The sequence below is a fragment of the Moschus berezovskii genome, chromosome 19 (assembly GCF_049115385.1).
Source record: "Moschus berezovskii isolate FMDL1 chromosome 19, NW_MosBer_1.0, whole genome shotgun sequence".
In the NCBI taxonomy this organism is placed as follows: Eukaryota; Metazoa; Chordata; class Mammalia; order Artiodactyla; family Moschidae; genus Moschus; species Moschus berezovskii.
This window is the reverse complement of record NC_142478.1, coordinates 72,296,350-72,368,438: the sequence shown is the minus strand read 5'-3', so window position 1 is coordinate 72,368,438 and position 72,089 is coordinate 72,296,350. Positions and strand designations below refer to the sequence as shown.

General features: G+C 42.0%; 1 protein-coding gene across 1 annotated transcript; it reads right to left on the bottom strand.

Annotated features, from left to right (window-relative positions):
- Nucleotides 1-13,734: 13,734 nt before the first annotated feature.
- On the bottom strand, nucleotides 13,735-71,684 carry HORMAD2 (HORMA domain containing 2). Its single transcript, XM_055405250.2, has 10 exons — nucleotides 71,634-71,684; nucleotides 64,648-64,789; nucleotides 62,769-62,832; nucleotides 62,187-62,223; nucleotides 57,031-57,051; nucleotides 56,293-56,319; nucleotides 49,905-49,972; nucleotides 45,233-45,384; nucleotides 44,811-45,064; nucleotides 13,735-13,889 (listed from the first exon to the last, which is right to left on the bottom strand). The coding sequence occupies exons 1-10, from the start codon at nucleotides 71,682-71,684 to the stop codon at nucleotides 13,785-13,787; spliced, it is 921 nt and encodes a 306-aa protein (XP_055261225.1). The 3' UTR covers nucleotides 13,735-13,784.
- Nucleotides 71,685-72,089: the final 405 nt, after the last annotated feature.

Below are 72,089 nucleotides of genomic sequence, written 5' to 3'. Positions count from 1 at the left end.
GGTAAAACAGCTCCAGGAAAGAGTGAGGATGAGTGCATCTGTGTTTCTAACAACTCTGTGACTCGACTTTTTCAGAAACAGAGGTCATTCTCTGACTTCCCCTTTAAAATATTGTTCTCTGTTTCTGCCGTTGTAATTAGAGCTAGAAATTCAATTAACAAGGAAGGGGGGGAGAGAGAAACGGTCTTTCCAAGCCAGTTTCCTTGTGCTCCCGAGAGATTTTGCGGTTAGGTCAGTCCCATCTCTGTGCTGCTTACTTCTCTGGCTGTTGACGGGATGGCATGTGACTTGGCCAAACGCTGTCACCATGTCATGGCAGTGACCACTACCGTCTTGGCTTCCGAGACTGCTCTTCAGTGTCTTGGTATATGATACCAGTTTTTAATAACAGCTCTGTTTACCAGGCAAATGGTTCTTTCGAGCATTTAGTATTATTTTTGCAACACCTGTCAAAGAAAGAGAAAGTGGCCAGGCCGGGCTGTGACGAGAGGCCACTGTGCTTTATCGGGGCTTCGGGTTTCCTGTTGGCCAACCCACATTATTCTGTGTACCCAGACCCACTCCCCCTGCCCGCCCCGGAGGAAACTCAACAATATGCAGTGGGCACGACAGAAGCGCTTTGAGGGAAGAGTTGTGCTATGTTTCCAGACACAACACGTTTTTTGGTTTTTGTTTTCAGGTCACTTAAAAGAAACCACGCTGAGTCCATTTTCAGAGAAGTTCTTTGCGTTTGGGGAAATAAGGCCTCTTCTAGACCAGATGCTGCCGAGCTCCCCTCCCCTAGCCCTATGTATGTGTGAGCTCTGTTGCTCAGTCGTGTCCAACTCTTTACGACTCCCTGGACGGTAGGCCTGCCAGGCTCCTCTGTCCATAGAATTCTCCAGGCAAGAATACTGGAGTGGGTTGCCATTTCCTTCTCCAGGGGATCTTCCCAACCCAGGGATCAAACCCTCTTCTCTTGTGTCTCCTGCATTGGCAGGTGGGTTCTTTACCACTGTGCCACCTGGGTAGCCCCCCGCCCCCCAGCCACCTCCAATCATAAGTGCTTCCAAAGTTGACTGGGTGCGTATTTACAAAGCAGACACAGGAAATTGAATGTTCAATCAAATTAATATCTCTCCATGGGAGAAAATGTTCATAAGATATAGAAAAGTGAAAGAGGGGATTTGATGAGAAATTCCACTAAGTTAAATCCTTTTGTACACACACATACACACACACACGAAATACTCTAAAATGGGTGGTGAGACTACGAGTAACTGTTCTCTTCTTCTTGTTTTTCTTATCTTTCTAAACTCTTTACCGTAAGCAGGGATTTATCCCCGTAGCAGAGCATGGTGAGTGAGAGGACAGACTTCGGAGCCAGACTGCCTGGTCTGAGCCCTGGCCCTCCCACTTCCCGTGGCGATGCTCAGCGAATTACTTGATTTCTCTGTGCCTCATTTCCCTCATCTGTAAAATGGTGGTAAGGACTGTACCTACTATATAAGGTGGTTGTGCCACTCCAGTACTATTGCCTAGAAAATCCCATGGATGGAGGAGCCTGGTAGGCTGCAGTCCGTGGGGTCGCTAAGGGTCGGACACGACTGAGCAACTTCACTTTCACTTTTCACTTTCCACTTTCACACATTGGAGAAGGAAATGGCAACCCACTCCAGTGTTCTTGCCTGGAGAATCCCAGGGACGGGGGAGCCTGGTGGGCTTCCGTCTATGGGGTCACACAGAGTTGGACACGACTGAAGTGACTTAGCAGCAGCAGCAGCAATTAAAGAGTTTGTGTGTACAAAGTGCTTAGAACATGTCTAGCACTTTTGTTCAATGAAGAAAATAATTTTTACTTTCTTTTAAATTTTAATTGGAGTATAATCGCTTTACAATGTTGTGTTAGCTTGTGCCCTACAACAGTGTGAATCGGCCATAATGTATACATGTATCCCCTCCCTCTGGAGCCTCCCTCCCACCCCGACCCTCCCCTCCTAGGTCATCCCAGGGTGCCGGGCTGAGCTCCCCATGTTGTACAGCAGCTTCCCACTGGCCATCTGTTTCACATGTGGGACTGTGTATACCCCTCCCAATCCGTCCCACCGACTCTGCTGCTCCCCCTCCCCCAAGTCTGTTCTCTATGTCTGCGTCTCTACTGATGCCCTGCGATAGGTTCATCAGTATTTTCATCAGTACCGTTTTTCTAATTTAGTCGAACTGTGGCTAATTTTCTCTGGAATGCTCTTGGCCGTGGCATTCATGCTTTATAACACCGACCGCTGAAGAGAGGGTACATATATCCCTAGGCCTGTGTCTGCCCTCAACTAACACAGTTAGGGTGGACACGTGGCATTTCCTGGGTGGCTAAGATTCTCAAAGCTATTTGCCAGGTCAAGACAAAGAGCAGGGATTTCCCAAGGGTATACTGTGACCTCCCCCCCTCCCCACCACAGCCTCCCCATTTGGTCATAGCCGAGTGACGACAAGTCTAATTGTCTCCTAAACCGCAAGTTATACTATCACAGTTTGGCTGGTGACGTCCACAGAGCTGGAAGGCCCCTTGACCTTTGGTAAACGATGCCCCATTGCCCAGATTGAAATGCCCTGGGCAAACCTGTGCACAGCGGTACGTGCTTCACTTCCTCACGTAGGCCTGGGAGGAGCAGAGGGAAATGGGAGCCGGCTTTGTGGCAGATAGTCAAATAATTGTGAAATTGTTCATGAACTGATAGGAGAAGGTGAAGGAGCTAATGACGAGGCAGAATGAGCTGGGGAGATCTTTTCCCAGCACTCAGAAGAGGATCCACCCAAAAGCACATCTGTGACCATTCACTTGTTTTGCAGACCACAGACTTGAGAGGTGGAGCTCATTTTTCATTTCATAATAATAATAATATATATATGTGTATGTTTGTGAACCGTAGCCTAAGAACTGACAGAAAGAAAGGAAAAAAGAAAAAGAAAATGCCTGAAACAGGGGATTCCTCCTGCTTGGGGGACGAGACAGGATGGCACTGAAAACCATGTAAAACCACACTGAAGCTGTTTCCTTTCAGCCAAGGGGAAAATATTCTAGAAAAAGGAAACTCCAAAACTCTTGTTTACCCAGCTGTCTGTACAAAGTGAATTATTCATGATTAAATGTGAATAATAAACCTATGCAAATATTTGTTATATTCTCAGTTTTGAGGAGGTTGGGGGAGCAGCAGGAAATGAAGTCACTTTAAGGTGATTTTGTTAACTATTTTCTTTAGAAATATATAAAGAATATAGGTTTTGATTTTTATTTATGTACAGTCTTTAAAAAAAACAAACCACCAGGTTGTGTTTTCTTTAGGAGGTTGTGTCCTGTTGGAAATGACAATCTGAAACTTTTCCTCTTAGTTATGATGACTTTTATATAATTTCCTTAGAAACTAATTGTGAAAGTTTTTTTTTTTTCCCCTGACATTAGAGGGTTAAAAAGCTTACAGCAGAATCTCTTCTCTAATGGGAAATCTTAACTGACGAGTTTCCAAGTGTCTGCTGCTTCCTGTAAATTCTTGCCTTTGAATTTCAGTTATCGGTTTTTGATAAAGGGAATTTTACAATAATACTGATACCTGGCAGTTTGAAGCCGTTTGTCTGTTTTTGCAGAATTGGTTTAACAGTTTCCATCAGAACTGTTAGACTTTTAGCTGGAACTTGGTGAGGTTTTATGTAGCTTGCCCATTCTAAGAAACACTTAAAAATCCAAGCAATTGCCAGACAGTGTTTAATCATCTTGTAACTTTTCAAAGTCACTTAACACAGTGTGTCACCATTATCTGCTAAAGAGTTTAAAGCATGCAAATGACCATTCTCTGTACTGTAATGGTAAATGAGTTTCAGTCACAATAATAATTTAAAAAAACAACAACCCTTTCCCCTGGGCTCCATCCTTATGGCTGAGTTCATTCCAAGCAAAGCCCATGTTATAGCTGACCACAGACCAGGTTCAGATAAATCTCACTGTTGCTCAACAGTGACCTCAGTCTCTGGAGGAGGGGCCAGAGGACTGGCGTGGTCCCTTCTGACTGTGAGGACCAGGCTTTCTCTAGTTGTCGTTCAGCCGCTAAGTTGTGTCTGACTCTCTGCGACCCTGTGGACGGCAGCACCCCAGGCTGCTCTGTCCTTCACCATCTCCTGGAGCTTGCTCAAACTTGCGTCCATTGAGTCGATGATGCCACCCAGACATCTCATCCTCTGCCACCCTCTTGTCCTTATGCCTTCAACCTTTCGAGCTGGGCTTCCCTCCCCGCGAACCACCCCAAGGCTCAGGCTGCGGACTTCCCTCCAGGCGCCAGGCTGGTGCTTAGAGTGGACTGCCGCCACCCCTTGCTGCTGCCTCCTGGTGGTTCACAAGCCTAGACGGCTGCTGGCTGCTTTTTGCTGCTAGTGGAACATAAGAAGAGAGGAAATAACGGCCTTGTCCAGAAATAAAGGGAGAACCAAGATTACGGTTAAAACCGACTTTGACAGGATCTCTAGTCCATTCTGCACGTCACGCTACCCCGCCCCCCGCCCCCCTCAGTTTACCTAGAAACCAACAAGTTGGTGGCTCATCAGTAACTAGCGCTGTAGTTTTTTTTGCCGTTATCTCTTTCTTCTGCTGTTGCCATTTCTGGAGATTTGGACTGAGTGACACAGGCCATACAGAGCAATGAGAGACCAGAAAGTCATCTAATCTACTCCCCAGGCTTTAGGCTGCACTGAAACCAATCTAGACTTCCAGAGAGGGTAATTCTACCACCTTCTCTTGAGTTTGAATGAAACATAATCCATCCTAAGTCCCTTATCTCTCTCTCTTTTTTATTAAACTTTTTATTTTGCACTGGAGCAAGGCTGAATATCAATGTTGTGATAGTTTCAGGTGGACAGCAAAGGGACTCAGCCATACATATACATGTATCCATTCTCCACTATCACTTATTCTATGTTAAGCAGAGAAAACTGGGTTTTTAAAAAAATGTTTATTTTCAGTCATTCGGCTGTTCCGGGTCTTAGTCATAGCATGTGGGTCTAGTTCCCCGACCAGGGGTTGAACCTGAGTCCCCTGCCCTGGGAGTGGGGAACTCTAGCCGCTAAACCACCAGAGGAGTTCTGAGAACTATTTTCTTATTAAAAAGAAAACACATTAAAATTGCATTGTAGGGTTAATTGGCAATATTTGTAAGTGGCAAACATAGGTCTCAAATAAGAGGAGGTAATAAAGAACTAGAAATTTTTAGAGAAATGTGATCTATATTTAATGAAACCCCATCAGTGAGTGAAGGCTTCCCAGGTGACCCTAGTTAGTGGTAAAGAACTTGCCTGCCAGTGCAGGGGACAAGAGACTCCGGTTCCATCCCTGGTTTGGGAAGATCCCCTGGAGGGGGGAATGGCTACCCACTGCAGTATTCTTGCCTGGAGAATCCCATGGACAGAGGAACCTGGCAAGCTATCGTCCGTGGGGTCAGAAAGAACTGGACACAACTGAAGCAACTTAGCACACACATCAGTGAGTGAACATTGGTTTCATTGTAAACATTTTCACTCTCCTGTTTCTCCCAGGATCTGCAGTTATCTGAGCAAACTTGCCTCTCCCTTTATAGGAACTGGTCTCAGGATTTAGAACGGTGGTGTCTTTCTCAGACTGTTTCAGCTGGGGAGCCATTTCGTTACGTGCCAGAAGTTTCTGAACCTGCAGTGTAATTAATTCCTTTAATAGGCTTCTCTCTAGGGAAGGCCCATTAGCAGACATCATTATGAATTAACATCTGAGTCCAGAAGAAAAGCCCTTGGAGGCAACAGTAAAAGAGATCCATCTCTGTTGAGAGATGTGGCTGGGGGACTTAACCACATTCCTTGTGGTTTCAGAATGACATGCGTGTTCTTGGACCTGTAGATAGTCAGAGATAGTTGTCTTCTCAGTAATACCCTGACCACACCAGCTCTTTAACATTAAGAGCTAGCTCTCAATGTTGTAATTTCTTAGAAGAGAGCAGCGTGGTGAGTGTGCACACTGCCTGCGGGCTGACTGATGCCTGTGAAGAAAGGCCACCAGCCACTTAAAATACACTTGAAGCTGCTGGACAAATCCATTCTAGAGTAACGTAAAATTCAGGGTTCCCCCCACGTCCCACCTGCCTTGATCCTGTTAAATAGTAATGAAATCTTTCTTGGGACTTCCCTGGTGGTCCGGTGGCTAAGACTCCGCGCCCCCAACACAGCGGGCCCCGGGTTCAATCTCCTGGTCAGGGAACTAGATCCCACATGTGACAGCTAAGAGCTGGAGCAACCAAATACATAAATACTAAAAAAAAAAAAAAGTAATGAAGTCTTTCTGCTGGAGTCTGAGTATTTTCTTGATTATTTTCACATTGCTTTGGGTTCAGAAAAGACCCTGATGCTGGGAAAGATTGAGGGCAGGAGGTGAAGGGGGCGACCACAAGTAAGATGGTTGGATGGCATCATTGACTCAGTGGACACGAGTTTGAGCAAACTCTAGGAGCTCGTGGAGGACAGGGGAGCCTGGTGTGCTGCAGTCCACGTGGGTGCAAAGAGTGGGACGTGACTGAGTGACCGAACAGCAACAAAGCCTGTGTGACTTTGGGCAAGTGGTTTCGCTTCGCTGTGTCTTAGACATCTCGTCTGAAATCGAGACGACAGCAGGACCTGCCTCCTTTGGTTGTGGGGGGGATTAAATGAATGAGCACGAGTGGGTGGGTGCTCAGCAGAACGCCCAGCCCAGAGCGAGCCCCGCCGGTGTTGACTAATACCGCGATTAGCTCGCCGAGTGGAGGTCGCACTGCAGCACGCAGGCCTGAATCCGGAAGCCGAAAAGCTCTGACAGAGCAGAGGAGTGGGTGTGTGGGCCCAGGGCGGGGCCCAGCTGCAAAGGGACACGAAGGAGCTTCTGGGGGTGGCAGAAATGCTCTGTGTCTTGACTGTGGCGGCAGCTACCCTGGCTTAAACTTAAAAAAAAACCCACTCACTCAGACCGTTCTTTCCCTGATCACCCCCTTTCACGTATCAGCCTTGGCGTCTGGGTTAATGCAGAGTTTGCCTGGTTGAGGTTGTATCTCTGAGCGATTTCTTCTCCAATGCCCCTCCGTGTGGCGTGTTCACCCTCACTTCCATGACCGTGTCAATAAATGCACCTGGAATGGCGTGTGTGGCCATTCTTTAAAAAGGAGGGAAAGAAATAGACGTGCATATGCTAGTAGGTTTATCTGTTTTTTGTCCTAAACTAGCTCTAGGAAGACCTATGAGAAAGTGGTTATCTTAGTCATCGGTGGGAATGGACCTCGGGACAGGGCGGGAGGGATGTGTCTAGTTCTATAGCCTTTTGTTCCTTTTGAATGTTCAATCCCGTGAATGAATTACCTAATCAAAAAAATAAATAAATAAAACGTAGGCAATAACAAGAACCCTGCCGAGTTCGTCCATTTGTTCACCAGATATTTACTGGGCGCCCACCACTTGCCAGGCAGGCAGCAGGGTAAGGTGTCCAGGGTCATGTTTCTCCTGTGCGATCCTTCACAAACGGTGCGTCACAGGCCCTGTGTGCTTGTTCAGCCTGAAAGCGTGCTTACAGGAGATAGAAAGGGCCCGGGTTAATTACAGTGGCCGGGGCTGGCATATGATTTAGGGAGAAAACAAGGTCAGGGTCAATTATGGTATAAGGACTTCCTTCCACATACTGAAAACACGCAGAGAGCCACAGCGTGGCAAGGGTATGCGATAATACCTCGGCCCTAATGTGTCTGCAGCATTAACTCTCTTTGTGCCAGGCATTCTCCCAAGTGCTTCACGTGAATCAGCTCACTCAGTTTTCACGATAACTCTGAAGGGAGGCACTATCATGGCCCCCGCTTTTACACATGGAAATTAAAGCGCAGAGAGAGCAGCCAACTTGCCCAGAGTCACACAGCTTGGAAACAGGACAACCAGGGTGTGAACCAGGTGGTGTCTAAACTCCAGAACCCTCAGCTTTTTTTTCTTTTTTAAAAAATTTATTTATTTTAATTGGAGGCTAATTCCTTTACAGCGTTGTGGTGGTTTTTGCCATCCGTTGACGTGAATCAGCCACGGGTGTCCATGTGTCCCCGTCCCGAACCCCCTCCCACCTTGCTCCTCATCCCGTCCCTCTGGGTTGTCCCAGCATACCAGCTTCGAGTGCCCTGTCTCATGCATCGAACTTGGACTGGTCATCTATTTCACATATGGTGCTGTTCTATCAGATCATCCCACCTTCACCTTCCACAGAGTCCAAAAGTCTGTTCTTTACACCTGTGTCTCCTTTGCTGTCTCACATATTTGGTCGTTGTTACCATCTTTCTAAATTCCATATATATGCGTTAGTATACTGTATTGGTGTTTTTCTTTCTGATTTACTTCACTCTGTATAATAGGCTCCGGTTTCATCCACCTCATTAGAACTGGTTCAAATGCATTCTTTTTAATGGCTGAGTAATACTCCATTGTGTATATGTACCAAAGCTTTCTTATCCATTCGTCTGCAGACGGACATCCAGGTTGCTTCCATGTCCTGGCTATTATAAACAGTGATGCAGTGAACATTGGGGTACACGTGTCTCTTTCAATTCTGGGTTCCTTGGTGTGTATGCCCAGCAGTGGGATTGCTGGATTATATGGCAGCAGAACCCTCAGCTTTAACCACTTCAATCTACTGTCTTTTGGGAAAGGATTTAGAAAATGTTCCTTTGCTCCGTCTCTGTTGAAATTCTACCTTTAATAACAATGTCACAGAATAGAATTTTACAGCTTGGAGAGCCCTCAATATTCTCAGTGTTTACTTGGTTCTTCTTTTTTAAAAAAATTATTTTTATTTATTTGGCTGCACCAGATCTTAGTTGTGGCGTGTGGGGTCTTCGGTCTTCATTGTGTGGGAACTTTAGTTGCAGTGTGTGGGATCTAGTTTCCTGACCAGGGTCCCCTGCACGGGGAGCACAGAGTCTTAGCCATTGGACCACTAGGGAAGTCCCCTCATTTGATTTGATTCTTATCCAAAGAGCAACATCCTGGTCAACTCAACTTGAACACTTCTAATGATGGGGAACTCATTACAGCCGGAAAGAGTCATGGGCTGACAGTTTTAATAATGGAAACATTACATCCTCGTGCCAGGCGCTGTTCTAGGGCATATGAAGGAGAAAGTCTTCCAGCTGTGGAGCCCAAACCTGCCTCCCTGCAGCCTCTTCCTACTGGGTCTGTGTTCTGTCTTTGGAACAACCCAGGTTGGGCCAGTGGCTCCCTCATCTCCTGACGTGGCCTCACAGTTTGCAGACAGCTGTGAGTTCTCCCTAGACGTTCTTCTCCCCTGTTTATCCAGTCTCTTCTCATATCGCATTCTCAATGTGAGATTCACTTTTCTTACAAACAAGCTTCTGTTTTAAAATGCAGATGTGGGGAGGGCAGCCCTTTGAGCTTCATCTGAAGCTTGCCTCCCTCAGACTGTTTCAAGGGAAAGAGAATCTCGATTTGGGAAAGGAGAGGGGAGAGTGCTGAGAACAGAAGCAGTTGGGAGTGTGGCTCGGGTGTTGATGCAGGATCTCGCGGGTAGGCAAAATGCCACTCTGGGACCCCGAACTCCTGACATGAAGCAATGGGACAGGCCAAGAGCTAAAAATAGGACAAGTGATGAACACCTGTTGAGCACCAGCTGTATACATGCTGGGCACTTAGCTTGAGTTGCCTGGCTTAATCCTCACAAGTGTGTCACTAGGAAGGCACTGCTGTTATCCAGAGTAACCCGAGCTGGAGCAGGGAAATAGCCTGTCTAAAAAATGCCAGCCAGGTTCGGCAGCCACACCCTAGCCTTTTCCTTAACAACCTTGCTCAAAGAAAGATGAAAACCTAAATTTGCCTGCTCACCCTGGAGCTGATCAATAATTATTCAGATGGAAGCCAGATGCCCCAGACTTCTCCAGCCTTCAGGAGTCCTGCGATACCCAGGGAGGAACCCCACTCTTATACCAGCTTTCTGTCCCTAAGTATTTGAGTCCCGGAGGAACGGTGCGTGCCCCACCAGTCTGTCTTGGGTGTTTCTGGCTCTCCGAATCTGCCTGCCTCACCACTCCTGTCGGGGAAACCTTTTACAGCTGAACCTCAGGGCACAGCCAGGACCGGATGAGAGTGTTTAGGGAGGCTTGTCCCCAAGGGGGTCCTATTGAGCAGATCTCATGTCCAACTTCCAGCTGGGTCGTAGGGGTTAGTAGACCCTCTGCCTCCCCTATAGTCGGCTACTGGTAACCGTGAGTCTGCCACCTCCAAGAGTCAGTCTCAACAGCTTTGACACTCCCTGTTTGTAGAGATGTAGTCACCCAGGGGAAGTGATGTGAGTCGATTAGCACCTCAGGTCTTTCCATTTCTGGGTAGGATTTTGGATTTACCACTGCCTAACCAAAGAGCCCACTAATTAAGGCCCTCATCCTAAAGGAAACTGCAAACTACATAGCAAGTCTCAGCCAGGGCCTCATTACACACACACACAACCACATTGAAAATATTACCTTTTAAAAATACATATGTATATGCGCTAATAATTTCTCAAGAGGATACATCTGGAACAGAGGCATCTCCTCGTTTGCACAGCATCTCGGACTCACGCCGTGCGAGGGCTGCTCGTCACCTTGACTCTCATGAGCACAGTGCAGGCCTCATTTCATCATCTGGGTCTTCCTTCTGACTGAGGATGATCACCACCGAGAATTATTTTTACTATAAATCCAGAAACTTACTGGGAATCTCTAAAGATCCAGTACTACTGGGTTTGAAACAGTGAACTGACAATGTTAAGACACCCTAAGAACTGGCTCTAATAGTGTTATTTTTTTTTAATTGTATATTAACACATATATGTGGAATCCAGAAAAACGGTACTGACGAACCTATTTGCAGGGCAGGAACAGAGATTCAGACATAGAGAACAGACTTACGGACACAGCAGGGACAGAGGTGGGATGAATTGAGAGAGTGGCATTGAAATATGTCCATTACCATGTGGAAAACAGACAGCTAGTGGGCAGTTGCTGTTTAACACAGGGAGCTCAGCCTGGTGCTCTGTGGCAAGCTAGAGGGGTGGGATGGCATGGGAGGGAGGCTCAAGAGGGAGGGAACACAGGTATGCCCGTGGCTGATTCACGCTGATGTGTGGCAGAAACCGGCACACACTGTAAGCAATTATCCTCCCATTTAAAAAAAAGGGCAAAACATGCACAACTTTGAACTTGTGTCAATGTCACTTTGATGCTGCTGAATCTTTCCAGTCTCTTCCTGGTAGAGGTGAGCTGGAGAATGAAAGGACCCTGACACCAGAGGGACCTTTGAGAAGGGAAATGAAGGTGTGGTTTCAGTGCCTGGCTTCAAAGGCTGGTGGCAGTCGTGAGCTGCACCAACCCTCTTTCCGGCTAGACCAATTTTCTGTAAAGACAGAAAAACCGCAGGCAGCCCAAGTCAGATTTCCCCTGCATAGATTTCAGTTTAACGACATCCCAGTTTCCAGGCACCCTGCAGCAGATCTTTGCAAGCGCCGGTGCTGCTGGCTGAGGGAATGGCTAGAGCGCCGCGGTTTAGGCTCCCCAGCCGGGGTCTGAGTTGTCCTTTTCAGTGAACTTCTAGCTTCGTGAGGAACCTGTGGTTATTCATTCCATTATTATTAAGGACAGAAATGAATAGGCTACAAAAAGCGTTTTTAAAAAAATTTTTTTCCTCTCCCCATCCCAATAAATTATCCAGTAAATAGAATTGAACACTGTCCCATGTTGATAGCTGGCTGAACATCTGAGCGCTGCTGTGTCAAACCTGCAAGTTCATGTTTTCATGGCTCTCAGATCCTCTTGACAACGCGTCTCCTTGATGTGCCCAGCCAGGGCACAGGCCCAGCACCTTCTCTCTGCTGCTGAGACACGTGCTCACAGACACACACGCACGCTCGCTCTCCCTCTTTCCATCAGACACACACATCCCGTTGCAGGAGGAGAGGGTTGTTAATAGAGGCAATAAAAGCACTGAAAGACTATCTAGACAGATTCAGGCTCTAGACTTTGACTTAAAGGATCTCCCACCTTAGGCTCAGTTTATGAAAATTATAGATTGAGAGCTAAATTCCTCTTTTAAACAAAATGGTTCTCTCTGAAATCCAAATTGACTAATTACTGCCTATAACTCGTCTGCTCTGAGAGTCAGAGCCTCCTGGGGTATTGACAAAGCTGCTTGGTGTTCAGACACCTGATGCTCCAAGGCAGGCTCACTGCCTCACAGGGTTCACCCTGTCAGATTTCTGACAACCTGTGGAGTTCAAGTTCCTCCTGACACTGAGCGTGAGTGACCTCCTATAGCTTTTGCCAGTCTGGTCTTAGCTCTACGCTCTGGAGAGACACAAAACAAACCTAATCCCTCTACTAGACAGCTAATCTCTTCATATGATTCTCTTAAAAGAAGTTATGGTGACTCAGGCTCCAGTTCTATCAAGGATATAATAAGCCCGTACCTTCCCCTCCTTTTCCTCTTAGCGGCAGGGTGAGCTCATGGGAGGGCACTCCACGTGCTGGGGAAGGAACTCGCTCCTCCCTGGCAGGCCTCACAGCTACAGCCCAACTCAGGAGCCCAGTCGGGGGGCTGCCTGTGGGCAATCGGAAGTTGGAGAGCCTCCCGAAGGGGAGTGTGACAGCCACAGGCTGCCGCTGGCTTGAGTGCATGTCTGGGCCCTGAGAGTCTCCTCTCAGCCCAGATCAGAGGTCTGTCCTGGGATCTGAGTCTTTCCTGTGCATTAGAACCCAGGGAGTTCTCCAGAGGGCCCACCCTCTGGGGTTCTGATGAATAGAAATGAGGCAGGCCAGGTAGTCTGCATTTTAACAAGCACTCCAGGTCCTGATAGCCTCACTACACTGATCTGAATGAAGAAAACTAGACGAGACAAAAAATACCTTGTGTTTTGATTTTATTTAACCAGAAAGCACACACACTTACAACATTTAACCTGTTGGTCCTGTCCATTTAAATTATTAAATTTCATGGTATATAAATAATTCAAATAACACTGACATTTAAGATTCATCTGATGCTAATTATTAAGTCTATCAGAATTCTTCCAGATGACGGGAGGACTGGGGGCACCATCTGCAGGTTACAGACTGATGAGCTGAAATTTGGGGTGGGTGTCACAAGGGCTCTCGGAAGGGAACCAGTCTCCTGCCCGCAGCCCGTTCCGCAGGGCCAGCTTTGGGGAGCTCTACAGGGAGACTACGCTTTGGTCCAACACTTGGCTGATTAACCTCGTGACGGAAGTTAACACAGAAGCCACTCCTGGATCTGCACGCCACACACCACACATGCTGTGCGATTCTGTGGGAATTCGAATGAGCTGCAGAGGGATTCCAGCGCACAGGTTGCAGCAAGCTGAAACCTTCTGCGGTCGTCTGAGTACCTGGGGAGTTGACTTATGCAAAGAAAATCCTCTTTCCTTTGAGAAGGACAGTTTGTTTCTCTTCCAAAGAGCTGCTGTGGTTCTTTTCCAGCTATAAAGGGTGTCTCATCTCTAACTCCGCCTCAAAGTAATGCTGGCCCCAAGCAGTCCTGGTGACCTCGTTTCCTTGTGGCCAAGTGAACCCATGTCCTACCCGGTCATTCAGCACTTAGTGAATTAACACAGAAAGTTGAGCAACACATTTAGTAAAGGGTTTTGGTGATAGGAACTTACTTTCCTACTAAAACACTTCATGCACACTTGTTGTAAAATGAACTTATTTCAGAATAAAAGTAGTAAAGGCAGCCAAGTTTCACTTTCTGTCAGGGGTGAAGACTTTCACTGGTTCGCTGACCTTCCTCTTCTTTCTGGATCTCTCAGAACTTTGCTGACTGCACATGAAATTCATTCTTTGAATCTGAGAATCACAGAGAGAGGCGCAGTTCAGCAGAGATTCTGATATCTGCACAAGGCACACAGGACACACCAAGCATTAATCCCCTGAGTGGCATAACGGGTCCAAACCCGCCTTCCTGCAGCTGGGCTAGCCCTGCTCGGAGGCCCTGCTGCCAGGAGCGGAGCCTGGCATTCCAGCTTTCAGGAGCTGAGGCCCCTGGAGAAAGCCAGGTTCGGGGACAGTTTCTTGGCTCTCTTTAGTGAATTCAGCACATCCAGCTCTTGAGAAAAAGAGCTGTCAAGAGGTGGGGCCAACAAGGAGCCATTAAGGGTCAGGAGAGATCTAGGGCACTGATAGCTTTAGAGGCACTTATAATTCAAGTCACCTTTTCAGTGAGCAGAATCATACAGTCTTACCTTTTATTAACTATAGGTTCAGATTAACAAGATGGGACCATGACCACCTTTCTGCTTGATGAGAATTATGTTATCGACGAAAGAGAATTCGGTTAGTGAGTTGATGGGGACTCAGCTTTGGTAAAGATTTTAGAATTTATTTTTGCTTAACCGAGTGAATAACTCGATGTCAGACAATCCCTGATGCCTGGAATTCCAATACAGGCATGGAGGACATTTTTATATTTTCCAGCCACTAGATGGGAGGAAAGGTTTTTCCATGTTCTCTGTTCTTTCTTTGGAGGAAAATGGAATAAGATACATATTTTAAAGCAAGACTTCTCAGAATATCTAGTAGAAGTTCCAACATTATTCTTTTATTTTGTTATAGGTACGGGTTATTATCGTTGACGTGCTTTTACTACAAAATAATGGAAGTAGCAGTAAAGCATCTAAGTACCATATAGAACCAAAGATTAGTTCTACAAACACCTAATTTCATCACCGGTTTTGCATTTTAGAAAGTAGTTGAATTTCTGATCTCAGAAACCACAAATTCCCTTTGGCTTAAACCAAGACATTGGCTATATGGAACAGTAAAACTCTGAGAAAATAAGTAGAGCTGCTCATTAAGTAACTGGTTTGCTTGGATATACAAAAGTTTGAAAGGTCTGCTCTGAAGGTAAGGAAATAACAACATAAAAACCCAAAGCACAAAAACCAACTTCTTTATCTGGGAGGTGAATTTGTTTCAGTGTAGCTGTAAGAAAAAGTACTTGGTAAAATCTAGCTTTTCTAAGAATGTTGCTTGGGTATCCTTTCCATTCACATGAAATTATCCTCATGTCTATCAAGTCAGCTTACACTGGGAAGAAGAGAAGATGGATGTACAAGTTGGTCTGATGGTTTGATAGTTGTGTTCTCTTTTTCTTCTTTGCTCAAGTCAACCGAGTTTTGTGACAAGCTTCAGAGCTTTGATTTTATTGCAGTGAGTTCACTGAAGCATCTTCATAGTGTATACAAGGCAACTAGTGAGGTCTGGGAAGTTCAATGGTTTATAGAAAACTAGTGGGTTCGAAAGCAAGTGTGTGATCAGTTGGGATGCTTCCTAACGTGGATAAATAGTCCGCGTTCTGGACTGTATAAACCCGCAAACTGATCCATACAAAGCAGCGTTTGAGAAACATCTTTCAGGTGTGCTCCAACTCGCTGAGTTTGCATGGCTGATGCCAAAGCCACCCAGGCAAGCATTCACTGAAGGTGTCCAAGTTTAAAACCTGGGATTCACCCACGGCTACGCCATCATCCTCACCCTGAAGTCTAACTAATAGCTAATTCCAGTTGAGCCTACCTCCTTAATATCTTTCAAATCCATCCATTTTTCTCTCTTGCCCTGCCTCTGGTTTGCTGTAGGCCAGTATCATCTCTCCCAACGCCTGGATCTCAAACTCCCACTCTTCCTGCCTCTCCAATCCACTCTCCCACTCTGGAGCCTAAGTAGTCTCTGGTTAATTCCTACTACATGGCTCTCCTGATTCTTCACCCATGTTAGTGACTTCCCATTGGTCTCAAGACAAAGGCCACACTCTATGGCCCTGGCCCATCTCTGCAGCTCCATCTTGTGCTAGCCTTCCTTGGCCAGTCGCAGGTCTCACGTGGCCCCTGCTCGCCCTACTCTGGATGTGGCCTCTGATGTCTGCTCCCACATTCTGCTCCTGCTCTGTCACTGGGTGCAGGGAATTATTGGCTGAATGAATGAATGTGTTCTGTGCTGGCACTAACACCGTGTCTCTGGTAATGTAAAAGTGCATAAGACACAGTTGTTTTCAAGGACTGAATCTTGTAAGCGAGAGACATTAAGCACATGATTGCAAAATAAGGCAGTACAACATAATAGACATTCATTCATTCAGCAGTTATTAATAGAGTGCCAGCTCTGTGCGTGGTATTGTTCTGGTGCTTGGGGCACATTAGTGAACAAACGAAGATACAAATCCTTGCCGTGTAGATTTTACAACCCAGCCATGTTACTTTTTGGCTTAATGATTGCCTGTGGCATCTCACCACTTTTAGGCAAAGCCCAAAGTACCTCCCTTGGCTTTTTGTACACCATCGGTGGTTCTGGGAAAGGGAGGGGCCGCAGAGGGGCTCTAAGACCCTGACGGCAGCTCCGCACTCATTCCTTAGGAAAATGCCCCTGCCCCCAACTCACACACGCATCCGCTGTGATGGGCCATTTGCCATCTGTGGGGGCTGCTACCCCCACACACCCCCCAGTCCGAGCCGCCAGCTGCTAGGGCCTGGCCATGCCCAGCAGTGTCGGCCGCAGCTCCTCTGCTCCGCCTCTCGCTCTCTGCCCACTCAGTTTTCTAGCCCCCGTGAACGGCAAATGGCCCATCACAGTGGATGCGCGTGTGTGTGTGCGTGTGTGTGTGCATGTGTGTGTGTGTGTGAGTTGGGGGCAGGAGCATTTTCCTAAGGAATGAGTGCGGAGCTGCCGTCAGGGTCTTAGAGCCCCTCTGCGGCCCCTCCCTTTCCCAGAACCACCGATGGTGTACGAAAAGCCGAGGGAGGCACTCTGGACTTTGCCTAAAAGTGGTGAGATGCCACAGGCAATCATTAATCAAAAGCTTAGTCCTGATCCTGGACCTCTGCACACGGGGCTCTGTCTGCTCCACAAGCGCTCTCTCCTCCGCCGGTCCTCTTTTGGCCTGATTAATCCCTACTCATTCTCCCGATGAAGCGTTTCCTCAAGAAGCTTGCCCTGCCCCTGCCCCATGAAGCTGGGTACCCCAATCATAACAGAGTCCCAGGAGATTGGGCACTTGCCTGTCTTGGTCACAACTAGCACACAGTAGGGCCTCAATACATGTTTGTGCTGTGGATGAACGACGGAACCTGTCCTCGAACAACACTGCCTGCTGTAGAGAGGTGTGTGGAGGCATCAAGCGGGTGCAGGGCGGTGAGTCACGCTACTGGAGTAGTCGGGGATAAACTTGGGCGCCGGTGCCGGAGAGACGCCAACAGTGAGAGAAGGTTTGAGAAGTAGAGTCAGTAGGATGGTCAGCTGGACACAGTGGTACAGGAGAGGTGGGGAGGTCAGCAATGACCCCCGTCTCTGGCTCAGCTAACTTCAGGGATGGAGGGCCTGTTCTCTCAGGCAGAGAACAATGAGGGTTTTGAACCTGCTGTATTTGGAGTACTTGAGAAACCCCAAGTAGACATAGGGGATCGGCAGCTATGTATGGAAGTCTGGAGGTCGGGATGGAAGTCTGGGTTGGCCGTGTAAATGTGAGAGTCATCAGCATATGGAGGCTAATTAATGCCGTGAGTGTGGAAGAGTTTGCTTATTGAGAGATCAGAGCGTGAGAAGGGAAAGGAGGCCAGGATACAGCCATAAGGAACTCCAGCACTTAGAGATTAGGCAAGAGAGAGCCAACAAAGAAGGGCGAGAAAGAAAGAAGTCTTACAAAGAAAGCCAAGGGAAGAGAGGTTTAAGAAGAGGGAACACAGAAAAGAAAAGCGATGAAGACTTCTTTTCCTGTAGCGTCAGGGGTTGCTGAGAAGTCAAGGATGATCAGGACTGAAATACGTCTACTCGATTTAGACAGGGAAGTTACTAGCTGCATTGGAGTTTGGGGGGCAGACGTCACCTTGAAGTCAGTTGAAGAATGCATGAAAAATTAAAGACATTGAGACAGCAAGTATGCAAAGTTTTATAAAAAGTCAAGAGGGAGTGACCAGCTCAACTTGAGGAATTTAGAGAAGGCCCCTAAGCATAAGAGAAACATTGAGATGGGTCTTAAAGTATGGGTTCACTGCACTGAAGATGGGGAGAGTGGGTAAGAGAGGTCACTCTAGGTGGAAGGTTCATTCAGCACGTTTAAAGCACTAAGGTATGAAGAGACATGGAAGGTACATGCGACAGTGAGAAATGTCCCTTTATTAGATTGGCCCTTAGGGTGAGGTGCTACATATCAACACTCTCCTGTTAAAAAGGTAAATTCCCCCGTAATTATTACTCAGTATGACATTAGTGTAAATTAACTTATCAAATGGTCTTTTCACAGGCTTTGGAAAGACGACAGATAAGAATCAATACAGAAAGAGCAGTCAGGGCACCGTGCTTTGCATTAGGAGGTTGATCTGTCTGGGGAACAGAGCGGGTGGGCAGCCCCAGACAACCAGGAAATACCGTGAGAACTTTTTATGCCTGGGGTGACAGTGCAGAGAATTTTGTTTATTACTTCAAAACTATCTGCCAGGTCAGATCTGGCGAAATGTTCTCTGTTTAGAAAGCCAGTCCTTGCCAGCATAGATGTATACATAATCAAGTGTTAAGTATGGAATCTCTGGACTTAGAAATTCCCAGATCAAGGACATTTATGGTTCAGAGAGGGTTTGTGCTCTTATAACTAAGTTATAGCCTTGATGTTAGTTTCCAAATCCTCTCCCTTAAAATGTATCTTTTTTGCACAATGAAAGGTAGATCAACAGTGATTATCCAATAAATGGTATTAGCATGAATGGAGCTTGTAGTTAACATTGTGATGAATGAGCGGTTAAGAAACCAAACGCTTAAAGGGAATGCTGACCTGTGAGCTCTCTGATGTGTTGGGAAGTGTCTTGCATTTTCCTGGGATTTATGAAGAGTTTGCCCACTGACTTAGGGTTCTGGACCACGTTTATCTCTATTTGGGAGGTAAATATGTAGTCTCCTTAGAAATCACATATTTCCATTAATCTCTAAAGTTTATTCTATCAGTTCTTCCTTCCTGTACATTTTCTAATGCATCATGTGGCTTTAAAAGTTCCATAATTAATTCATTTACTCAGCCAATGTTTGGGGCATCTTCTCTGTGTCAGATATTGTGCTGAGCACGAAAGACACGAAGCTGATCATGACATACTTCATGTCCTCTAAGAGATTATGGTGGGGAAACAAACTGGCTACAGATGAAATGATAGAGTCATGTGTAGGGTACAGTGAAGGTTCCAAAAAGATCTTATCAGCTCTTCCTGGGGAGGCCTGGCAAGGCTTCAAAGAGGATGTGAAACCTGAACTAAGAATGGCGAGATGAGCAGACATTCACCAGGCAGATGGCATTAGAGAGAACATTCTAGACAAAAGAAGCACAGGGATGGGATAGAAAGCAGAATACCCCCTGGAGGACTGGGAATCGTTCAGCGGGAGTAACAGCAAGGGCATAGGGTGGTGGGCTGGGTCAGACAATGTCATTCTCCCAAGTCTGGACTTTTTGTGCTGTCATGGAGTGCCTCCAAAGAGTTCTCAGAGCAGGTGTGTTGTGGAAAGGTCCTGATGGCAGCAGTCTAAGGGGTGAGCCGGGGGCAGTGAGACGAGGAGCAGGAAGGGTACTTCAGGAGAACTGATCCAAGGGAGAACAAAGGCTGCAGTGAGGGGAGCCCACTGCGGGCGATGGGGGCAGAGGGCAGAGGAGAGAGAGAGTGAGGGTCTGACCCTGGACCCTGACACATCCTTGCCACTCACTGCGGTGGGCACAGAGATGGCAAAGGAAAGGAAGGAGCAAAACAAAATGGCAAAAATGATCAATGATGCCTCTAATCAAGATGGGAAACAGAGGAAGCGGAGGGGGTGGGTGGTAGAAAAAAGGTGGGGAGGGTGCGTGGAGAAGTAGCTGACTCTGGTTTCAAGATGCTGCGTTGGAGGTGAGCTCTCCAAATGCAGATGTCCCCCAGGGCCCCAGCTGGGTGATCTGGAGCCCAGGAGGAGGGAGGGCACTGGGTCAGGAGCACAGAGGGGGTGTATTCACTTCACATCAAAGATGGGCCATTACCCGAGCTCCAGCAGGAAGGTGGTGGAAGTGGCTGTAGGTACAGGTACCTCTTTAAACAGGGGGGCAGGAAGTTGAATGATTCGTTCCTGATGGGCTTAGTCATTTCTATGAAGTAGAGTTCAGGGCACCTGTCTAGAAAGGGAGTCAATTGTCTTGGGTGGCACTGAAGACACTTAGATGGTGTAAGCAAGGAGAGTGGAAAGGAGCCACTGAAGGACTTTCAAAATTAATAGTTATTGCTTAGGATCCAGGTAACTTTAAGATACAGCACCTTCAAGTGAAAAAAATGTAACTTTGACATATTAAACATTTTGCTCTTCTTTTGACAACCATTTGAATGCTTACAATAGACTTGCTAAGAACATCGCAAACGTTATCTCATTTATTCCTTGCGACAACTATGTGAGGACAGAGAGGGGCTGCTTATTCCTCTCTTACAGGTGTAAAAACTGAAGCTCAGAGAAGTGAAATGACTTGTCCACTTCACACATTTAGTAAGTGGAAGTTTTGAACACAAGTCTCCTGGCTTCAAATTCAGTACTTTTTATAATCCGCTTTCAACCCAAAGGGGAAACAAAGGTAGGAGAACGCAGCCCTCAGAACTCTGGGTAGGGCTCCTGGGTTTCTGTCTGAGGCTGACCACTGTTGGGCACAGCCTGCCTGGACCGCAAATGAAAAGCCAAAGCTGAGTTCATTAATCTTCCTTTGTGACCAATTTTTCCTCCTGACGTTTCAATTTCTGTTCATCACCATTTCCCAGTCATCAAAGGTGGAGAACACAGTCACCCTAGATTCCCCTCTCCTTCCCTAATGCCTGCGAGCGCTCTTGTAATGAGTACGTGAAACAGCACGGGTGGAGCGCCTGGTCCATCTCCCACGCGCAAGTCCTTCAGCGCCCAGAGGCTGTCATCATTCCTACTCCAGCCAGACTGGATCCTTGTGGTAGGCTGAGAAGGGCCACCAAAAGATGTCCATGGCCTAGTCCCTGGAGCCTGTGCATAATACCTTATATGGCAAAAAAGACATGGCAGGGGGCGGTCTCTGCAGGTGTGCCTGAGGGTCTTAAGATGAAGAGGCTATCCTGGATTATCCAGGTGACCCCACCCATGAGCACGTGTATCCTTATAGGAGGGAAGAAGAGGGACGCTGGAACACTGACAGATGAGGAAGAGACCGTGTGACCCCTGAGGCAGAAACTGGAGTGATGTGGCCATAAGCCAAGGAATGCCAGGGCTACCAGAAGCTGGAGAAAGCAGAGAACCAGTTCTCGCCCCTAGATCATTTAGAGGAGTATGGCTTGCTTTCTACCCAGTGACTGAGTTTTGGATTTCTGGCCTCTAGTGAGAGAATACATATCTGATGGTTTAAGCCTGATGAGATTTGTCGTCATTTGTTACAGCAGTCCTAGGAATCTAACACAGTTATTCCCCCAAAACACCTCATTCTCTTCCCTCTTCTCTATGTCTTCCACGTTTCAGAAGACAGAAATCTTCTCTTATTAATACTTACTCTCTTAGGGTTTGAATAATTCTTTCAAGGTCAATCTCTAAAAGTATTTCATCCACAGTCTTTCCTGTTTCTTTAATCTGAGATGCATTTTCTTTCCTGAGCAAATACCCACAGCACATTTTTTGTAATTATGTTTCCCTGACAGCATTAATAAACAACTTGTCCTTTCCCTAGAACAGGGTTTTAAGTTCTTTAGGAATTAATTTGTATTCATATGATTTTTAGACTCCCTGCAATGCTTTACATGGTGTCTTTTACACACATCAGTAATTCTTTTGCTATCTATCTGAACTACTTACGAAAGTACTCAATTACATAGTTACTCACACATCCTAAAGCTGCACTGTCAATATGGTAGCCATTAGCCATACGTGACCACTTAGATTTAGTCAAAATTAATTAAAATTTAGAATTTGGTTCCTCAGTTGCCTTAGTCACATTTCAAGTGTTCAGAAGCCACCTGTGGGTGCTCAATTCAAGTGCAGAATAACCACATATCAGACAACACAGATACAGAACACTGTCATCGTCACTGAAGTTCTCCTGCACAGAACTGCTTCACAGCGGCAACCTATGACGAATCCAAGCAGACAGGTTTCCTAGGGACCGTGGTGACAGTAGAGAAATTAGAAATAAATTTTCCTCAAAAACACAAAGACCCATTATTGTAAAAAAGTCACAATTTCCAAGACTACTTTATCAAATCAATGCAATCCCAATCAATATCCCTTTAATATGTCTTCTGGAACTGAAGATGATTCTAATAGTTGTCTAGAAGTGAAAATACACAGAAAAATCTTTAAAATACTGAAAAAGAAGAACTATGAGCGGGGGGGGGGGGGCGGAGTTGCTTTTCCAGACTGCAAACACAGAGTAGTTAAAACACAATAGCAATAAGAATAGACATATGAATCAATACAATAAAATACAATAGCAAGTCTAAAAACAAACTACCTAGGATTTTTAATTTATGACAGAAACAGCATTCAGATTAGCAGGGAAAGGGTAGCAATTCAACACCAACACAATGGGAGGGCTCTCTCACACCAGGAAAAACAAAACCCAGCTAGCTTAGGGAGCCAAAAGTAGAAACTAAAATAATTTATTAGAAGAAAATGTATCGATAGAAAAACTCCTTAGAAGAAACTATGGAAAAACACGTTTATAGCTTTAGCATTGCAGACATTTTTTTTCAAAATGTTTATTTATTTGGTCACACCGGGTCTTAGTTGCAGCCTGTGGGATCTAGTTCCCTGATGGGGGTTTGAACCTGGGCCCCTTGAGGGGTGCAGAGTCTCAGCCACTGGACTACCAGGGAAGTTCCTGCAAAGACTTTTTAAGCAAGATATAAAATGGTAAAACCATGGAAAGTTATCCCATGTTCCTAAATTGGAAGACCTAATGTTAAGTTGCCAATACTACCCAAAGCAATCTACAGATTCAATATAATCCCTGTCAAAATCCTAGTGACTTTTTTTTCCCCCAGAAATAGAAAACTTCATTCTAGAATTCATATGAAATCTCAAGGGACCCTGAATTGCCAAAACAACCTTGAAAAAGAAGAACAAAGGTATAGGCCTCACATTTTTTATTTCAAAACAACTACAAAGCTACAGTGATCAAAATGTTGTATTGGCCTAAAGACAGGCATACAGACCAAGAAATAGAACAGAGTCCAGAAATAAACCCTCACATATATAGTCAAATGATTTTTGACAAGGATGTCCAGAGGGGATGCCCAGTGGGGATTGATTTTTGACAGAGGGAATGCCCAGTGGGGAAAGGAAAGTCTTTTCAAGAAATGATGTTGGTAGACCTGGATATCCATGTGCAAAACAATGAAGCTGGACCCTTGTACCACATACAAATATTAACTCAAAATGAACTGAAGACCTAAACATCAGAGCTAAAACCATAAAACTCATAGAAGAAAATGAAGGGGGAAGCCTCGTGACATTGGACTGGGCCAGACTTTCTTGGACATGACACCAAAAACACAAACAACAAAAGAAAAAACAGATGAATTTAACTTCATCACAATTAAAAACTTTTGTACACCAGAGGACACACCAAGAGATGGACTAGACAACCCATAGAATAAGAGGAAATATTTGCAAGTCATATCTTGTAAGATATTAACATCCAGAATATATAAAAAACTACAACTGCAACAAAACAATCTGATTAAAAAGTGGGCAAAAAAGAAAACATAGAAGTGGCATAAAAGCAAATGAAAAAGATTGCCAACATCACTAATCATTAGGGAAATGCAAATCCAAACCACAGTGAAGTATCACTTCATACTCATCAGGATGGCTATTAGTAAAAAACAAGAAAATAACAAGGGTTGGGGACAATGTGGAGAAATCGGAGCCCTTGTGCATTGCTACTGGGAATGTAAAATGGTGCAGCTGCTATGGCAGACAGCACGGCAGTTCCTCATGTAATCACAAATGTAATTACCATACGATCCCAACAATTTCACTGCTAGGGATATGCCCGAAAGAGCTCAAAGTGTGAACTTGAACAGGTATTTCTACACTCACGCTAACAGCAGCATAATTCATAATAGCCAAAAAGCGGAAGCAATCTCAGTGTCCAGAGATGGATGAATGGGCAAACAAAATGCAGTGTATACATACAATGGAATATTGCTAATCTTAAAAAGGATGGAAATTCTGACACATGCTACACCATGGATGAACCTTGAAGACATTATGCTAAGTGAAAGAAGCCAGTCACAAAAGGACAACTAGCGTATGACTCCACTTATACGGGTTTTCTAAATATACTAACAAGGAAAAATCTCTAAAACATATGTTAAGTGAAGGAATCAAGTTTCAGGAAAAGATGCCATTATCCCATTTATGCTTTAAAATACCCACAAACAGATGCATATATGTGTGTACCTATGTGTACATATATATGCCATGCATGCATACACTCCTACACGTGTATATAGTGCTATTCAGTAGGAACAGATGCAAGACACCATTACAAGCCACATATAAAATCTAAGATTTTCTGGTAGGCACACTGTAAAAAGTAAAAGGAAACAGAGGAAATTAAGTTTTAACAATTATTTGATCCAGTATATGAAAACATTATTTCAATATGTAATCAATATAAAAGTGAGATATTTTACATTTTTATACTATGTCTTTACAATCTGGTATGTATGTTCCGTGTCCAGCACGCTTCAACTCAAGTTAGCCACCTTTCAAGTGGTTCACAGCCACATGTAACTCCTGGCTACCATGCTGGACAGCACATCTTGTGTGTATGTTTTAAATTCAAAGTCAGTGATATGGACTGTCCTTATTGGTGGTTTTTGAATTATCTGTGAGAATGTATTCATGTGTAAATTGTATTGGGTTGACCAAAAAAGTTCATTTGAGTTTTCGAAACATTTACAGAAAAGCCCAAACAAACCTTTTGGCCAATCCAATATAATTAGTTACATTAAAAATCTGAAGTTCTGTATTTGTTTATTCTGTTAAAACTAAATCTTTTATTAATTGCTATGTTTATAATCAACAATCTTTATCTCTTTGTTTTCCTTTATTTCAATGTGATGAAAGTTTTATTACATTATTTTAATTCGTAAACTGGGAAAGTCATAAAAGAACATTAAAGCCTTAAAATTTTTGTGGTTTACCTTTTACAATTACAAAATATTCTAAACTATTATTAGATACTTTTCAGTAGGAAAATGTCAGCTACTTTCCTACTTCCACATGCCTGAGTAATTAACTATTAATTCTGTGGTAACTAAAGTAGAAATATAAAACACATATAAACACATTCAAGCACATACTTGAAGTAATTATAAAAATGAAAAAGTTGTTTTCAGTTTGTGGCATGTAGGAGGAAACGTACAGGCAATGACATGATGATGTTATTAGATGTACTAAACTTGACATAGGTTTGCTGATTCTTCAAAAAAGAGATGAACAGATAATAGATACAGAATTGGAAATGATACCCGACTTCTCATAGACTTGCTATGTAGGTCATTTGCTTGAGTCTGAGTCTCTGAAAAGCGCTTCAGCAGGTGTTGAAAGAAACACAGTATAACCGTAAGTACAGAAATGACTCTACAGAGACAGGCCCTGTAAAACAGACAGAAAAGGACCACTCTGGTATTGAGGACTGTCTGAGGTGTAAGATCTCTTTATCGATGTGATGTCCAGACCTTGGGTCATGACTGCCTGCTCCTGCTGGCAGGAAAGAGAGGGTGAAGCTTAGGAGCTTCACTTAGGAGCTCTGGCACCCCAGAAACAGTTCTTGCTTACAAGGTGGAGGCAGAACAGCAAAGATCCCTTCACTGAGAAGTCAGATTTTCACTTTAAACTGGCCCTAAGTTCACTTGAAGAAACAAAGGAAAAAAAACAAAACTAAAAAGTAGTTGAGAGTTTAGAGTGTGGATAGATTTTGTATGAGGGACAGACACCTAAGCTTAAGTTGTATTTTGTTTTTCAGCTATCGGTGAAACATTTTCCAAGTTTTAAGCAGAAAATGAAAATAATCATACCTCTCTTTCTGATATACTTTTATTTGCTAATATATTTGAATCCTTTCCTATAATTAACGGAACTTCCCATGGCATCAGTTCAGTTCACATCTAGTTATTTAACTGCCTGATTCCTTTTTCTGGATTTTATCTATCTCTTGCAATAACTAGTACAGTCACATGGTGTGAAATTCAAAACATAAAATAAAGGTGTACAGTGAGATTCTCCCTGACACTCAGTGCCCTATCTAGAAGGCAACCTCTACCAGTTTCTTGTACATCCTCCCAGAAACTGTTCTGTTTCCATTTTGAAATTAACTGTACAGGTGGCGCTAGTGGTAAAGAACCTGCCTGCCAATGCAGGAGCCACAGGAGATGCGGGTTCAGTCCCTGGGTTGGGAAGATCCCCTGGAGGAGGGCACAGCAACCTACTCCAATATTGTTGCCTGGAAAATCCCATGGACAGAGGAGCCTGATGAGCTACAGTCCACGGGGCCGCTAAGAGTTGGACACGACTGAAGCCACTTAGCACGCGTGTACTGCTAAAAAATTTAAACTGCTAGAAAAAAGTTCACAGTATCATCCTCTTCAAGTAGTTTCACTCGAGCTGGATCAGGCCTGGACCGATAAGGAAGTGAAGGGTTGTGACCAAGTCACCGACCTAGTTGCAGGGTCACGCCTGGTCTCATAGCACATGAAGGTGGGCTTTCTTCCCGCTGCCTCAGGTTATCAGTTATTTTCCCCATCTGGAGACCCCATGTTTTCCTCCTGACTAAAGGAAGTGAGAACCAGACTGTAAAATGAGGATCGCGCAAGCAGAGATTCAGGTACCAGGCATTCAGATGGTGATGGGGCAGCAGGACGACACGGCAGGCATGGGCGGCAGAGCCTTTCAAGGTAGTGAGGAACACAGATGTGGGACAATGAGCTCTAACCAGCGTCTCCCACAGGTAGGATGAAGTTAGGCCTAAACCAAGATGCAAGCAGGATGCAGTAGGTACAGAGGGAGGAGGAGAATCGGGGCAGGGGCTTCATCAACCAGTCCGGGGCTGCTGGAACATGTCTGATGAGCGTCTTCTCAAAACAGCGCACGTTTTTCCCTGACATGAAAACCGAGAGCTGGGAGAATGCCAGACCCCAGTGCTGAAGCTCATTCAGCAGGGAGGCCTTTAAAAACCATACGGGGAGGAAGCCCTCAGAACGTGCTCCGCACAAATATGTAGGGATGAACAATAAGTCCCCCAGCAGCTTACAACTGGTCTGTGTTGTGAGTCTCAGAAACAAAACAAAACGCTCATTTTCAAAAGCTTTCGTTCCGTTCCGTCGCTCAGTCGTGTCCGACTCTTTGCGACCCCGTGGACTGTAGCCTACCAGGCTTCTCCGTCCATGGGATTTTCCAGGCAAGAATACTGGAGTGTTACTAATTCATTAAAATCGAGGCTGCCAGGCGTTGCTTGCCTCCAGGGGGCGCCATTCACATCTCTGCCTGTGACTTCGGTAGCCCTGGAATCGTGCAAGGTCGTCGACACAACCGCGCATGGCAACCCTATGAGGGCAAATGTCATTTTTTGGGCGACCACTTTCTAAGTTTCCCCATCACTAAATTTTGACTTGGGATACAAGATTTCCCCTTGGGCTAATACTTTCTATGATAAGAAGAAATCAGATATTTAGAAATATGAATATGCTTTCTTAAAACTGCAAGTTTGTTGAGTATAAACGGCAGTGTAGCTATGCTACAGAATGTGGCTGGATTATATGCCTAAAATATGACATAGTGTGCATATTTTCCAACGCATAAAGATCTTCCATGATGGGGTAGGGCTGCTCGGCTCAAATATTATTTATTCAGAAATGTAAGGCTATTTCAGATCAAGTTGGCCAGAGAGCAGGGTGGAATAGTATTATTGTTGCAGGGCGTCTGGCACGTACATTGTCACTCTGAGGCTTTCAGGTTTTATGATTCAAAGTTGAAAGTTTCAGAAGAAGAGTTTTCCTGAATGTCTCTTTTCATGGCCATTGTCAAATCCAGCAGGGTAAAGACATCTACCCATTTGAAAAACAATATGACGGTGGGTCACATGAGAGAATAAAACAACAATGTGGAAAAAGTTTCTGTGCATGTTTAAAGTTATGTCAGCATGGTTCATAATTCCTGGTTCGAATATTCCTGCTTAGGAAGCATCTAGCCAAGTGAAATCAAGAAATATTTGTCATCGGTAGATAACAGTTGTGTTCTGTTCTCTCTGTTTTGCATTAATTGGTGAATATGCAGGCACTGATCTTTTTTAAGTTGTGGGGGCTGGGTTTTGTTGTTTTTGTTTTTGGTGGGTAGGTATTGAGCTAATTCCTAGTGGTTTTTAGAGTTTACCCACATTTTCCCTTTTTGTGGAAATATTTACGCTGGGGATTTCCACTAAGGGAATTCAAGTTAGTAGAGCTCTTTGGGGTGTGTATGTTGGGGGGATGATGGAAGGGATATAGCAGCTGAGGCCATATTTCTATTAGTGCCTTTTTTTTCTTGCCCCACTCAGAGTGTTTCCATACACATAAGACTTAGTCTAACAGGTTCTCATGGAATATTACATATGTAAAATATGACCATGGATTTGAAAATGTTTGGCACTGTATCTGGTACATGTTAATCACTCAATGCAAACTGATTGTGTCTAGTTACCTGATTCTGCCTGATTCTGGTGAATATGTGATTGCTATAGATGAAATGTGCCCTAAACTGGCGTATGACTTTTTAAAAATCTGCCTTTCCTTGGGGAATGAGAAGTCTATGGGATCTCTGAGTGATGAGTGAACTATATTTAATAACAGTCCTCCACGTCAGATTTCAGCAGCAAACCTGTAATGTTCCTATGAGTGCAACAGTGGCACTGAAAACTGAAAAGCATGCAAACGGAGACATCCTCTCAAATCCCACCCAAGAAGCCAAGAATAAGCGTGAAAAATTATTCATCTGGTTATTTTCACGGTATAGTGCAACGACTCAGAACCAGGGGGCTGGGTTCCATCACTGACTTGCAAGTTTCCATCACAGTAAAAAAATAAAAAAAAAGGGAGGGGGATCATATTTGCCATGGACCAAACAGCAATGCTTTGAGGATTAATGACATAATGTCTGTAAAGAGGTTGGAGCTCCTTGGAAAAAAGACACTACATAAATATAAAGTAGTATTAATATTTAGGCTTAGTCCACAATGTGAGACCTGCTTTCTCTGGCTCATGAGGTCACCAGCAGTTTGGTAACGTGTGCTCAGACACCCACAGAGGAGCCTTGTTCACTTCCTCCTGAGTGGACCGTAGCACTAATCTGGACCCACCTGGCGGGAGCGCTGTGGAGGCCGCACCCCCTCCTTATGGCCTCGGAGCGGGCATAGATGGAGCGGGCCGACTCCCTGAAGGACTGAGACACGGCCGAGGGAGCACTTCAGCAGCAGGCAGGGCTTCCCAAGAATGCAGTGGGAGTTTGGGAATGTTTTGGCTTAGAATTAAACAAATGTCCAGTCATATTGTATCTTGATTTAGAAGAAGGGCTAAATTTGCCTTTCTCAGACAAAGAAAATTGGGATTAAGAGTAGGAATGAGAAAGCTGCTTCTTGGAATGGTTAGTTTGTGTCTTTAAAGGATTTGGAGGCAGACTCGGATATTTCTGTCCTGGGAAAGCTGTGGTCTCTGGGGACTGGCTGCAGGCTCTTTGATGACTACTTTCTGTCTCCTCGCCGGTGCTTCGTCTTGGTGAACTGGTCATCAAGGGGGGATCTTGCAGAGGTCTGACTGAATGACAGTAAGGTGACGAAATGCATCAGTTTTAAAAGATAAAAGTTAACTTTGCATCTCAGGCATCAGAAACCACCATCTTCAAAAAATGTAAAGTTCATGGATTTACCAAAAGCACTGGCACTTGATAGCGATTCTGAGGCTGTGGCCATGATATCAAAATATTTGAACAAGAGATGGAGAATGTAAAGAAATATTTCTCTTTTTTTAAAAAAAAAAGCTGGGTGTTTTGTTTCTACATTGATGTAGGTTGTGTATTCTTTTAGAAATGATTCGGCTTCTTTGTCCACTGCTTTCTGTGGTATTTCAGACAGATTGATATTGACAATAGGTGCTTTTTTAGGAGAAAGGAAACAGAAACATAATTGCCTTCTAAAGTGGGGAGTAAAATCTACAGGAATTGGAACGCTTTTTCTTAATAAAATATTGACCCTAGTGGTTCTATTTTGATGAGCATTTCGGTCCTCACGCCAGTGTTGGGTGTGGCAGAGCCAGAGAGGCTCGTGCAAGGGGTGTGTCAGGGCCTGGGCAGGGTGAGGAGGGTGTCCCCGTGGAGGACAGGCCTGGTGCGAGGAGTCAGAGGCTGAATGGAGCGAGGCGGGCTCACAGGTATGGGAGACTCTTGGGGCATCAGAGCCTGAGCAGGGTGACATGCGTACCTATGTGTGTGTGGGGAAGATGGCGAGGATGGGAGCTTGGTTACGTTCGAGGGGATGGATACCATAAGTATTATGTTAAGTATAATGGGGGCCAGGTTTCTCACTGATGGAGAAAGAAGTTACAAATATGGAAAGAGATAAAACCAGAATTTCTATGGGATTAGATGGGAACTGGTGGTAGAGGTGTGAATTCACAGATTCATGATAGGAAAACAATTGTGTCTTAGACAGTGGAGGAGGAGTGGGGATGAAGGCCTGATTACCGTGGCATGCAAAGAGGACAGAAAGGGAAGTGGGCACAGCAAGTGCAGGCAACCCTCTTGCAAGCTGGATATGACACAGGTCAATAGAAGAAAGGCATTCCAAGCTAGAGAAGAGTATTTGTTAAGTTATGGAGGCAGAAACGAACCTGGTTTGTTCTCATGACAGTGAGAAAACTGACTCAAGGAAGAGGAACGGTTTGGGTAGTAGTGGGAAATGAGACAGGTAATGTGCAGGCAGACCGTGAGCAGCCTGAAAGCCAGGTAGAGGTGTTTAGACTTGACGTAGTAGGAAATGGGAATCATGAGATATTTTGATTAAACAAGTGATATGATGAGAGTTGCATTTAAAGAAGATGTGGGATGGAGCAGGAGGCGGTGGGAGAGCTTAGAGGCTGTGGCAGCAATTCAGGTGCAAGGGGATGAAGGCCTGGACTCGAGTTCTGGCAGTAAGAACAGACTGGAAAAGGAAAGCTTGGGGGAATTTTGATATCCGACTAAATAAATGATCTGAAGATTCTGTACCTAAGAGGATGAAGATGACGCTGAGAGACAGGGAAATTGGATAAAGAAAGCTGTTTTGTGTGTGGGAAGGAGAGCAGTGAGGAATAAAAAGACGAGCATCCTGGATTTGACACGATAGTGGGACATCAAGGTGGAAATGCCCAATAGAAGATTAAAGATACAGAACTGAAGCTCTGTTCGGTTCTCATGGTCAGGGCACAAGATGAGACATTGGGCACAGTACACATGTGATGATCAAAACCCTGAGAATGAATGAATCCTCCTGAGTAAAGTATGTAGACATCGAAGAGTATAGAGTCAGGACCTTGGACAGGTTGGGGTTTGCCCACAATTAGAGGCGGGAGAAGGAGCGAAAGTAACAGAAATGGATGACAGCTCAGGAGGGTGGAAGAGAGAACAGTGTCATGTCATAGGAATAAGAAGGAACATTTAAAAGAGAATATACAGTCAACATCATAAAACAGGTCAAGAAGAATGAAAACTAAAAGAGTAAAGACTGAGAGATCTCTTATTGGAAAAGTCACTCTTAGAAACAGAGCAGGAAGGTGAGGGTGAGGGAGAAAGCGCCCTTTCTGGCTCAAAGAGCAGCTGAGGAGGGGTGCGGTAAATGGACAGCATCTTGTGAAAAACTCTGCATGGGAAGAGCACAGTGAACTAGAAGGGTAATCAGGATCACGCGAAGCTTTCTCCTACCTAATGTCTGAACAGCTTCATCCAAAGTTTCCTCACCTTCCACTGTGAGAATGTCAAAGTCCTGCTTTTCAGCAGAGTCAGGATTGTGACACAAAGTTCCCAAAACCAAGTGGAAGAATTTATCTCTCTGTATGTTCTTCTAAGTTAATAGGAAAGCACCTTGGTGGACTTTCAAATTATCTTTTAATAATATTTTTTCCCCTAAATTGAGACTATGAATGTCCTGGCAAGAAGCTCCAAAAAGACAGAGTATGCATGACAAATTTAAAACATGCAAATATTTTCAGATAATATCATTATTATATTCAGGGGCCTTCTACACATCTGAGATATTTATCTCCAAGTAGAAGACTATGAGCTAATATTCTCTTCTTAAGACCATTCAGACTTAAATACTTTAAATGTGATTTTAAAGTAGCTTTATAGTATTATGAAGTGTTTTTAATGTTAAAATTGTTAAGCAATATTTCACCAATTCTGAGAAGTCCTGTCTAAAGCAAGTTAGACCAAATCTTTGTTCTTCAAACCAAAATGCTTAAAGAAAAAAACTGCATTGCTGGTCCTAAAAATTAATTCTTGAAATATTTATTTTTTGAGGAGTACATTTACTGATTTCTGGGTGAAATGGTACATTGACACGCCATCAGTATTTATTTAGTTTCCTCCCCAAACCTCACTAGAGTGACAGTAAAGAGATTTAAGAGTAGAAACCCCAAAGGACTGGAAGAATAAGAGAGAAAACAACAGCAATGACAGTTTGGAAGCTGGAAAGCAGACAGATAAGAGGTAACTAATGTCGCTGGTAACTTAAACCAGCAGTGGGGCAAACCGAGAGCCATCCACATGTACAGGGGTCTAAAGAATTTCCAGCATCAGGTACTTTTGGAATAAGGAATAAGAAGGGTGGCTAGTGAAAGTGAAAGTGTTAGTTGCTCAGTGGTGTCCGACTTTTTGAGACCCCATGGACTGTAGCCTGCCAGGCTCCTCTGTCCATGGGGGTTCTCCAGGCAAAAATACTGGAATGAGTTGCCATGCCCTCCTCCAGGGGATCTTTCCGACCCAGGGATCAAACCCGTATCCCTTTTGTCTCCTGCATTGGCAGGGGGGGTTCTTTACCACCAGCGCCACCTGGAGCTAACTAAAGAAAGTGCAAGTGCTCAGTCGTTCCGACTCTTTGAGACCTCATGGACTATACAGTCCATGGAATTCTCCAGGCCAGAATACTGGAGTGAGTAGTCTTTCCCCTCTCCAGGGAACCTTCCCAACCCAGGGATCGAACCCAGGTCTCCCACATTGCAGGTGGATTCTTTACCAGCTGAACCACAAGGGAAGCCCAAGAATACTGGACTGGGTAGCCTATCCCTTCTCCAGTGGATCTTCCCTATCCAGGAATCGAACCAGGGTCTCCTGCATTGCTGGCGGATTCTTTACCAACTGTGCTATAAGGGAAGCCTGCAGCTAACTAAAGACCTAGTAAAAGACATTTATGAAGCAGTTGGAATCCTTAGACCCCTTCTTCAACTTTGCAAAACCAAACAGTTGCCCACCCAGGCATAAAATTGGAAATTCCCTGAAGAAGGTGGTAGAAGGTAGTGAGATCTAGATCACAGTTGAGGCAGGGTTGTGGTGCCGGAAACGGGGGGATTGAGTGAAAGTATGCACAGTGAATGTAGAGAGCCCCAGCCCTGTATCTCTGTTTGGCTCCCAAAGCACTGGTGACCAACATAAACTGAGGAAAGTGACCAAGAGGAAGTATTTAAAAATACAGATGCTGAGCATTCCCCCAGAGGCCTGATCGTGTCACTCTACAATGAAGGCCCATGAGCTCAGAGCTTTCTAGTCCTTGCACTTCTAAGTACAAGCAGCCAACCAAGGACCGCCAGCCGTCTTTGGCCTCTGAGGAGAGAGAGGTCAGGAAAGTGAACAGGGTGGAGGAGGAAACAGCAAACAAACAGAAGAAACAAAGACATACAGAGGGAAGAAATGTATCTAGAGTATCAGTGTCCTCTGAGGTAAGAGGCCGTTCTGTGAGCATGAACAAGAGCAGGTAACTGTAAAAAGGAACACCCAGAGAACAACAAAAGGCTCTTGGGAACAGGAACACAGTAGCGCAAATAAAGACTCAGCAGAACAGGATCATGTTAACAAGAGGTATCCCCGAGAGCACAAAATGAAAGCACGAGGATACGGAAATGGTAGAGAAAAGATTTTTATAATAGAATGACTGTATACAGGAGGTCTGCTATCTGAATACCATACTAGGAGATCCAGAAAGAAAGAGTAGAGAGTTTTGAGCAGACATAATTTTCATCAAGGAAATAATTCAAGAGAATTTCTCAGAACTGAAGGAGCACCCAAGTTACCAGACTCAAATTGGCCAGGGTGACAAACATAAATAATTAATTAAAATAATTAATAAAATTTCAGAAATCTGAGGAAGCAGCTTCCAGACAGGAAAATAAAAAACAAAACAGATAATAGACAGAAGCTCAAAATCAGAATGACTTGGAAATTCTTAACAGAAACACCAGAAACTATAATATTTTGAGGAACAACGCCTCAGAATTCTCATGAAAAATAATTGTCCTCCTAGATCTTTATTTCTGGACAAACAAATATAACTGTAAAATAATATTTTTAGGGCTTGAAGGATCTCAAAAACTTATCACTGATCACCCCTCTCTAAGGAAGTTATTAAAGGACAGGCTCCACAGAAACGAGGGAGAAAAACAAATCAGGAGGAAGGTCTAACACAGGAGAGGCAGAGAATTCCCCAGAAGCTGTGGAAGGGAGATTTCAGTATGAGAGGCAGGCACCAGGCGGAGCAGTCATGCAGATCTGATCAAAGGGGAAAAGCTCCAGGGGAAGTTTCTCAGCGAGGATGAAGTTATTGCATCTGAGTATCTGAGCGGGGTCTTGGAGCAGCACTGCCAGTAGATCTTTCTGTGGCGACAGAAATGTTCTGCATCTGTGCCGGCCAGCACAGCACTCACTAGCCAGAGCGCTGGAAGTGTGTGACTGAATACCTAAACTTATTTAATTAAAACTTCAATAGCCACATGTGGTTTGGACAGTGCAGGTCTAGATAATCTGCAGAAAGTCTGGAATTGAATTAGGAATAAGTAGAGAAAAAGCTAAGCAAATGAACAATTATTAACTGCAGGAAAAGCAAAAATTTATGCAAGAAAAGGAATCATGACTTACTGCATAACTCGGCTCTTTGTAGAATTATATAGATGAAAGAATCTACTGCAAATTAATGACATAACCCAAATCATATTACATATTGGGAGAGTATTAGATGGCTTGTTTTATCTTACCTTCACTTACCAAAAAAGGTACAAATACTTTCTCCAGATCAATAATTTTACTTCTCTGCATTTGTGCCAAGTCGCTTCAGTTGCTGTCTGACTTTCTTGGACCCTATGGACCATAGCCCGCCAGGCTCCTCAGTCCATGGGATTCTCTAGGCAAGAATACTAGTGTGGGTTGCCATGCCCTCTTCCAGGAGATTTTCCTGACTGAGGGATCAAACCTGCATCTCTTATGTCTCCTGCATTGGCAGGTGGGATCTTTACCACTAGCACTATCTGGGAAGTGCTTTACTTCTCTACTATATTCTTAATAGCTATATAGCACCTCATTTAATTGGTCTACCAAAACTTATTGAACCAATCTTTCATTGAGGGACACTTAGGTTGTTTCGAATTTGGAACAATTACCAATAGGGCTTTAATGTTAATAATTAATACCATGGATCACTGCTTTTTAAAATTTAACTGTAATGAGGCAAAGTTTATATACTATTATATATACTGTTGATCCCCTGGAGAAGGAAATGGCAACCCACTCCAGTATTTTCGCCTGGAGAATCCCATGGGCAGAGGAGCCTGGAGAGATACAGTCCATAGGGTTGAACAGAGTTGGACATGACTGAAATGATTTAGCACACACAGCTCACATATATACTGTTGAGTCTATTTTAAGTATATTATACATTTCTAGGAGCCTTGATACATGTATATATCCTTGTAACCACACTACAATCAAAGTGGAGAACATTTCATCACCTTAAAGTTTCTTTATACTTCCTTGCGCTAAATCCCCATCCAACCCCCACACCTAGGGGGTTGGAAACATCAGTTTGTTTCCTCTCATTTTAGATTAGTTTTGCGTCCAGAATTTCATGCAAATGAAATCAAATAATATGTACTCTTATCTGACTTTTAAAAATTCATTCACGGTTTTGCACAGTTGTTTATTCTTTATTCTTATTATTGCTGCTACTAATCCTTTGTACTGAGATACCACAATTTACTGATCCCTTGACCTGTTGTTGGGTATCTGGGTTGTTTCCAGTTAGGAGTTATGAATAAAGCTGCTGTGAACATTTGTGTTCCAGTATTCTTGTGATTATATGTTTTCATTTCCCTTGGATAACTAGGAGTGAGATTGCTGTACCACATAGTAAGCATATATTTAACTTTATAGGAAACTGACACAATGTTCTCCAAAGTGGTTGTACCATTTAACATACCCATGAGCAAGATATGAAAATTCCAAAAGATCTACCCCCTTGACAACACTTGGTATTCTCAATTGTAATTTTAGTCCTTCTAGTGAATATAGACTAGTATCACATTTGGGTTTTAAATTTGCATTTCCTGGATGACTAATGACATAAAGTATCTTTTTATGTCTTATTTGGCTATTGGTACATATTTTTTGGTAGTGTCTGTTCATATTCTTGGGCATTTTTAAAAAATGGGGTTGTCTTCTTGAGTTGAAAATAATCTGTATAAATATAATCTGTACATATAAAAATCATATATTCTGAATACAGGTTCTTTGACATGTAAGATATGTAGTAAGACTTTTTTCACTCAGTTTTTAGCTTGCCTTTTCATTTTCTCAACAAGTATCTTTCTGGAAGAGAAGTTTTAAATTTTGATAAAGTTCAATATATCAATATTTTTCCTTTTATTGTTAGTGTTTTCAGGGAACTGCTTAAAAACATTTTGTTGGACATTTTGTTTCCTCCTGGAAGTTTTATAGTCTTAGCTCTGACCACGGTGGTATAAAATTAGAAATAAAGAACAGAATAAAATTGGGAAACTCACAAATATGTGAAAATTAAACAATATACTCCTAAACAACCAATAGGTCAAAAAAGAAATCAAAAGAGAAGTCAGAAGATTATTTGAGATGAATAAAAATGAAGATACACCCACTTTTTTATTGGGTTGTTTGTTTTTTTGATACTGAGCTTCATGAGCTGTTTGTATATTTTGGAGATAAATCCCTTGTCATTTGCTTCGTTTGCAAATATTTTCTCCCATTCTGAAGACTGTCTTTTCGTCTTGTTTATGGTTTTCTTTGCTGTGCAAAAGCTTTTAAGTTTAATTAGATCCTATTTGTTTACTTTTGTTTTTATTTTCATTACTCTAGGATTTGGATCAAAAAAGATCTTGCTGTAGAAATCAGAAAGAGAAAAACAAATAATGAGTATGTGGAATCTAGAAAAATGGCACAGATAGACCGATGTGCAGGGCATGAACGGAGATCAGCTGTGTGGCCCTGGGCTGCAGGGGAAGCAGTGGGATGACCTGGGATACTGGGGCTGATGTCTGTGCACCGCCGTGTGTGAGGCAGAGAGCGGTCTGTCGAGCACAGCTCAGAACCGCACTCTGCAGTGACCAGATGGGTGGGTGTGGGTAGGATGGGAGGAAGGAAAAAGACAGGGTGTATATATATACATTATATATACACATGCAGCTAATTCACTTTGCTCTACAACACTGTAAAGCAACCATGTGCTGTGCTGTGCTTAGTCGCTGAAGTTACAACAGAACACAAATATTGCTAAAGCAGTGCTTAGAGGGAAATTTATAGGCATAAATGCTTCAAAGAACCTAAATTTCCAACTTAAGACACTGGAAAAGTGCAAACTAAACTTGAAAACAAGAAGAAAGGAGATAAAGACTATATTGGAAATTTGTGAAATGGAGAATACAAAAACAAATATAGAGAAAATTGATGAATCCATAAACTGCTTCTTTGAAAGATCAACAATATTGACAAATCTATAGCCAAGAAAATGAGAGAAGACTCAAATTATGGAATTTTCCAGGCAAGAATACTGAAGTGGGTAGCCATTTCTTTCTCCAGGAAATCTTCCTGACCCAGGGATCGAACCTAGGTCTCCTGCATTGCAGGCAGATTCTTTACCATCTGACCCACCAGGGAAGCCATTGAATTAGAACAGCAAAAATTACTATTGACTTTACAAAAATATAAGAAAGCATTATAAAGAGGTACTATATAAATCCCCTGTCATTTGCTGTATATGTCCATAGAGATAACATAAATGAAATAATAAGTTTTTAGAAAGACACAAACTACCAAAACTGGCTCAAGAAGTAATAGAAAATCTTAATAGATCTATACCAACTGAAGAGACTGAGTTAATAAGTTTAAAATTACCCACAAAGAAAAGCCTAGACCCAGATGGCTTACTTTAATTCAAAGAAAAATTAATGCCAACTCTTCACAAACTTTCCCAAACAGTAGAAGACTGCTCCTAACCTAATATTACACTGGTTTTAGTATAATAATAACACTGTGTTATATCAGGTTATTACAGGCACTTTTTTTAACCCAAACAACACTTTCAGTCTTACTCCTTTAAAAACAACAACAGCAACAAAACTTACTTCTTTTAGGCTAGGGTTTAATAATAGTAAAATCCAAAGTGTCACTACCTAAGATTACTCACTATGCTTTTCTTCTATTTTATATACATATATTTGTATATATATATACACATACACACATACACACACACCTGTATATCAATATGGACTTCCTAGGTGGCTCAGTGGTAAAGAATCTGCCTGCCAATGCAGGAGCTGGTTCGATCCCTGGTTGGGAAGATTCCCTGGAGAAAAAAATGGCAACCCAGTCTACTATTCTTGTCTAGGAAATCCCATGGACAAAAGAGCCTGGCGGGCAACAGTCCATGGGGTCTCAAAAGAGTCAGACATGACTTAGAGACTAAACAACAACATCTATCAATATACTCTTTTTTCCTTTATGTAAAAGTGATACATACACAGCTCATCAGACTGGCTATTCCTACTCACAACAGGAAGGAAATAATTCTCTGATATGTTAAAGAGTGATTCATATATGAAAAAAGGATGACTTATATGACTGATGGGAAAGTCAACTAACTTTCATTCCTTTTCATGGTTAACAGAGGATAACAATTATATTCTGTAATGCAGAACAGAAAAATTAGTTGAAAAAAAATGTCCTATTAGACAAAAAGAAACTTTGTGAAAAGGACTATAGCCCTGTGATAAAGAGAATGATGTGTGGTTTTGAAGTCTGAATATTTTCTGTAGATAATGAGCCTCCTCCAACGTTTTCAATAATCAACTCCATTTCCAAGAATCTAAGATATTCTTGCCAACACTACATTGTATCAGACAAGGCATATATGCTTCATGAGATGTAATGATATGAAAATCACCAGCCTATACCTCAAAAATTCAAAACTTCAGAGTTTAGTGGGAGAAAATAGGGTTTTGAGTGAAAAGGCTCTTGTTTTAATCCACTGACTAGAATACATAGCAATTCTAAGGAATTTCAGAAAATATCTTTCTAGTCCACACTTAAATGGTACCATTTACTTGGGCACTAATATACTTTACATTCTAAGTTCTCAAAAACAAATCATTTATACTTAAATACAATGTGTTAGCACAAAAGGTAAGAAATGGCCTTCACAAAGGGAAAAAAATACATTCCAGTAAGCCATATATTGTTATATGTATTCTTTTGTGGAATTCATCAAGAAGAAAAAACAACCCCTTCTAAGGGTTCCGTTCCGTCGCTCAGTCGTGTCCGACTCTATGCGACCCCGTGGACTGTAGCCTACCAGGCTTCTCCGTCCATGGGATTCTCCAGGCAAGAATACTGGAGTGGATTACCGTTTTCTTCTCCAGGGGATCTTCCCGACCCAGGGATCGAACCCGGGTCTCCCGCATTGGAGGCAGACGCTTTAACCTCTGAGCCACCGTACAAAGACTCATAAAGAGCTCACAAAATTAGAAAATTACCACCTGTGGATCCCCACTTAAAAATGGATAAAAATACAAATTCCCAAAGAGCTTTCTTTTTTAAATTATTTATTTTGGCTGTGCCGGGGCTTCATTGCTGTTGGGGCTTTTCTCACGTTGAGGCGAGTGGGGACTCCTCTCTAGGTGCGGTGCGGGGATTGCTCTTGCTGCAGAGCACAGGTTCTAGGGTGGGCTTCCGTAGCTGCGGTGTGCGGGCTCAGTAGTTGCTTCTCCTGGGCTCTAGGGCACAGGTTCAGTAGTTGTGGTGCACGGGCTTAGTTGTTCCACGGCATGTGGAATCTTCCCAGACCAGGGATGGAGCCCACGTATCCTGCATTGGCAGGTGGATTCTTTACCACTGAGCCACCAGTGTCAGTCACTCAGTCACGTCTGACTCTTTTCGACCCCATGGACTGTAGCCCGCCAGGCTCCTTTGTCCATGGGATTCTCCATGCAAGAATACTGGTGGGTTGCCATTCTCCTCCCAGGAATTGAACCAGGTCTCCTGCATTGCAGGCAGATTCTTTACCATCTAAGTCACCAGGGAAGCCCCCCAAAAGCTTTAATGGCTTAATAAACTATGAATATTGGTCTCTACAATTGACATGGTACATTAGCTGGCCATCTTTTTATAGCTGTTTGGATGTGTTAGTAATTACTAGAGTCACTTAAGAAGCCTGGGTTAACTACCTGTATTAGAAAGAAGTACTTTTCCCTCAGGATTTAAACTTAGCATAACATTTTTTTAAAAATTCTATATCCATAGGTTATTGTCACCATATAGATGAGTTCTTTAAAGAATAAGCTTGTCCAAGAGTCTCTCTCTAGGGTACGTGACTATTGCTCTCTATCCAGCTGAGCACAACAGAGAAAACAGGTCCCACTTCACGCAGTACTGTGCAGTGTCACTGTGTTGTGTGCCTACTACCTAAGGCCTAAAGCTCAAAACACCCTACAGGGAAGGAAGACCTGTCCTGAAGATGTGGCCAGAGTAGATACAATGATGAGGAACATTAGAATAGGGTTTTGCAGACAGTGCCACAGAAACCTGTTTTGTCCTGGGATTCCATGGTCTCTTTACTTGGGTTCTGTCTCCTGTTTTCCAAGTGGAGTTTGGTTTTAAGAGTTCTTATCATTTAAGAATTTTTAAATTTCAAGTTTGTCTCTTTTCATCATTTCTGATCCATGACCAAATTATGGTCTGAAGTATTTCAGATACAAAACAGAAATGGTAACCAAAAGGATGTGAGAAGTGAGAAGAAAATAGGAGCTGAATACATTCCTGATCAGGCTGTTTGGTAAAGATTTAATGCAATACAAAGATAAGGAACCTGGGAGGAGGAAGAGCATGTTTGGTTAGAAGTTAAAATTCCATTTGATGCTGAATTTGAGGTACTCGTATAATAAACATGTCTACGTATTGAAGGAGAGGTCAGTTTGGAATAGGGAGACAAAACCAAACCAGAGAAATAGAAGAAGACAAAGATGAAAGCAAAACATGAGCAAAATAGAAAAACAAAGCCATAGAAGAGATCAGCACAACCAAAAGATGACTTTGGAGAGAGAAGTAAAAAAGTACTGATTTGGGCCAACATAACCCAAGAAAACTTTTGAGAGTCCCTTGTACTGCAAGGAGATCCAACCAGTCCGTTCTAAAGGAGATCAATCTTGGGTGTTCATTGGAGGGACTGATGCTAAAGCTGAAACTGCAATACTTTGGCCACCTCATGCGACGAGTTGACTCACTGGAAAAGACTCTGATGCTGGGAAAGGTTGGGGGCAGGAGGAGAAGGGGACGACCAAGAATGAGATGGCTGGATGGCATCACCGACTCTATGGACATGAGTTTGAGTGAACTCCAGGAGTTGGTGGTGGACAGGGAGGCCTGGTGTGCTGTGATTCATGGGGTCGCAGAGAGTTGGACACGACTGAGTGACTGAACTGAACTGAACCCAAGAAAAACAAATGGGGCACAAAAAAATACCAGATATAAAAACAGGGAAATAACTACAGAAGCAGAAGTGATTTTTAAAATTATTAGACCTCCATGAATAATATCATACCAAAATACGAATACTTGAAGACAGGGGAGAGAAAGGTCAGTTATTTATATTTTTGGTGTGATGTTATTCATGGGAGGTACCTTGTAATTTTAAAATTCACCTCTGTTTCTGTAGCTATTTCTCCTTGTTAGAGGAAAAATGTAGAGTCATCTCTGTAAACTTCAGTGTGGAAAACATTTTTTAAATAAAAACTGCCAAAGATAGCTGAAAAGACTGATAAGTTGAACTATGCTAAAATTAATATTCTGTTCATCACAACACACCATTAAGAGAGTAAAAAGGCAACTCATAAAGTTGAAGAGATATTCACAATACATGCATCTGACAAAGGACTTATGTAGAATATATATTCAGAACTCCTACAGACTCATAAGAATGAAAGACAAACCCAACAGAACCCAATAGAAAAATGACAAAAGACTTAAAAAGAAATTTCACAAAAGAGGACATCCAACATGGCCAAGAAACATATGAAAAGGTGCTCATCTTCCTTAGTCATCAGGAAACTGCAAATTAAAACCACAGTGACATACCACTAAACACCCACCAGAATGGCTAAAATTAAAAAGGTGGAAAATGCCAATGGCTGGTGAGGATGTGGAGCAACCAAAACCTGCTGATGGAAGTGTAAGTTGACACAAGCACTCTGGACGTTGTTTTGTAGCATCTGTTAAAGCTGAACGCACTCACAGCCTGTGGCCCCGCAATGCTACTCCTACCAGAAATGTGTATAGTTTACTAAAAACCATGTTCAGAATACTTGAAGAAGTGAAAAAATGTTTCACACTCCATGATTCCACATATATAAAATAAAAAACAAGAGAAACTAATCTATTCTGATAGAAGCCAGGAGAGAGAGTCCTGTTGAGTGACTGCAAAGCGGGACTGAGTTTTCGCAGAGTGCTGGTGCGACTGTGTTTCCTGATCTGGGTGCTGATTTCACATGTGCATTCAGGATGGCAAGCAAGATACTAGCGAGCTGTACTGAAGGTGGCACTCTCTCTCACCTCCCACACCAGTCCTTGGGTCCAGTTTGTGAATATTTACTTAGCTGTATTCCCCGGTGGCACTGGTGGTAAAGAATGTGTCTGCCGATGCAGGAGACATAAAGAAATGCAGGTTCGATCCCTGGGCCGGGAAGATCCCCTGGAGAAGGGCATGGCAACCCACTCCAGTATTCTTGCCTGGAGAATCCCATGGACAGAGGAGCCTGGTGGGCTAGAGTCCATGGGGTTGGAAAGAGTCAGATATGACTGAGCATGCGTGCAAGATATATATTATGATGTATGTTGTTTTCCGTATGTGTATTATACTTGGATTTTAAAATGTAAAAGGAGTCTGGTCTACCTTACCCCACAAATAAAACTTTACTCCAAGTGGAATAAAAATTTAACTTTAAAAAGAAAAACTTTAAACTTTTATAACAAAGTTAAGGAAAGTATCATAAATGACCTCAGATAAGGAAGGATTTCTTAAGAATATCCAAAAGCACATGTTAGAGGAAAAGTTTGACTACGTTAAAATTAAGAATGTCTCTTTAGCAAAAAGCATCTTAAAGAAAGTGAAGAGACAAGCCACAAACCTAAAAAAAAAAAATACTGTAACATAAATAATGGAAACAAGTTATTATTTAGGATATATTTTTTAAATCAATGAGGAAAAGATAAATAACCCAATAGAAAAATGCATAAAAGACTTGAATACTTTATATACATAAAAACCCACAACAGCCAATACACATGAAAAGATGCTTAAGCTCATTAATAATGAGGGAAATGCAAACCGAAATCAAATCATGAGGCATTACCATTTACATCCAGTGGTTGAGCAGAAACCATAAACGTGGGTAATATTAAGTGTTGTCAAGGATGGTGAGCACCCCCTCCACTGGTGCCGGAGCACAAATTGGTACAACCATTTTGGAAAACAGTTTTTCACTAAGAAAGTTGAAAATGTGCAAGCCCTAGGACTCTTTGGAATAGTCCTCAGAGACACTCTTGTATATGTGTACAAGGAGGTGTATGTATGAATGTTTATAACAGTTACAAAGAGAAAGAATGTCTATCAAGAGTAGAATATTCTACAGCAGGGAAAATGAATGCACTCTAACTTAGGGTTATCCATAACACTTGTACCCTGGTCATCAAGAACTTAATTATACTTCCAGTGAGCATGAATAAACACTTACAATATTTTTAAATGTTTAATATGCTCTTTTAAGTTAAAGAAAATCCCAAATTTCCTAAATTCATGGGTACCTTTTGTGAAAAGAAGTATATTATTGGGTTGGCCAGAAAGTTCATTTGGGTTTTGCGTAAGGTGCTATGGAAAAACCCAAACAAAATCTTTGGCCAACCCAACAGAAGGTCTATTTTTTCCTCCTAGCCATGGACAGTTTCATTTAACAAAGTGTATTTCTTTCTTGAAGATAGTGCTTTTTTAGAATAAAGACTCAAGGTCAGGGCCTAGTTTTGTTTTCGTTTTTATACCCAGCACACTCCACTGGATGGTTATACTGTGATATGAGCTGTGCAGGAGCTGAAACACGTCAGCTGGGTTTAAAGGGGCAGTAGAGGGGCACTGCGGCTTTGTCTTACGTCATTGTTGCATTCCTCCTCCTCCTCATCGCAGTCAAGGCCCTGATGGGCAATCTCGGTCGTGCTGCTCTCCTGGAAGAGGTTGTTCTCCAGATCAGACACTCTGGTGGCTTCGGCTGTGACTTTTACTTTCATGCTATGAAAGCCAGTGGAGACCATTCCCACTTGCAGGTTTACAGGCTCCCCTTCAAACAGCAGGAAGTGTGAGTTTACTCCTTCTTTAAAACCAGGGGGCTGGTAATCATTTGGGGTCACTGCAAAATGGAAAGGGCAGAAAACCAAGTGAGTTTCAGGAGAACAAGTCAGATTAGTCTTTCATGTGTAACAAAAGCCATCTCTTTCAAAAGCTTGCCAAAATCCTTGTTTATCCAAAATACTACTTCAGCACTAAAGAGGGGATTTGACTAGAGGTCTCCACCTACCTGCATTGTAGTAGTGGAGCGTCATGGTCAGTATAACATCGTTAGGAAGGGGTCCAAGGTTCTGCATCAGTATGTACAGTTTACGGATCAGCAGAACACTGGCTTTCTTGATATCTTCTCTGTTTGTCCCACTTTCGAAGCTTGTGTTACTGCTATAATCGCATAAGAAAACAGCACACTTTTCACTCACAGATAATATTGAAAATCTATTCTAAAAAGAACAAAAATTTTTACTGTATGAGCAAATATAAACTAAACGTAGGCCACTCTTGAGACTATTTTAGAATGTAAATAAAGGAGTTACTGTACTTTTTGCAATGTATGCACAAAGGGATTCTTAAGTAGCAAGTTCCCTTAAGGCATTTTAAATGTGACCTGATTTTTTTCAATTTGATTTATAAATGACCGCATAATTTAATACTGAGAACAATGGACTTGACATTTAATATTGGCTGTGTTGCTAACTAGCTGAATGACTCCGGTCAAGTCATTTAGACACACTAGGTCAGTTAACGCCTTTGTGAGATAAGCATACACATGTTTCTACGCCTCTCCAAATTAAATCAGTTGTCATCTCTGGCCTTTGTACCATCTGGGTATCTCTCAGAGGCATCCCCTTCTCACTCTTGCATGGATTATCACCATGACTGATTGTTCTTCCTGTTTTCCTTCTTGTTCACACTGTAAAACATTCTCCACACCACTCCTAATATATATTCCTAACAGGAAAATCCACTCGTGTCACTCTCTTAAGTTTCTTTTATTGCTTCCATTATTTTTCAATGAAATTCGAGAACAGTGTGTATACAATGGCCTTTCATCGGCCACACCCTCACCTCCACCTTCATCTGTAACTAGTCGCTGATTCTTTCTTTCTTGAAGTGAAGTCGTTCAGTCGTGTCTGACTCTTTGCGACCCCATGGACTGTAGCCTACCAGGCTCCTCCCTCCATGGGATTTTCCAGGCAAGAGTACTGGAGTGGGTTGCCATTTCCTTCTCCAGGGGATCTTCCCGACCCAGGGATCGAACCCGGGTCTCCCGCATTCCAGGCAGACGCTTTGACCTCTGAGCCACCAGGGAAGCCTTCTTACCGCTATGCATTTGTGTATGCTGCTCACTCTGCTTATACTGAGCTTTTCCCACTTGTCTTCCTGACACTCATGCGTCATCTCTTCAGGGAAGTCTCCTCTGCTCATCCCTATACCTCACCCCTGTGTATAACTATGTGTCTGTCCCCTATAGACTGAGTGGCTGTATTTTTCATCTCCACAGGACTAAGTTTGGTGCCCAACCCCAGTAAGTACTCAATAAACATTTGTTGTATTAATGAGTGAATGAACAAATTGGGCTAAATTACCTTCCAACTCTAAACAATTTTTATTTCTCTCCAAAAATTTCCCCCCGATTAGTCTCACATTTGAGTAGTTTCCAGGAAGGACTATGACTGCAATGTATTTGTACAATGCCTTTCACGTGGTAAGGACGCAATACTGAAAAATAATCCTTAGTAACTGAACTACTAGAGGCAGTGTGAATTCATAAAACAAACATTATTAAGTAAACACATTTGCTCCTTTTCCAGTTTTGAACAACTTAAAGTTTTGTCTGCCAGGATCTAGCCAGTTTGAAATAAGTAACCAGAGGGAAGGGTGATAGCCATGAAGTTCATGAGATCCTTCAGTATACATCATAGTCATGAAATCGTTTCATGTAAAATCATATTTAAGACTTCCTTGCACTGTTTTTTAAAAGGAAAATCATCTTTACTATGGAAGAGGTGATAAGGTAATTTTGTATGAACAGTCACCCAAACAAAGGCCCAGCTTTGGTTTAGTATGCATCACCTTCTCTTCCCCTGAGTAGCAGAAAGATTCGGCCATTTCTGTTATACTGCTCATCTCTCGATATATGTGCCTTCATGACAAAAGAGATTAATCTGGTTGTCAGTGGTACTTAGATTTGAATTTTAGAGAGCAAAAGGCAACTGTTTTATGTAAGACAATATATATGAAAAGCTCTGAACACTCTGTAAAGTATTATACAGATGTTAGCTAATGATGCTTAGTGCCTTAATTCTTATTCCTAGAACTTACTTCCTCTTCACATCCTAGTGCTGTCTGGAAATTTTACAAGGGAGAGGATTATAAGGGTATGAATCTTGGAGAGAAATTGTAAAACTTGTAGTAAATGATGAGACAGAGCTCATCGTATGGAAAATTGAGAATGAGGCCACATTTCTCTTCAGAGTCATTCCTTTCAGAGAGACTCTTACCTCTGAGTGGAGCTCTCTACCACCCAGGACTTTTCTCCATCCTCCACCCGCCCCACTTCTATTCCATCTCGTTAGGAATACTCAGCTCTCTCTGAATCCAAAAGCTGGGAGGGGAATAAAACATGACCTTCTGAAGCAACTGTCCTTGTCTTTGCTATTTAACCCATTCAGTTCAGTTCAGTCGCTCAGTCGTGTCCGACTCTTTGCGACCCCATGAATCACAGCACGCCAAGCCTCCCTGTCCATCACCAACTCCGGGAGTTCACTCAAACTCATGTCCATCGAGTTGGTGATGCCATCCAGCCATCTCATTCTCTATCGTCCCCTTCTCCTCCCGCCCCCAATCCCTCCCAGCATCAGAGTCTTTTCCAGTGAGTCAACTCTTCGCATGAGGTGGCTGAAGTATTGGAGTTTCAGCTTTAGCATCAGTCCTTCCAATGAACACCCAGGACTGATCTCCTTTAGAATGGGCTGGTTGGATCTCTTTGCAGTCCAAGGGACTCTCAAGAGTCTTCTCCAACACCACAGTTCAAAAGCATCAATTCTTTGGTGATCAGCTTTCTTCACAGTCCAACTCTTACATCCATACACGACCACTGGAAAAACCATAGCCTTGACTAGATGGACCTTTGTTGGCAAAGTAATGTCTCTGCTTTTTAATATCTAAAACTTAAAATTTTAGACTTGATAGGAAAATGCAGTGCTTTCCAGTCTTCTCCATACAAGGACCCAATATAGATGGTTATATTTGTATGACATATGGGGGTAAGCAGATGAGAATATTTGTGTCTATAGGTAAACAGAGCAGGGGCTTCACCTATCCCAGTCCCCATCTGGCTGTACTGAGGGTAGAAAGGATCGTTATCTTGGCATAGCAATTCAGAAGCTTTGGGTTAGTGGTTTGATAGAGCCTCACAGAGTTCTTCAATCAACACCACGTGCACAGCCCCATCAATATAATTTCTACTGATGTGCTACCCACCAGCCACCATAAAGACCACACCATTACCACCATGACCACTGGGTACTGTTTACTGTGTGCTTCTTGCCTTCCGGGGACAGGTAAAGCTTTACCTATGCATTGTAATTTGACAGTCACAGCAACCATACGAAGTTCAGTTCAGTTCAGTTCAGTTCAGGTCAGTCGCTCAGTCGTGTCTGACTCTCCGCGACCCCAAGAATCCCAGCACGCCAGGCCTCCCTGTCCATCACCAACTCCCGGAGTTCACTCAAACTCATGTCCACAGAGTCGGTGATGCCATCCAGCCATCTCATTCTCTGTCGTCCCCTTCTCCTCCCGCCCCCAACCTTTCCCAGCATCAGTCTTTTCCAGTGAGTCAACTCGTTGTATGAGGTGGCCAAAGTATTGCAGTTTCAGCTTTAGCATCAGTCCTTCCAATGAACACCCAGGATTGATCTCCTTTAGAATGGACTGGTTGGATCTCCTTGCAGTCCAAGGGACTCTCAAGAGTCTTCTCCAGCACCACAGTTCAAAAGCATCCATTCTTCGGCGATCAGCTTTCTTCACAGTCCAACTCTCACATCCATACATGACCACAGGGAAAACCATAGCCTTGACTAGACAGACCTTTGTTGGCAAAGTAATGTCTCTGCTTTTTAATATGTTATCTAGGTTGGTCATAACTTTCCTTCCAAGGAGTAAGCATCTTTTAATTTCATGGCTGCAATCGCATCTGCAGTGATTTTGGAGCCCAAAAAAATAAAGTCTGACACTGTTTCCACTGTTTTTCCATCTATTTCCCATGAAGGGATGGGACCAGATGCCATGATCTTAGATGTTATTAATTCCACTGTGTGGATGACAATGCTAATACCTGGGGAGGCTGAATATTCTGTCCAAAATTATATGACCAGAAATGTCAGAGCTGGGGATCCAAGCTAGATCTTTCTGCCTTAAGAATCGGGACTCTTAACCACTAAACTTAACTGCCTTTCCGTTCCGTTCCGTCGCTCAGTCGTGTCCGACTCTTTGCAACCCCGTGAACTGTAGCCTACCAGGCTTCTCCGTCCATGGGATTCTCCAGGCAAGAATACTGGAGTGGGTTACCATTTCCTTCTCCAGGGGATCTTCCCGACCCAGGGATCGAACCCGGGTCTCCCGCATTGGAGGCAGACGCTTTAACCTCTGAGCCACCAGGGAAGAGCTACTAATATCACCTGTAAGGAGAAGAGGGAAAGAAGCAAAGGAAGCCTCTTCTCCCACCACCTTCATCCACGGATTTCAGAAATTTAAACAATTATTAATTCCCTTTTTATAATAGCAGGTTTTTTGTAAGATTATTGGGGAAGTTACAAGGAAGTATAAGGCCTATCTCTGGCCTCAAGAGGTATGTTTACCTCAATCCTATGTATTTCTTATGTTCATTAAACAGATTCTACCTGTTAAAATCCATAGTGGCTCCTTCTTTCGTGTATTTGAATTTGAACTGGTATATCTCAGTCACTTTCTAGAAATATCAAGGGGAAGAAAGAAAGAAATTACTTTCAGAAAATCTCTGGGTTTTCTTATCTAGTAACAGGTGTTTTCTTATCTAGTAACAGTACACACCTTCACTGCATACCTTCTATACCACCGACATACCTGTTTGCTTTATAGCATGACATTATTCAGGAGTGATATCTCCAGACAGAAAGATACCAGTTTTTCTCCTCCAAGCTAAAAATGAGTTAGATGGCAGAGTCTATTGTCACTGCTTTAAAGCTGGAGAAACTAAAGCCCAGAGTCAAGTGTTTACCTGGCTTTGGTCAGTAACAGTGGAACCAGCTAAGAAACCATTCATTCATGGAGTGGATATTTATTGAATGTCTACTTTGGGTCAGGTCCTGGAGTCACTGTGGTGAGCATGACAGAAAAGGTCCCTGTTTTCCGGAGTATACAGACTGGTGGGAGAAATGGCCAGTAAATAAGTAAACAAGTAACATAATTTCAGGTAGTAATAAGTGCTGTGGACAATGTGAAGCCCAGCCTGTGACAGAGGACGGACGGGAGAGGTGCTGACTGGGTTGGGAAGGGCCAAGGAAGCCCTTGCTAATGAGGCGATGTTTGAGCTTAGCCTCCTTGACAAGGGTCAGTCCTGCGCAGACGTGGGGGAAGGCAGGGCACCCCAGGCAGAAGGAACAGCAAGGCTAACGCTCCAGAGGAAGAAAGGAAGCCTCCGTCAGGATTACAGAGAAGGCCAAGTGGCTGAGGATGAGTGAGCAAAGGGGAGAGTGTAGGGGATGAGGTTGTAGAGGAAGTTGTGGTGCCTTGTAACTAAGAGGCTTGGACTTTATTCCAAGTAAACAGGAAGTGAATGGTGAGTGGTATTAAACATGGGAGTGATTTGCATTTCTTAAAGATCACCTTGGCTATTTTAAGAGTTCAGAGAAGTGGGAACCATGAGAGCAATTAAGATGTTAGTAATGCAGGGAAGACTACAAGGCATCAGGTAAACTAGAAAAATTCAAAAAAGAACCAGAATCTGTGATATCAGGTCTTTTTTCTTTTTACTTTCGTGATCCTGCACTAAAAACTAGAAACCACTGCTATCTGCTAGTTATAAATAGAGACAAACATAAATAAATAAGCTAGAAATAGAGAGGGACAGATTTCCTCATGAGAGATATAGTCCATTTAAAATAAAATGATCGTCTAGCAGTTGAAGCTAACATTTGACCCAGATACACATACAGTTGAATCTTGAACAACTCAGGTTTGAACCATGCAGGCCCACTTAAACATGGATTTTTTTCCCAATAGTAAATACTATAGCTGTATGTGATAAGTGATTGTTAAATCCAGAGGATGTAGAACCAAGGATACAGAGGAACTCTGTACATGGAGGATCTACCATAAATTATACATGACCTTCCACTGCCTGGGGGTCACCACCCCAGCCCCTTTGTTGTTAGTCAACAGTAATCTATCCACAGAGCTGGAGAAGGTGCTGAAGACGCACAGGCAAAGGGTGTGAGTTTAAGTCAGAACACAAAAAAGACTCTTCCTTCATCGTTTCAGTGTTTTGTTCCTTGACAGTGTGGGAATGGGAACGTTAGATTGATGAGGAAAAAAATCACAACGTTCTTGTTACCTGTGTCTGTCTGAGCTTTGGTGTCCCATTAATCACAGTGAGCCGGTCCTGGGGATGTTGGCTCATGCTGCTTACATTCTTATAAGACTGATTTGTAATGGAGTTAATTTTAAGAGAAAAAAAATTTTCTAGCAAAACAATCTATGTGAGAAATTAAACCAAGATCAGAAAGCTGCTTTGTGAGTCCAATAGGAGAGATGTATGAGACTGGAGGAGCCTACAGCAACAGGTTTCCTCCAGACAGGCTAGATACACAACATCCTTCTTCGTGGATGAGGGTGTAGTTGCCCTGTCAGGTAAACAATGCCTGTTCTTCCTGCCCACCCATGTTTCCCAACCAGCTCTAGTTTTTTGATGTTCCAATCTATTTTTTATTTTAATTGTATCAAGAGTAGATCTTGAAGTGGTTGATAAAAAATTGACACTTTCTAATTTGGTCTGTAGGGCAACTGACAAGAGAGTCGTGTTTGTAATTGTTTTACACTGTGTGTGTTAGTTGTGTCTGATTCTTTGCGACCCCAGGGACTGCAGCCCACCAGGGTCCTCGAGCTCCACGGAATTCTCCAGGCAAGAATACTGGAGTGGGTAGCCAGTCCCTTCTCCAGGGGATCTTCCTGACCCAGGGATTGAACCCAGGTCTCCTGCATCACAGGCGGATTCCTTACCATCTGAGCCACCAGGGAAGCCCAATTGTTTTACAGAAGATGCTCATCCTTAATAACTTCAATCTGTGTCTGATTGATCAGAGAAGGTATATTTACAGCAGGCACTAGTCTCTTCTTAACACCTCATAAAACATTCTCCTGCTTTTCAGATTAATGTGTTGCCTAATAAAGATGAGCCTTTAAGCTGCTCACCGATGGTTTCTATTAATCATCCTGAATGTGTCCACATGGACCAGAGCAACAGCAACATATACAGTCTTTCATTCTCCCTCGCTGTTCCAACCCACTGGCAAGACTTTTCATTCCTGTCTCCACAGCGCATCCCCAGGCCATCTGGTTCTCTTCACCCCATCCAAGCCAAGACCAGCTCTTTCCATCTGATCTGCTTGCTTCCAAACTATTCCTCCTCCTCCAAATTCATTCTCTGTTCTATGGCCAAAAAGAGTTTGGAAAATGCAAATCAGACCGTGTTGCTCCTTTGTTAATGGTTTCCCACCGCCCTTAGGATAAAATCCGGTTTACCTTGGTCCACTGGCCTGACTCATCTGTGCCCTGCCGACCTCTCTGACCTTCTCTCTTGCCTCTTCCTTCCACCCCACTCACTCAGCTCCAGGCCCAGGGCAGCCTCTCTGTCCATAAACAAACAAGATGCCTTCCTGCCTTCACACAACTGCCCTCTGGGGTATGTTGTCTCCAGTTGATGATAGTAATCATGATACTTGGGCACTTCCCTAAATGCTCCACATCTGTTCATTACACAGCCAGACTGGGAACAGGTCCTACACCATTACAGATGCAGCTAGTGAGCAGTACAGCTGGGGCCTGACTGACATCTGCAGTGCCTACTCCTGGATGGTCATGCCAGTCCCATGCTGTTGCCTTTCACAAGCCTGCACAGGGCGGCTCTTCTGGCCACTCAGTCTCAGCTCAGACAGTGGCCCCTCAGGGAGGCCTTCCAGGGACTGCTCTCCAATCTTTCTTCCTCCATTCCCACTTGGCACTCTCCAGCATAGCACCTTCTTTTACTTTCATAGATGATGACGTACCTGAAACTGTTGCTAACGTTTGTTTACTTGTTTATTGTTTATCCTCCTTCATAAGCTTAATGTAAGCTTCCAGACAGCAGGGACCTTGTCTGTCCCATTAATTCCTATGTGTCAGACACATAAGTGGAACCTAATTAATACTTGCTGAATGAATAAATATTCAGCCAGGACAGAGTTCACATTCAATTAGATTTCATCTTACAGAATTTAAAAAAAAAGTCTCCAAAAGTATATTGTGGCTAGAAACAGGTACCGTCTATAGGTTAAATCCTGAAATGATCTATTAAAAGTGGTGTTGACCACCTCTAACAGTCACAGAGAAAACCAGATGGTGAAACGGTAAGATTTGTGTTGTTGTGTCAGTCGTGTCCGACTCTTTGCAACTCCATGGACTGCAGCACGCCATTCTTTCCTATCCTTCACTGTCTCCTGGAGTTTGCTCAGATTTATGTCCATTGAGTTGGTGATGCCATCCAACCATCTCATCCTCTGTCACCCCCTTCTCCTCCTGCCCTCAATCTTTCCCAGCATCAGGGTCTGTTCCAACAAGCCGGCTCTTCACATCAGGTGGCCAGAGTATTGGAGCTTTATTTAGCTTCAGCATCAGTCCTTCTAATGAATATTCAGGGTTGATTTCCTTTAAGATTGACTGGTTGGATCTCCATGCAATCCAAGGGACTCTCAAGAGCCTTCTCCAGCACCACAACCTAAAGCATCAGTTCTTTGGTGCTCAATCTTCTTTATGGTCCAACTCTCACATCCATACATGACTACTGGAAAAAACCATAGCTTTGACCATATGAACCTTTGTTGGCAAAGTGATATCTCTGCTTTTTATACTCTCTAGGTTTGTCACAGCTTTTCTTCCAAGGAACAAGCGTCTTTTATTCAAATATAGTAATTCTTTATGGGTCTATCATGTGTTAGGTTACACATCTTTTTAATACCCTCCACCCATTCTGTAGCATGCATCTGCAGAAAAGCTACACTGTACCTCTTCACTGCTTTAGTTACTTTTGTCAGTTCATCTTTCTTGAGATGGAGCAACCAGAACAAAACCTCAGGTGCAGAAGCACCACAGCTTTGTACAATGCCCCAAACTCCACTGGTCTCTGGACAGAATAAGCACACTTGTTTAAGCCAGAGATTCTCAACTGGTGTACCATGACAACTCTTCACAGGAGCACTCTAAATTTTAGTCCATGTGTAACATGTTTTTTTGTTTCAGGTAAATATTAACGTTGTTATTGTTTGTGCAATTCTGCAAGGGGAGGCTATGCTTCTACCAATATGAGTTAAGAAACATGGTACCGTATTAGATAAGACTGTTTATGTGAGAATGTTGTTTTGAGAGTATATAAAAGAGTGAGATCAAAGAGGTAAATAGTTCTCTCAGTGACCTGATGCTAAAGAGCAATCATGAAATATGTAACCCACGGATATTCTCAGGCTATGAGCATCGCTGTGCCATAGTTATACCATAATTATTGCTGAGATGTGTGGAGTCTTTTAGAGTCTTTTAATACTCTTAAACATGCCACCAAATTATCTAGTAATCAAAAGTGTTCCATGAACTCAGAGGTTAGGGATCATTGCTATAGGAAACAATATGTAAGAGTTCAGAATATTTTTTCTGGTTCATAAATGATGGCTCAGAACTTATCATATAATAAGCTTATTTTGCTTTCTAACTTTATTATATATTATATATATTGCCTACATCAAATTTCATTTAACAGTTTTCTTCCCACTCTGTAATATTTTTCTGTAGATAAGCCCAATTTCCTAAGCATCGTACTACCTCAAAAAGCCTCAAAAAATTTCAGACTAGGAGTTTCGCATGCAGAAGAAAACATAGTAATTTATTGCATGAAGGAAATGACCAATTTATTAACAATTTATTGGAGATCTTACTTTGGGAAACTTCTCTTCAAATGTACTGGGGAAAAAAAAACCTGAAAACTAAACTAGAGACAGAGATAAATAGAGGTAGCTTGGGCACTGAGGAATTGTTACCCACCTGTTAACCCACCTGCATGCACCAGCTTTCTTCGGCCTGGCTTAAACAGCTATTTATAAGCTTGCCAAAGAGTGGTTAGTAAAGGCTTAAAAAATGCTCAGCTTAGTTGTGAAGGTCACCATTTAGGCTAAATTCATAGGCTTAGGGAAAGAAAACTGAAAGAAAGGAAAGGGGAAAAGGAAAGAAAGCTGGGAGGAAAACAGGCCAGAATGAGAAGAAAGGAGGAAGGCCGTCCCCCTCCATCCTGTGCTGTGGCCTCGGCAGCTGTTCAAAGCAGCACAGGCAGCCACCGTGCACCTAGTACGATGACAGTCACTCTGGGGGATGGAAAGGAGACAAGACCCTCGTCCTCAAGGCTTCACAGTCTGGCTATAGGTACAGTAATCTATAGGGATCAAGAGTGTTGAATTGTGAGGTCCTGCTGGAAAGGGGAAGTCAGAGAAGGAAGAGCTTAGTGTGAACAAAATAATCAAAAAGGCTCTCATGGAAGTTTCAGACACAAGTTGGCGTTGAGAATGAGTAGGATTCAATAAGCAGACGGAAGAAATTTACAGAAAGAAGGAAAAAGGTAAAGCTTGAAAATCTATGAGAAGGTCAGAAGGGGGAGAATTTAGTGAGCCTTAAAAAAAAAAAAGTTTAGCATTTTTATGCCCCAAAGACCACAAATAGAAAGGATTCAGCATCAGTCAAAATGAAAAGGAAATGCGGTCTCCATAAATCAGATTCTCACTGTTAAGGTGTTAGGAAATGGGCTTCAGTTCCACTTAATGTTTTTTTCCCAGTACTGCTAGGTAGTTTTTTTAATCGCATAATAAAGAATTGGTGACATTTATAATAAAATACATAGAAAGAGCTCACTATGAGTTACTTTGCTCATTAGGTAGTCTAGTGACATAATCTATGGCCTCAACTCAGGTAAACATATTTAAATATACATACACTGCCCGTCTCTATATGAGTTCTTACCTCAGGTTCCTTGGGATTTGTGTAAAGCTATTTAAGGAAAAAATAAACAGCATTTAATTTCTGAAACTGGATTACTCCTCACAGAATACATTTACTATGTGAAGAGTTCAATTTGTGCTATATTAATTGAGTACTGAAATACATATATGCATAGATTATATATATCTTGAGATATGTATTTCAAGCTAGAGGTGGCATAAGCTCTAATTTTGTGAACACAGAGAGTCTTTAGAGTATTCCATGAACACTGACTATAAGGAAATTGATAGCCAGGTATTTATAATTACTGTAGCTGAGCTACAAATAAATTCTAAATAATTGGTTATGGTTTTAAAATTTTAAAATAATTTACATATCTAAGACTCTCAGTAGTATCATCTCGTTTTCTTTCTGTTCTTAATGACATATACCATGCTATACCCAGCATACTTTTTAAACTTCAAAAACAAGAACTTTGAGTCTGTAAAGTAACTCAGAAAATGAAATCCTCATAGCCAGTAGATGGAACAGATAGCATATTCTATATATTTCGTTATTGTAATATGCCAAAGAAATATATAGACTGTGACATTTTAGTAAAAGTTTTGATAGAGGTTTTTGTTTTTTTTTTAATTCCAAAATGTCATAGGATAGACAATGAAATTCAGGAAGGATGGGAGAGAGTATGCTGTTTAACCTTTCACTTGCCAAAAGACAATGAAGCAGAGACAGAGGCTTGGCCTTCAAATGTGTACTTACTGTAAGTACTGCCATGTGTAGCTTTAAGAGAAAAGAAAACTATTGTTACTACACACTTGCACCTGTGTTGTTTTTTTCAATAAAGTCTAGCTAAACCATGACATCAGAGAGGTTCCAAAAATTTGGGTAGAAAAAATATTATTCAGAAGGTCAGAAAAATGGATACTAATTAGCCATTCATCTAAGTGGGTGTCTATTACATACCCAAGGTTCAGCTGGGGAGGGGAAGGATGGAAACAAAAAGATAACTATACTTACTCTCTGTAAGTTACATTCTAGTTTGGGAGGCAAAAGATACACAAAATAACTCATTATAAGAGTTAAACATGCCATAAGCATCTCTAAAACATTTTGCCCTTGGAAAGGAATCTACCAGAGTTAAAAATCCGAAGTCTGATATGAGTTCTACAAAACCCCTGCCCTCCCTACATATACATTACAGATCAGATTCTCTCTGTTTGAAATAACAGAATACATAGATACAGAGAAAGAATCAAGTCTATCACAAACTTTTAAACACTATGATACAGATGAGAAAATTTTCAGGGCCATAACTTCGTATCAAATTATTCACCTATTTCACCCAAAAGACTAAAACTTTAGTGACGCTATGTGGCCATTTTGGTTACTGCATACAATTGATTTTAAGACTACCCGGTGAAACTCTAACTTTCATTATTTAATTAATAGCTCATTCATTCATTCAAAAGTAGAAATGGCCCCTGATCTCAGGGAACGTGCAGACCAGCAGGAGAGGACAAAAAAAAAAAAAAACACAGATAGGTACATCATCACAAGTGTGTTAATTTTCTATGAAGCAGTTAGCTTGTGAACATTAAACAGATGGACAATCTAGGCTGGGTGAAGGGTGGCAGGGGGCCGGGGCTTGTCAAGGAAAGCCTTTCTGAGGAAGTAAATATTTAGGCTGGGACATAAAGGATAAATTGGAATTAGCCAGATAAAAGGTGTGGGGGTAGGGAAGTTCTAGAATCCTTGCGTGGCTTGAACTTGGTGAACAATGGTGAGAGTGATGCCTTAGAAAGTGTGATCCCTAGGCCAGCAGTCTCAGCATCACTTGGAACTTGTCTGAAATGAAAATTCTCACACCAGAAATTTGGGGGTGGAACCTGGCAATGTGTGTTTTACCAGGCCCTCCAGGTGACTCTGATGCAAGCTAACATTTGAAACTGCTACCTTGGATTATTAACTCATTTAATTCTCAAACAACCCTGAGTTAGGTTCTAATATTACTGTAAAGAAACCCTAAGAGGTAGGTTACATGCCAAGACACAGAAAGTAAGTGGCAGAACTAAGGTTCACTTCAGGCTGGCTTTTTCCAAGCCTTGAGCTCTTAACTACATTGCACTGCCCCTCAATGATGGACACTCAAGAAATGTTGCTCAATGAATGGACAGGAGAAAGAATGAGTGCTGTTTGGTGTACTGGTGATGGCCTTCTACCCATCTCAACCCATCTAAATACTAAGGGCCTTCAAATCTCAGGAGTCATTTTCTCCCAAAGAGTCCCCTCATGCCTCTCACTGGCTTTAACCCCACCTTTTCCATACTTCCTTTGCACATGGTCAATATCTTGTCTTTGACATTGCATCACTTTCTAATGAATGTTATGATTATTTATACTTGTGATAAAGATGATTTTTTAAATAAAAATATCAAACTGATATGAAAAAACTCAACATTTAATAGCCCAACCTGGTACAGGCAGAGACCAATCAGAAAAGGTGCCAACTTAGCCTTAGGCTGGGTTCCTGGAAGCTCCCCCTGAGCCAGCTGTCAGCCCTTTAGTTGCTAGATTATGGAATAGTCTGGGGAGATCCCAGACTCCCCAGAGACTGGTGGGGAGAGGGGGAGGACATGGTAGGAGTCATTTGGGGCCTCAGAGAGCATTTATTTAAGCACTGGATATAGAGTACTTCAGTATTTTAACAAAAGGTACAGCTACACCAGTGTTCACTAGCTGATCATCAGTTGTGCATATGAATGTCATTCATCTTCTGCCTTGGTCTATAAGCTTTTTGTGCACACAATCTCATTTGTTTTATTTTTGCATTCCTCAACCTCCTGGTCAGTGTTGAATAACTCATAAGTAATCACACGAGAAGATTCTACACATGGACATCACCAGATGGTCAACACCGAAATCAGATTGATTATATTCTTTGCAGCCAAAGATGGAGAAGCTGTATACAGTCAGCAAAAACAAGACCAGGAGCTGACTGTGGCTCAGATCATGAACTCCTTATTGCGAAGTTCAGACTTAAATTGAAGAAAGTAGGGAAAACCACTAGACCATTCAGATATGACCTAAATCAAATCCCTTATGATTATACAGTGGAAGTAAGAAATAGATTTAAGGGACTAGATCTGATAGAGTGCCTGATGAGCTCTGGACGGAGGTTCGTGACATTGTACAGGAGACAGGGAACAAGACCATCCCCATGGAAAAGAAATGCAAAAAAGCAAAATGGCTGTCTGAGGAGGCCTTACAAATAGCTGTGAAAAGAAGAGAAGTGAAAAGCAAAGGAGAAAAGGAAAGATATAAGCATCTGAATGCAGAGTTCCAAAGAATAGCTAGGAGAGATAAGAAAGCCTTCCTCAGCGATCAATGCAAAGAAATAGAGGAAAACAATAGAATGGGAAAAACAAGAGATCTCTTCAAGAAAATTAGAGATTCCAAGGGACCATTTCATGCAAAGATGGGCTCGATAAAGGACAAAAATGGTATGGACCTAACAGAAGGAGAAGATATTAAGAAGAGGTGGCAAGAATACACAGAAGAACTGTACAAAAAAGATCTTCACGACAAAGATAATCACAATGGCGTGACCTGGAACCAGACATCTTGGAATGTGAAGTCAAGTGGGCCTTAGAGAGCACCACTACGAACAAAGCTAGTGGAGGTGATGGAATTCCAATTGAGCTATTTCAAATCCTGAAAGATGATGCTGTGAAAGTGCTGCACTCAATATGCCAGCAAATTTGGAAAACTCAGCAATGGCCACAGGACTGGAAAAGGTCAGTCTTCATTCCAATCCCAAAGAAATGCAATGCCAAAGAATGCTCAAACTACTGCACAATTGCACTCATCTCACACACTAGTAAAGTCATGCTCAAAATTCTCCAAGCCAGGCTTCAGCAATATGTGAACCGTGAACTTCCAGATGTTCAAGCAGGTTTTAGAAAAAGAAGAGGAACCAGAGATCAAATTACCAACATCCGCTGGATCATGGAGAAAGCAAGAGCGTTCCAGAAAAACATCTATTTCTGCTTCATTGACTATGCCAAAGCCTTTGACTGTGTGGATCACAATAAACTGTGGAACATTCTGAAAGAGATGGGAATACCAGACCACCTGACATGCCTCTTGAGAAACCTGTATGCAGGTCAGGAAGCAACAGTTAGAACTGGACATGGAACAACAGACTGGTTCCAAATAGGAAAAGGAGTACGTCAAGGTTGTATATTGTCACCCTGCTTATTTAACTTATCTGCAGAGTACATCATGAGGAACGCTGGGCTGGAAGAAGCACAAGCTGGACTCAAGATTACCGGGAGAAATATCAATAACCTCAGATATGCAGATGACACCACCCTTATGGCAGAAAGTGAAGAGGAACTCAAAGGCCTCTTGAGGAAAGTGAAAGAGGAGAGTGAAAAGTTTGGCTTGAAGCTCAACATTCAGAAAACGAAGATCATGGGATCTGGTCCCATCACTTCATGGGAAATAAATGGGGAAACAGTGGAAACAGTGTCAGACTTTATTTTTTTGGGCTCCAAAATCACTGCAGATGCTGATTGCAGCCATGAAATTAAAAGACACTTACTCCTTGGAAGGAAAGTTTTGACCAACCTAGATAGCATATTAAAAAGCAGAGACATTACTTTGTCAACCAAGGTCCGTCTAGTCAAGGCTATGGTTTTTCCCATGGTCATGTATGGATGTGAGAGTTGGACTGTGAAGAAAGCTGATCGCCGAAGAATGGATGCTTTTGAACTGTGGGGCTGGAGAAGACTCTTGAGAGTCCCTTGGACTGCAAGGAGATCAAACCAGTCCATTCTAAAGGAGATCAATCCCGGGTATTCATTGGAAGGACTGATGCTAAAGCTGAAACTGCAATACTTTGGCCACCTCATGCGACGAGTTGACTCACTGGAAAAGAGTCTGATGCTGGGAGGGATTGGGGGCAGGAGGAGAAGGGGACGACAGAGAATGAGATGGCTGGATGGCATCACCGACTTGATGGACATGAGTCTGAGTGAACTCCGGGAGTTGGTGATGGACAGGGAGGCCTGGCGTGCTGTGATTCATGGGGTCGCAAAGAGTCGGACACGACTGAGCGACTGAACTGAACTGAATAACTGTTAAATGAAAAAGGAAATGTTACAAGTAAATAATCCAATGTAAGGCTTACTCACCCTAAGTTTTCTTAAAGGAATAGGAATTGAGAAGGGGTAAAAAGACACAGATGGGGAAAAGGAGGAAGCAGCGGCGCAAAGTTCATTTATCAAATTATCTCTTCCACTAGACTGGAGCTTCTAATTTTTATACCCTTCGCAGCTGTCTTGGGCAGTGAGAAAAATCTAATGCACTTAAAATTCAGGCTGCATTTTAAAAAATTCAAGCTATAATACTAGCTATTTTGAGGGAACAGGTTATATACATGTGCCAAACATAGATAATGAAATAACTAACACAGAATAAAAATCAAGTATTCGATTCCATTTTTTCCTTTCATATCTGCACATTACATTGCCACTATTTTGAAGAAGCTCAATGTGCTAAATGCCAGATTCTTGTCTCCCCTGTCCCACATCCTGTGGATCTCTTCCAGTGACTTCAGAGGAAATTCTGTGGTCAAAAAGATATGAGTATGTAAAAGAGAAAACCGAGGGTGTCAATTCTAACTGATATAAACGAGACATCAACAGGACAACAGAGACGCAAAGTGAAAAGAAACTGGTTCATGAAGGCACATGTAGGAGCTGGTGTACTGTTAAAACACAGCAACAAAATAAAGGCACATGTAGGAGCTGGTGTACTGTGAAAACACAGTAACAAAATAAAGGCTCAAATTTTCTTTTAAAGGGATAAAGGGTGAGTCTTTGATCCTGGTATAAGTTTAAAGACGTTCTTACGTATCTCTTTTCCAAAGCATCAAAACAACCTTGAATCCTGTCAAGAAATAAATGCTTGATGTCAATTTGGATCAGACGTAAAGCCAAAAAGAATCCCAAGTACAAAACTAATTTACTTTTTTTGCTTTGAAATACTTTAAGTTGATAACTGTCTAACCTTTCACCCATTTAATCATTTTCTAGAAACTCCTAGTATGTTTTAATGTATTAACAGTACTTATAATAACACGTAAGCAATTTTGGGGTAGGGAACCACATCTTATTTTTCTTTTTGCATCCTGTAATGTTTAGCACACTGACATGTATTTGACAAGTAATCAAATTTTGATTGATATATTTCTTCCTTGTATAAAGAAAGTCTGTATTCTTAAAAAAAAAAAAACTAAATCAGTTCCTTAAAATAATATTGGATAATTGTTACACATTTCTAGAAAGTTGTAAAAAAAAAAAAATACATGAAAAGAAAGAAAGGAAGAAGGCAATAGTTTTAAGGAAATGATCTAACCAAATAAAATCTTATGGGTAATTTCAGCCATAATAAAAATAATGCTGTTCAACTTTGGTGGAATTTCAGTTACTTACCACTTGATAATATGCAGTGACCCAGGACATTTTTTATCTTCTCGGAGGATTTTTAAACTGAGGTCTACAAAAATAGAAACAGTCTGCTGTACTAAAATTGTCCATGCTAAATAAGGGTATTTCCTTTCATGATTTTATTTATACAACTTACTTAGTTTTATAGCTTATAAAAACATTTTGAATCTCTAAATGTCTAATTGTAAAACAAATTCTATGTTGATAATTGGCTTAGTTCCCATTTTTATTACAGATTAGCAGTCTCCTCTTCTACAATGTACATAACTGAGTTGGTTGTGAAATCAATTTGTGTCACTTCTTTGCTTCCGCTGAATTTTAAGTTATTATAAGGTAGCAATTTAAAGTATACACCTCAATCTCAAATTACTTCTCTGGTATTTCTCTCTCAGTGGGGGAAAAAAAGGATAAAAAATGTTTTCATGGGTTATTCTCAGGTATTAATTTCCATCTGAAATTCAACCACCTTACTATAGGAAGGAAGAATAAGAAACTCATTAAAAGTTTTGGTTTAGATTAGTCTAAAATTGATTACTGATTTACGTATGACTTCGTATAAATCACTTCACCTTTTCATAGTGTTTTCCTATTATAAAATTGATGTTACCTCTCTTGCTGTTGAGGGATATGAAAACTATTACTGGGCATTTTTATGTCATGTGCTACTTTAAGTACAAACACTGAGAGGAAAATATATAACTTCCATTAAGACTATCACAAAAAACAAAGCTGTGAACAATGGTATTGCCCTCCATGCATAGGTTAGTGATTGGCACACAGAAAGTGCTTAATTAATTACCCCAAACATGTCTTTCTCCACTTCTATACTCCAAGAGGAGAAACGGCAACTATATGTTGCATATAAACATTTTCACCATTACAGATTTCTATCCTGACCAGAAGAGCATAACACAAATGAGGCTGTCACAGTCGCAAATATGCTTTTGTGTTTATAGCACACATGGATTTCATTGATGCTCATGTAGAGAAGCAAATGGTGTTTAAGAAAAAATAAATTGGAATGAGCCCTAAGTTATCATTAAATACAGATGTGAGAAACAAAGTAAAATTAGATTTTGAAAAATAACATCTTACAAGAAACTTGTAGCCCTCTACATTTATTTTCCAAATGATACTTTCCCACTTTGGTGACAAATCAGCAAGATTTTCTGAATGGTTATCACAATCCAGCTTTTTTAAAAAATAAGATTTTTGAAAAACTGAAGAGTCCTACGTACATTCTTCTTAATACAAGAGGAGAAAAGGAGACAGAAACAGCTTGTAATACAAGGAAATGAGATCATAAATTTAAGGACATAAGAAATAAAAGGAAGAAAACTAGAAAAGAGAGAAAACTGAGAAAAGAACAGAACTGATTGGAATAGTAATTGTCGACGTTTCCATGTTAATCAATAGATGGGTTTGGGATGGGTATGCATATTTTTTCAAGCTAATTTCTATATGTTAACAGAAAGGATTTTAAAAAACTTCTCAATTAAAGTTCCTCAATGCAGAAGTCTGTCTCAAAGTTGAGACACAAAATAGTGCAAATGTACAGCACCCACATAGATTTCAGCCTGGCTGCTGCTTTTGTAGGTGTAGTTTAGAAAATTACTGGGCTTGTCCATACAGATTTCTTTTTTCTTCAGCCTGTCATTTGGTATCTAGCCAGGAACTAATGGTTCCTACAAGTAAAACCACTACACAAAGTGAAATTAAAATGGAAAGTGAATTAGCAAATTGATCCTGACAAACAGGCCCATGACCTGGAATTAGCACACTCCATGAGAAATTAAAGTTTTACTCCTGCCAAATAGAGGGAAAGGGCTCCACCAGCCAAAGTAACCATTTAGTTAGACTTTACCATCCAAATGGCGTTCTCCATAGGAGCTCTCTGGAAACAGGCCCCGTAGATACGTTATACATGAGATAGAAGTAGCAAAAAGTTTCTTCACCATTATCAGTGACTCATGCTCATTAGTGATTTGAGATGGGAAAACTGTTTTCTAGGAGGGAGGAAAAAAATGAAAAAGATTAGTATTCTTTAATATACTCAGCCCATCATATCATTACCACAAGCAAAAGACTTTTCAAGACCTCAAGTCTGATACCTTTTCAGATAATCAAAAGGAAACAAGGCTTTGAATATTGCTTTAAATTAGATCTTCCCTGGCAAGGCAGAGAAGAAAGGTAGAGACAGGTATTCAAGTAATTCAAGACTAATATAACTTATTTTACAATGATCTGTGGATTTGAGGCAAAACTGGGAGTTTTACTCTGATTATGTGACCGTACCGTCCCTTTCACACACTCCTCAGAAGACGCTGCGATCCGCCCTTCACCCGCTCCATTCTGCAGCGTTCTCCCGTCACCAAGCACATCCTGTCATTGGCCTCATGTCGGCCCTCACACTGTGGGGCTCTGCTGCGGTGTCTGACACTTTTGCCCACACCCTGTTTCTCGGTTTCCATAGCACTGTTTCCTTGTCTTTCCCCATCTACCCCCGTAGCTACCTCAGTCTCTCATTTTCTTCAGTGTCCTGCCTTTTCTGGGTGTTGCTCCCCCCAGAACCCTGTCCCCAGTCTTTCCTCTCTCCGTAACTCTCTCTTCCTGAGTCACTTCGTCTAGTCTCATTGCTTCCCCTGCAGCCAACAGAGAAAATGTCCTTATTTCTGTTCTGAGCTTGGCTTCCATGTCTATTATCTGAACATCTATGCCCAGACCACTTTGTAGACCTCTCAAACTCAGTTTCTCTCACCCTGACTGAAGCCTGATCCCAAGTTTCAATCTCAAACAAATGAACCAGTGTCCACTTCAGTCAAATCATCCAAGCCAGACGTGGAGTCACCTTTGGCTTCTCACCCCGCTCCATACTCCATACCCAATCACACGGTACTCTTAATTCTCCCTAGAAGCGACTCGTTTTCTCCTTTCTGTTCTCGCTGACTTGGCTCAGAACATGCTCATTTCTCCCTTTTATTACTGCAGTAGCCTCTGACCTCCCTGCCAATCGTTCTTTTCACTCAATCTGTCCTTCATGTTGCCGTCATCATTAACTTTAAAGAATACAAATCTTATCATGACACTCCCAGAGTTCACACAGGATAGAGTTCAAGTGTGGTATTTGAGAACTGTCAAAAGCTTATCTTTGCCCAGTTTTCTTGCCTCATCTCCCAGCCCTCCCCTCCTTCTTCATCCTCTCCCATGCACCCTAGTCTTTAGCCACATGGAACTACTCTTCACCGACTATTCTGCTACCGCGTATTTTCACTTTTTGTGCTTTGCTTAAGCAAAAGTTCTGCAATGTAAGTGACTCTCACACTGAGGCTGAGCACAGGAAACCTGGTACAAAATAGTACATACTGTATGATTGCTCTTATATAAAGTACCAAAGCAGGTGAAATGAATCCATGTTATTAGAAGTCAGGATGGTAAAGCTCCAATACCTTGTTCAAATTCAGATGTCTTTAAACTATGGTATGCAGTTTCAACTGTTCAGTTTTAATAATTCTGTTACTTGGAGGCAAGTACTACCCACGAATATGCCTTTAGATGAAAGAGAACTCCCCAAAAGCTTTTCTATATCTAGATCTGGTTCTAGAATGTCTTCTAGACATTCTGGACATGATTTTGCAGTTTAAGCTGCTTCTTGGGTACACTATATAGTGAAAATGAATTATCAGTTCATCCTTTTGGTCAAACCATATTATATTCAGTTTTTAAAAAGATATAATTATTACTCTTGCATGTATGAGAAGAATTTGGGGGGAAAAATTAATAGAGATCTTAAAGCCAGCCTAAGTCTTTTTATTTTTATTCCGTAACCAGTAGAAAGGCAGCAGGTTTGATCGGGTCAGTAGAATAATTGTTTTAGGAATATTAAGCTATAGCAGAAGTAGGAAAGATTACAGTTTAAAGGGAATTTGGTATGGAATGTGCATGTGTCTGCATGTAAGTGTGTAAAATTTTACAGAAAACTGCTTTTTGTACCCATAATCTGAGAAATTAAGGTTCTTTGGGGTTAATTTGGTAATAGCTGGCATGACGTGTATATATAATAACTTACTGAAAACATGCCAAAACTTAGAGACAATACTTAAGTAATAACCATCTGTAAAATTAATCTAAAAATATAAAGACATTTATTTTAAATATGGAATCAAAAGGGCCATTTGTAGTAATGAAGATCAGCGATTGGAAAAGGCCTCTAGAATTGTTATTTTTCTATACTCCAGGAATTTTTTTCTCAGCTCAACTGGTCTAATATTTTAAGAGGTATCATGCACATTTTTATAAATGTCTAATACATGAAAATACTGTGGCTTAATAATAGAAAACACTATTATAAGTTCTTTTAATAAGAAAGTGTGCTAATGACGTAAGTAATGTTTGACAGCTCAACTGTCAAGCTGTGTGTGTGTGAGTCGTTCGGTCGTGTCCAACTCTTTGCAACCACATAAACCGTAGTCCACCAGGTTCCTCTGTCCATGGGATTCTCCAGGCAAGAATACTGGAGTGGGTTGCCATTTCCTTCTCCAGTGGATCTTCCCGACCCAGGGATTGAACCCGGGTCTCCCACATTGCAGGCAGATTCTTTACCATCTGAGCCATAGGGAAGCCCTAATGGCAAGTTATAGTACTTCTCTGAGCTTCAGTTTTCTCCTTATTTCAAGGCTTAATTGAAACAATAATACCAAGCCCTTGGCACAGTGCCCAGCACATGTAAGTGCTGAATAAATGTTAGCTTCTATAGTACTTATTGTTGTTTTCAGTAAAAAAAAATAGCAAAATCATACAGTCACTTGAAATTTGCTAGGAGAAGTAGTTCATGCTGTCCAAACTACAAAGATCTGTTCATATCAAAAGGTCAATTTGTTAACTGACAGCGCGAAAAATAACTGCTAAACTGATTTCAATTCATCTACCCAGCTAAGCATTTTTACCCCAGGAAGGAAGCACACTTAGGAAATCCGATGAGATCAGGATTCTGCTTGTTGAATATACTGAATTCAAGCCAGAAAGATGATGGCTTTCTCTCTGCCCTAATTCTCCTTCAACTTCAATCCTTCCTACCTCTCTGCTACAGCTTAATATTCTTAAAACAGTAATTTACTCAACTGTCCCGGTAAAACTGCTGACTTTCCATTGATTGCAGAATAAAGCATAAATTTTTTAGCCTGGCTTTTAAGATCCACACTAATTTGTCCCCAGAGTTCCTATTCAGTTAATTTTCCTACTTCTGTCTGACATGATGAAGCTCCACTCCACTAAGGATGGGTTCTTTGTGATTCTCTGAAACATGCCATGCTTATTACTTATTTGAGCCAAAGCATATGCTACCTTTTCCTCATGGAATTCTCTTCTCTCTTCTCCATCCTAATCCTTTTCATTATTTAAGGCCCACCTCAAATCTTGTCTCCTTCCTGAGGCATATACAAACCATTCCAGTCTATACAAAAATCTCTAAATTTCTATCATTTGTATTGTTTTTTTTTTTTAGGTAATTAATTTATTTTTTATTGGAGGCAAATTATTTTACAATATTATATTGGTTGGTTTTGCCATACATTGATATGAATTTGCCCCAGGTTTACATAAGTTCCCCCTCCTGAACCCCCCTCCCACCTCCCTCCTCCCTTTATCCTCCCTCTGGGTCATCCCCGCATGCCAGCCCCGAGCATCCTATAACATGCATTGACCCTGAACTATTGATTCGTCTCACATATGACAACATACGTGTTTCAATGCCATTCTCCCAAATCATCCCACCCTCACCCTCTCCCATAGAGTCCCAAAGACTGTTCTATACATCTGTGTCTCTTTTGCTGTCTCGTATACAGGGTTATCATTTGCATCTTTCTAAATTCCATATATATGTGTTAGTATACTGTATTGGTGCTTTTCTTTCTGGCTTATTTCACTCTGTATAATAGGCTCCAGTTTCATCCACCTCATTAGAACTGATTCAAATGTATTCTTTTTAATGGCTGAATAATACTCCATTGTGTATATGTACCAAAGCTTTCTTATCCATTCGTCTGCAGATGGACATCTAGGTTGTTTCCATGTCCTGGCTATTATAAACAGTGCTGCAATGAACATTGGAGTACACGTGTCTCTTTCAATTCTGGTTTCCTCGGTGTGTATGCCCAGGAGTGCGATTGCTGGATCATATGGCAGTTCTATTTCCAATTTTTTGAGGAATCTCCACACTGTTCTCCATAGTGGCTGTACTAGTTTGCATTCCCACCAACAGTGTAAGAGGGTTCCTTTCTCTCCACATCCTCTCCAGCATTTATTGCATGTAGACTTTTGGATAGCAGCCATTCTGACAGGTGTGAAATGGTATCTCATTGTGGTTTTGATTTGCATCTCTCTGATGATGAGGGATGTTGAGCATTTTTTCATGTGTTTGTTAGCCATCTTTATGTCTTCTTTGGAGAAATGTCTGTTTAGTTCTTTGGCCCATTTTTTGATTGGGTCATTTATTTTTCTGGAATTGAGCTGCAGGAGCTGCTTGTATAATTTGGAGATTAATCCTTTATCAGTTGCTTCATTTGCTATTATTTTCTCCCATTCTGAAGGCTGTCTTTTCACCTTACTTATAGTTTCCTTTGCTGTGCAGAAGCTTTTGATTTTAATTAGGTCCCATTTGTTTATTTTTGCTTTTATTTCCAGTATTCCAGGAGGTGGGTCATGGAGGATCCTGCTGTGATTTATGTCGGAGAGTGTTTTGCCTACGTTCTCCTCTAGGAGTTTTATAGTTTCTGGTCTTATATTTAGCTCTCTAATCCATTTTGAGTTTATTTTGGTGTATGGTGTTAGGTAGTGTTCTAGTTTCATTCTTTTACAAGTGGCTGACCAGTTTTCCCAGCACCACCAAAAGAGACTGTCTTTTCTCCATTTGATATTCTTGCCTCCTTTGTCAAAGATGAGGTGTCCATAGATGTGTGGATTTATCTCTGGGCTTTCTATTTTGTTCCATTGATCTATATTTCTGTCTTTATGCCAGTACCATACTGTCTTGATGACTGTGGCTTTGTAGTAGAGCCTGAAGTCTGGCAGGTTAATTCCCCCAGTTCCATTTTTCTTCCTCAAAATTGCTTTGGCTATTCGAGGTTTTTTGTATTTCCATACAAATTGTGAGATTATTTGTTCTAGTTCTGTGAAAAATATCTTTGGTAGCTTGATAGGGATTGCATTGAATGTATAAATTACTTTGGGTAGTATACTCATTTTTACAATATTTATTCTTCCAATCCATGAACATGGTATATTTCTCCATCTATTAGTGTCCTCCTTGATTGCTTTCAGTAGTGTTTTATAGAAAGAGAAATTAAGGAAACTATTCCATTCACTGTTGCAATGAAAAGAATTAAATACTTAGGAATATATCTACCTAAGGAAACAAAAGACTTGTTCATTTGTATTGTTTTATAATGCATATACTGCATTGTATATTGACTTACCTCCTGTAAGTCATTTCCCCAATGATTATAAACTTCTGAAAAATGAAGATTCTTTTTTTTTAATTCTCTCAGAAAAGAACAGTGTTACATACATATTATGTAATACTGAGCTCTCAATGAATAAATGAGTGGTTCATTAATGACTGTCATGGGACAAGATAAACTTGCCCAGGTGGACCCAGCAAGGCTGCCTGGCCCGGCATGCTCCCCCAGGATCCTAGTTTCTCTCGGTGCCCTCTGCTTCAGTTCTTATAATTGCATCACAGTGTGTATCAGAAGTTTCCTAATTGTGTCAGGAAGTGAATGTCTAACAACCTTTCTCTTTAAATATCTTTTTTTTGTTTCTGGTTCCTTTTACTCTTGGTATTGTTCAGTCACTCAGTGTCTGACTCTTTGCGACCCCATGGACTGCAGCATGCCAGGCTTCCACGTCTTTCACCATCTCCTGGAGCTTGCTCAAACTCATGTCCACTGAGTCAGTGATGCCATCCAACCATCTTGTCCTCTGTCTTCCCTTTCTCCTCTTGCCTTCAATCTTTCCCAGCATCAGGGTCCTTTCCAATGAGAAAGTTCTTCACCTCAGGTGGCCAAAGCATTGGAGCTTCAGCTTCAGCATCAGTCCTTCCAATAAATATTCAGGATTGATTTCCTTTAGGATTGACTGGTTTGATCTCCTTGAAATCCAAGGGACTCTCAGTACTCTTCTCCAACACCACAGCTCAAAAGCACCAATTCTTTGGCGCTGAGTCTTCTTTATGGTCCAACCCTCACATCTATACATGACTACTGGAAAAATGGTAGCTTTGACTATACGGACCTTTGTTGGCAAAATAATGTCTCTGCTTTTCAATACTCTGTCTAGGTTTGTCATAGCTTTTCTTGCAAGGAGAAAAGGTCTTATAATTTTGTGGCTGCAGCCACCATCTGCAGTGATTTTGGTGCCTGAGAAAATAAAGTCTGTCATGGTTTTCATTGTTTCCCCATCTATTGGCCATGATGGGACTGGATGCCATGATCTTCGTTTTTTGAATGTCTCATGAGATGAAACTTCATCTGAAGATACTTTGAGCCTGACATCTAGAACTCTTCCCTCAACTGGTAGTTCTCTGGACTCATAATTTCACAAAACTCTTTTACTCTAGAAAGTCTAAATATATAAACATGAAACAAGCACCCAGGAAGTTACTTTGTAGGAATCTATTCTAATTTCCTGAACATCCTCAGTCCATTAGCCAGTTAAAAGGTAGACATACTCTGCCAGGATATTATGTGCCAATTAACTGATAAAGCTGCTGTTTTAAAAAACACCCAAGATTAAAGTCATGATTCTGAATTAACTCACTAAATAGTCATTGATTTTATTTTAATTCTTAATAAATACCTTAGATGTCTTGTGAATTCTGATAGAGCGAGAGAGCTGAACAGTGGCCATGATAGTAATGTATCAGGATTCTTTTTAACAAATCTAACCTGTAGAAAAAAAAATTAATTAGAGACCTTGCCTAACATAATCCTTTTATTGCGAATCTTCCAAAGAACTGTATAATCAGCATTTGATTGTATTCTTTGGAAAAATAGTTTAATAAACATCTCCACTACCAATTTTCTATAAACTGGAGTAAGATCTCTAGATTAGTTTTTCCAACCACCCAAGGAAAATATAAGTTGACTTACTTGTTCCCAAATACGTTTGGAAGAGACTAATAAATTACAAATCCCCTAAAGGTTTGACAATGTATTTTACTCATTCTTGTTATTCCCTCAGAGTGTTAACAGTGCTCTCCATATAACAGGGACTTAAAAAGCATTTCTTGAATTAACTTCATGTATAATTGAT

Bases quoted from the DNA above. Each gene is read 5' to 3' on its own strand.
- HORMAD2 (XM_055405250.2), bottom strand. From the start codon at position 71,684: ATGGCCACTGTTCAGCTCTCTCGCTCTATCAGAATTCACAAGACATCT. The intron at 62,833-64,647 runs GTAAAGTCTAAC...CTATTTTTGTAG, and splicing joins TGGAGAACGCCATTTGGATG to ACCTCAGTTTAAAAATCCTC. The intron at 57,052-62,186 runs GTAAGAACGTCT...TTTCTCTTAAAG, and splicing joins ATGCTTTGGAAAAGAGATAC to CTACACATGGCAGTACTTAC.